Here is a 72,089-nt window from a genome sequence, read left to right on the forward strand (position 1 = left end):
AAGAGAATGTATACTTCAAATTATTTTCGATTGTTTGGACAGTTCTTTGATTGATGATGGAAAATAAGTATTGGGTTTTGAAGTTAAAACAATTAAAAACTATCAAATATAGTTTGACAATGCGAATTTTATTATATGATTAATAATTCTCTTCCATAATCAACAATCAAACGTGTTATACAAAATGACCCCTAAGGAATTGAGTAAATAAATATTGCACTATCATTCTCGTTTATTAATCCTGGCATTACGAATCCATACATTGAAATATCTCTAAATCAAATGAGCCCTTATAAATGTTTTCAAGTTACCTTTTATTGTAGCTCAATCGGATAGCTTTAAAAAACCTATTTTGAGATTATTTTTTTTAAAAAAAAAAAGTGTTTATAGAAGCTGTTAATTTTTTAAAAAAGATTCTCTTCTGAAAAAATAATTTAAAAATTCAAAGTGTGTTAATGAAAATCAAGAAACTCTTTTAAGTACTGCTTCAAATAAACACATAATTAAATACTTTGTTAAAAGGTTTTTGGACCTTACAGAAAACCTTTTTTTTCCAATTTTTTATTTTTTATTTCTTGAAATCTTTCAGTGTCAACATTTAGAACTTATCTATCTGGAGCCAAAATGCACAAATCATGGTGAGACAATGTGGGGTAACACAAATAGACACTTTTCTCAGTTCTTATAATAGTAAAATAATCACTTTTATAAAGTTTTAAAATTGAACATATAAAACTTCATGATATTATCCTAATTTTTTTACATATGAAATTTAAAACTCTATTTCATTAGCTATTTTCAAAAGACACGATCGAAGAATAGTCAATGGGTCATAAAAATGTTGGATAATTGAGTGTTACGGGTTTCGTTTATAAAATTTGAAACTCCGTGACATTAATTGTTTTTCAAAGATATATAATTAAAAAAAATGATCACTAAACACTATTTTCACAAAAATGTAGGGTAACTTGTGATTATTTTTTTTGGTATAGGTTAATGTAGGATGAGGGAGACAATGACCAACTTTTGTGGTGTCATGACTCTCCATCCATCCATTATTAAATCAAGAATTACAAGTAAGTTTGTCTCTATAAAACAATATTATATATATACGATTGACTTTGTAAACATTAGAATTATATTGAATTTAAATTCGTAAATTAATTTACACTATATTAAATTCAAGAAAATAGTTCAAATGATGTGGCAATCCAAGTTAAATAAATGATCCACTAAAAGCACATCATGTGTCAAAGTTATGTGGCAATCCAAGTCAAATTAAATGAGCCACTAAAATCACACCACGTGTCAAAGTTATATGGCAATCCAAGTCAAATTAAATGAGTCATTAGAATCATGTCATGTGCCAAAATTATGTGGCAATCCAAGTCAAATTAAATAAGCCACTAAAATCATGTCACGTGTCGAAGTTATGTGGCAATCTAAATCAAATTAAATAAGCCACTAAAATAATGTCACGTGTATATGTGACATGTTCTGACCAATCAAATTAAATTTCTTCACCAAAGAAATCTAATTGGTCAGTTCAAACCAACCAATCAAATCACACCTTCATACCACTCCCTACAACTATAAATAGGGGTCTTCATTTTCTCAGAGGAAGGTTTTGAAGAACAAGAAGCAAGAAGAGAGCTCGTGGATCAAAGACCGCAAATTCTCTACAAAGCTACAAAGTTCAAGTAATCAAATTCAAGTTCAAGTTCAAGATCAAGAACGGAGGCAAATATTAAAAAGTTCGAGATCAAGTTACTTGTTCATACTTATTATTCTTCATAACCGTACAGGTGTTCGTGACGAGTAATTCAAATCCAAATTTGAAGACGAAGATTCAAGATCAAGCTATTCAAGCCGTTGACTCTAAATCAAATTCAAATTCAACATATTTCATATTATTTGAAGAATCAGAGGATTATCATAGATATTGTAACACGCAATACATTTTGTAATCAAATATTACACTTTGTTACTATAATTTTCCGATCTTGATTATTTATTTTTCTCGGCTCAAAAATTTGTTGTTTACAGACTTATGGATTGGTGTGGCTGCTTATATATCCATCAAGAAATTAAAGAACGTGCTGGTTGACTAATATTTTAATGAGTGGAAAATCGAAGTTTTTCTACCACTTTCTTACTTATAATCCTAGTCAAAGATGTGCTATGATGATACTTGTTGCATCTTGTATGTGTATATTTGTGTGTGTAATGATTTTAATGAGTGGAAAATCAAAGTTTTTCTATCACTTTCTTACTTATAATCCTAGTCAAAGATGTGCTATAATGATACTTGTTGGCTGTTGCATCTTGTATGTGTATATTTGTGTGTGTAATGATTTTTGTGATTGAATTGGGACTATTTGTGATAAGAATTGGATGATAATAGACAATGGAGTTATCCACAATTGTCACGTAACTTTTTTATGGTCCCATAGCTTCTTTTTATTTATCCTTTTGGATTAATGGATTTTTTTTTTTTTGGGGGGGAGGGGGGTATCCTTATTAATTATTAATTCTTCAAAGTCAATTGGTTGCTATTGGAACTAGAATCATGATGACTTTTTTTTTTTTTTTTTTTTTTGTTTTAGAGAAAACAATGTTACACAAGAAGAAAGATGGCTTATTGGTTCCTTTTTAGTTTGAACTACTTGTTGAAATGTAACTTTCATATATTAAGAGTTGCAAGTAGGGTATATATGGTTTAGTCCTCAATAAATCATGGGCAGATCTAGGTGGATCGAAGAGATTCATCGTAACATTTTTTTTTATCGAAAAAGTACATTTTATATTTAGGGTTAAATTTTTATTTTATATATATTTATTAAATGTTGAAGGGAAGTCTTGGAGTAACTGATAAAGTTGCTGTCATGTGACCAGGAGGTCACGGGTCGAGCCATTCCTCGAACCCTGTGCATAGCGCGGGAGCTTTAGTGCACTGAATTGCCCTTTATATATATTAAATATTGAATTTTGTTGATACAAATTAAAAGCTTATCTCAGTTATGAAAGGAGTTCAAATTCTTTAATATATATATTAATAAAATTATATAATGGATATTTGTTAAAATAATTGAAGTACACAATTTAACTTTACTCCAGCATTGTGAAAGGGAAAGGTATCATATGTTTATGTGGAAGGGTCTTTGCTTATGAAAGCAACACTTGTGATGGATGTTGAATGTAACACACATTATATATTATATTTGGATAAAAATAAAGAAAGTACACCACATGTCACTATTAAGTGCATTGGTAGGATTATATTGATTAGACGACTTTTTTTGTACATGTTATTGATTTTTTGTACTGGCGAAGTTATGATAAAACGGATAAAATCTCTTTATTTTCAAATAAAAAATTTATGTTTGAATTCTAAAAATAGAAAATATCTTGATAAGGAGTATCTGACATACCAATAAATAATGAATATTGAGGGGATTTGGGGGGGGGGGGTTGACATAAATAATATCTTAGTAAAATTTATATATCAATAACATACTCAGTGTAATTTCATTAGTAGGAATAATATGTATGCAGATCTTATCCTTATCTTATGAAGATAAAAATGTCGTTTTCAAAATACTATCAATTCAAGTAAGGCATATTAAATCAAATTTGAAAAGAAAATACAGAATAAGTCATTCAAAAATAATGAGAAAAGAGTAGTATCAACAAGAAGTAATATAATAACTCAAGCAAAGAAAATAACATGTAATAATTTTTTTTTCCCAATAACAATATAATAATAAAATTAGAAATTATTTGAACAATCTATATTTGGGCCTTTATCGGGCCAATTGTCTGTGAAAGCTTCATTTAAAATTGGCCAAATCCAAATGGATAAGTTAATGGAAAAAATATTTGGGAAAGTATTTTTTAATAAATAATTACTGATTTTAACGATACTTTTTATTTATTATCATTTATAGCAATACTATGATAAATCTGTTATGTATTAAAAGTAAATTATGCATTCAATATAAATATATTATAAGTGCTTTAAAATATATTGTGATTGTTTGGTAAGAAATTGACACAATGTCTTATATATAAGTATATTAAAGTGTGTGATAAATGTATTATCAATGAATAAAATTTGTATTATATATATATTATAAGTGTCAAGTGAAAAAAAAAATATTATTATTATAAATAATAAATATTTTTCTTAATATAATATAGGTACGTAAGTTTCCGTAAGTTAATTATGATATACAAATCCAAAAGGGCCATGAAAAATGATAATGCTGATGGGCAAAAGCCTGCTTTAGTGGGCCTATTAATTTTGTATTTTGGGATCCAAGAAATTGCTTTATCAAAAATAGGGAAACTTACATAAATATACAATATTAAGAAAATATTTACCATCTATAACAATAAAAAAAAAAATCACTAAACACTTATAATACATTTATAATACAGTTTTAATACATATTGCAGAGAACTATTTATAAAACATATATAATACAAGTTTTATAGATGGATAATACATTTATCACATACTTTAATAGACTTATAATACATTATGTCAGTTTTATTACTACACAAAAATAATATATATTTTAAAACACTTATAATACATTTATATTGTATATAATTCACTTTTAATACAAGCGTATATTTATCATAATATTGCTATGTATTTCTATAAATTGTAATAAATAAAAAATATCGCTAAAATTAATAATTAATTTTTAAAAAACACTCAATTAAGTAATTTTTCCTCAAAAATATGTATATATATGTTTACAAGCAAGGAAAATGACATATGTGCCCTTGCAGGGGTAGAAAAAAGCTTTCGAAAAACGCTATGATCCTCATCAACATACAACTTGTGACGATCTGATATTATTTGTGATTATTCCAACAAGGCAGCTTAATTGAATATACTATAAAATTATATCAATTTGTCATGATTTGCATGATAAAATCTTAAAAAATAAAAATGATAGATTTAAAATCATAAAAGAAAGGTATCATGAATGAAATGTAACGTCACGATCCAAAAATTGATGTGATGACACTTATCTTATCCCACCAAAATAAGTCAGCCAAAAATTCAAATATCACGATAAATGTGAAAGTAAAATACAAAGGAAAGTTTAACAACAAATAATAATGCAGATAACAAGTCAACCTTACTAAATCTCCAAAACGTGTTTGTCACTTGCACAAGCCTCTAATGTATTACAATAGATTTGAAAGAAAAATAAAAATCGCAAATGATATTGTCTCTAAAGTACTAGAACAAAATCATAAATAGGAGTAAGAGGTCCGCTGAGAAGACAAACAACTACCTCACAAATTTCCACAGAAAGCCTCAAAAAGGAAGAGAAGAGAGGGTATTACGAAGATCCGGCCTCATAATCTACACAAATATAGAAGCAAACCCCACATTTTTTCTTCTTGCATAATATACATAGCATGGCGTGGTTACATAAGGTGTATATGACTTGGCATAGTACATCAGGAGAATGATACTGCAAATGTGTTGTAATATCAAGAAACTATATTTTTAGGTCAAAGGAATCTTTTAAACAATGGTTCAGGGTTGAAGAAATGGTTCAGGTAGCACCCCGCAGGTTCAGAAGGTTTAAAATGACTTGCACCTTCGAGGTAAGACCAAGAGTGTCTAATATGCTAAGAATAATGTGTTATGAGGTTAGGTATTATAATTGCACAATGGTCATATGTTAAGTTTTGGAGTCAAGCTAGTTACAAAATAAAGGTCGGCAAAGTTATCGTAAGTTTCTCTTATAATTATTTTTAAATTTTGGGTCAAATGTCTTACATCATTTCTATCAATATATAAAGATTTATGGCACACACAACCTACCAAATCGAAGGTCTACAATTCTAGTTTGCAATCAAAAAAATGGCACATCAATCCGACATTGGAGTAAAAAGTTATGACTATTTTACCATACACTGTCTGAGCTAAAATTGGATCGCGAATCGGGTCGGGTCAATAAATTGATTAAGTCAGCATTTGAACGTTTTAAAGCATCAAAATATTTTATTTTCATTCCAAAACAGTAAGCAAGTTGAAGATAAGGGTTCCATGGTGTTCTTGGGTGATCAAGGTGAGTTTTAACGATTTCTACCGTTAAAATTTGTCCCCGTGCCTAGAAATGCTATCTTTATGCTTTGCACTCGGTTTCCCCTTCTAGTAATTGCGTTTGGAGCTGAAGTTAGAAATTATTTTTTCTTGATGTTTCTTCAAGCTTTACACATGTTTTGCTAAGGTAATCATCTCAGGACTCTTTTATAATCATTTTTACGAAGTTCTACGGACGTTTTTCCAAATTATAATCATATGGATAATCTACCGATTAAAACTCAATTATAAATTGTTTATAGGTGCATATAAGCTGCATATATTAGTGTTTGTGAAGCTTAGGACATAAGAAATAACTTTCGTGAAGGAACTACGGGCATTCAGACGTTCGTTGGAAAGGTATGTTAAGGCTAAACTTTGTCCTTCCTTTTATCACGAATTCTGAAAAATTTCTAAAACGCCAAATGTGATATTTTACTATTCTATTGTTAGAAATACCTTCTGTGAAAGGCATTGCGATCGCAGCTGAAGTATTTTCATTATTCTATTAGGTTGATACTCCACTTGTTCGGTTAAATAGGGTATTCGATATCTATATATGTCATTTTTTTGGCTTTCTTGACTATATGTCCATATGTGTGAATTCTTATTCGTCTTTGGGTGATGTAACTTAAAAATATTAGGAAAGACATTTAATATTAACAATCATTTCTTCTTCATTGTTAAAGTGTATTTTATAAACTTTAAAGTAACACGTCGATTCCCAAAAATCTCAAATATAATTTCTATGTTTAAACTACTAAAACACTTATTTTTTAAAAAATCCTTTTTTTGCTAATTATAAGTATAAGAACTAAGTGAAGTACCTTAAGCTCCTTGTGGACATCCTCAAGGTTAATTTATCTTTCTAAAAAGTTGAGTTAAGTGTTTAAGCTTATTTGAAAAACATATGAGGTTCCATGAGGCGTTTACATGCTATACGAAAGTAATAACGAAATTATGAGAATAAGAGTGCAAATGAGCCAAGATTGGCTAAGTTCTTGTTGTGGCCTGATATGTTCATTCAAAGTTCATATCATACATGGCATATTATGCATGGACTCCAAGCTATAATCGAAAGTAAGGGGCCTATTAGCCCAGAAGACTGGATATTGTACAGATGGCCACAGGTTGACAATATGATGCCGGTTAGCTACCAAAAAGATCATAATTATTAGCATTTGGTTAGGTATGTCATGCATTTGTATTTATATATATGTATTCACGACATACGATTATATGGGCATACTATACATATTTGTTTAGTGTGAGGTCAGATTTCGGCCACGGAGGCTATCGGAGTTACATTTTTATTTTATGCGTGCAGGTCCAGGTAAAGATTCTGATCGACCCCTCCGCTAGAATTCAGGGTTCAGCAGTGAGTTGATAAGCTCCACCTCTTCTTGGAGATTTTATAGGATGTTTAATTTTGTTGTACAGTTTGGGTATAGTCGGGGCCTTGTTCCGATAGTTCTTATGACACTCTTAGAGGCTATTGTGGACACAATGTTCTGGGTTTCCTTTTTGTAGCTCTCAATCTCCATCCCATAGGTTTGGCATATATATATATATATATATATATATATATATATATATATATATATGTATGTATGCATGAATGTCTTCAGTTGCAGCTTCGTCGGCTAGCTAGTATTTTATCATCTTGGTTTATCTACCTTTGATTATATGATTTACTGTTATTTAGGTCATGACCTTAACAATGCAGGCTTAGTATTTCAGATGTTGTGCTGCCCGATCTTTTGGTCCCCTAGTTTAGTTAGCTAGTATGTTTTATGTCTAAATCGATCAATCACGATATCGAGTGTCAGTCGCACCTCTCCTATTTTGAGTGTGACGAGTACCAAACAACACGGTACTCAACAAGTAAACTCCTAAACACAAAGTTAAGTAATATAGAATACAAGTACTCCTACCACTTAAACCTAACCTCTGACACTACAACCTGCACAAAATCATCCAACCTAGAAGTTCATAACACAGCTTAACAACAACACTCTAACAATTACAGATCCTTAATAACAAGCACAATATTCATTTATTACAAGTTTTAGAGAAAGGCACTTACAAGTTCATAATGATAGAGATATGCAATACAATGAAATGAAAGGCTAAGTATAGTGATGCATATCTGACCTAACAATACACACTCGCTATCTTTCAGTCTGGACTCATAGGGGACTTATCAGTCTAATATCCGTTGCGGCATACAACATGTCCCTCAAAACGATACATCCTTTTTTATTTTATTTTTCTTCCGTAGTTCACACAACACTTGTCATAATTGTGTCTCAAAATCAATGGAAATAAGCATGTTCACACAAATAATGAGGAGATAACCATTTTCATATCAATGCACAATTCACAACAACACAATCGTGATACAACATCCAAAATTAATCAATAAACCATTCAAATCATTCTCAACATATCACACATCAATATGTAAAAATTAAGTCTCCTTTTATTACTTCCTTTTTCATCATTATGATCATTCAATATGAACAATACAATCCATCACAAAGTCTGATTACTCTCCAACATAAACAACAAGGAAATACATGATTATATACACTTAACAAGGGTCGAGAAGTTCACTTGTCTCAAATAATTGAACAATCACTTCGGGACTTGAGTCTTCCCCTTTCGTTGGCTTGCAAATCAATGCAATCTATTCAAATAAATAATCACAATAAGCTTTCGAAACTAACGACACACATATTATGATATGTCTATCCTAGACCCAAAAACTCACACAAATCTATAATCAAGTTCCTAATCTGATGTCAATTAACATGTTAACTCTCATATTATCCAAATTTCAAGCCTAGTGTTAAGTTTCAATATCTCAAATATCATCAATTTAATTGTAATCATATAATAAAATATAATTAGTATTATCTCTCAATATATCAAAATTTGAATCATAATATGATAATTAAAAAATAATGATTAAAGCCGAAACCAACTGGTTACTGAATCAGTGGTGCACTATGAAAACAAATTGTAGAATTAATCTATTTCTATTGTTTTAATCTATATATCATTCCACCCAAAATCATATATAATCATTGTCCAATTATTATTCATAATCATTTTCCAAGGATTGACCCATAATTATCCATAATCGCCCTTACCCCCAATACCCAAGAACACTACAGTAGTAATGAAATTGAAAAATTAACATTTGAAATTCTGATTCTCAACTCCAATAATATAACAATATCCTCTATCCATATATACAGTTACAATGATTAAAGCTTGGGTTATCTGATTTTTGGCTGTCACCCAAGTCCTCCTCGGGAGGTTAGTTTTTTCTCTCCTCAACTTATATTATAAGAATGTTAAATCTCACTAACTTATTTCGATATATGGTTCAAGTGGGATGGGAATTTAAATAAATTATGGATTTAACTCATTAATCATTAATTAAATTAAAGGGTAGTCCAGTGCATTAAAGCTTTCATTATGCGCAGGATCCGGGGTAATCATTAATTAAATTATTTATTTAAAATACTTGTCAACTAAACAATCGTAGTTAAATGAATAGTCCAAAATTTTTATTTAAATTTACGGAAAAGGTCATTTATGAAAGAGTGAGGACTAGTTCTCAAAATGACCTAACGGGTCTGTCATGCCCCGAGAGGGTACCCTAGGCGTGACCGGCACTCAGAGACTATTGTTGGCCCCAAGTGAACCACTTGGTCCATTCATTTATCCAAACCCTCAGCTGAAGATGTAATATAACTCGAAAGACAAATAACTCAAGTGGGCACTCAACACCTCATTAGTAATGAAATGATATACTAAAAATACTCAAACATAATGTAATCGAACTTCATAAACTCAATAGTGAAATTAAGGTTTAAAAAGAGACTCTAACACTGTTCATGAAGCCTCTAACTCAACATTAGAAAGGTGTCAAGACAAGTGAAATGGCTATCCAAGAATAAAAAATGAAAGAACATAAATGAGCCCTTCGGATGTATGGAAGTCTCACCAAAAGCTGAACGGAACATAGTCTTCAACAATGTGCCTGTTGAGGACCTCTATCACCTATATCTGCATCATAAAATGATGCAGGTCAAATGGTGTCAGTACATAAAATGTACGAATATGTAAAATAACTGAAAGAAAACTTATTCAAAGATACTCAACTCAACTAAACTCATAGGACTCAACTCTGAAAATAACCCAACTCAATAAAGCATGCAATATGTGTAAAAGAATGCTAAAATATATGAATAAGTAAATGTAACGTAGTATATACAAATATAATATTTTACTTTTTGGAGAGTTTTTCTAACTGACAACCATCACTTATGAGTCAGTGATGATACAACGAACCGATGTCGTTGCCACATCCATTCAATATCTTACCAGAGTAATGAAAATCAATATCTCTGGATCCAATCATCAAGTCTTATTTTGGGACAACAGAGGCGTAGCCTCTATCCTACATTGGCTATCTAGTTGTGGGGTTTGAGTCAATTAAACTCTTATCCAACTCAGTGCTCAATACTACTCTCAAAACATGTGCTCATATTAACGTCATCATTTAGTCTCATTGCACTTTTTATTTAAACATCAAATTTATCTCAAAACATCATCATCATCATCATTGCCTCTTCATCAATCATTACACTGCTTGATTAAAATAAAACTTTATTTACGTCGTCATCAAAATATTTTGTTCAAAATCCTCATTTAACTCTACTTTCAATTTCATCAAACTCATTAAAATATGCTTCATCTCAATTTGAAGACAATACTTTATTTTATGCATGAAAATCATCAATCTCGATCTTAAGTAATACATGGACAAAGTATGCCATAACTCAATTAAGGTTCATGTGGATGAATGCATGGATATTCTCTAAATGGCTTCTCAACATCAGGGATATCATCAATACGAAATTAAACGTAGAAAACTTCAAGAAAGTATCAATTGACATCAAGAACTCAATTCTAGACTTAGGGCAAAACTCAACTCGAACTCAATTTTGAAGAATTACATGTTGGGCACGTGGGCGGACTTAGCCCAATACCTTGAGTAGCCTTACATACCCGAAAATCGAAGAACAATCGAAACTCAAAGACCTCGCTTGAAAACCTTGAATAGTAACCTTTTCTCCTCTCCAATCCTTGCTCTTAAATAATCTAAGTATTAAATAAGGGTATTTACATATATGGTAATGATAAGGGACTCAAAATAGTCCCAAAACGTCGAGGTTTTGATTAGAAAAGGTGGAAAAAGACCAAACTACTAGTCATAAAATTCGACTCTGGCCGTCTATGGGTTGTTCTTACGAGTCGTCATTTCTTCTACGAATCGTAAGACCCATTTGTAGAAATTTTGTGCATATTCCAGTAGCTACTGGGATGTGACGCTAAAGTCTACGATTCATCGTAAGAATTTCTATGAGTCGTAATCAAGACTTGTAGAAAAAACCCTAAAGACTGAAATTTTTCTAAGTGTGCCGAAGTTCTACGAGTCCTTTCTACGATTCATAAAAAAGTCTATGAGTCGTAGAGTGGAGTCGTAACGTTTGATGATCTGTCATACTTTAGTTAAATAGTTATGACTTTTTAGTTCGAACTCGAAATGAGGCAATTTAGTGGCGTTGGAAAGAGGAATAAAAGACCTTTTATTTGATAGGTCATGGGCCACTTAATTATTTATATTCTAGGATATATGATCGTTTGAAGTTGACCCAAGTAAAATCTTATATCGAAACTCAATCGGTAAGAAAGCTTTCAAAACTTTGTGTTAGAGGATTCTTGTGACCCTAATTCACATCAAATACACTTCAAACACTCAAGAATCAATCATAATAATTATATTACAATTAGAGTTTATTGGATTCAGGCCTATACGCATACGAAGAATCGTTCAGAGCTTAGCATAGAAATTTTTGAGGTGTTACAAGGTCATTACATGTAATAAATAAAGGAGAGAGGTGTCGTGGAATGAAATAAATAAAGGAGAGGTACAAAAAAGAATAGGTTTAAATGAAGTTACCATGAATGTAAAGTTGAACCATGACGATATGCTTAGTGACTAATTTAATAAGGCATATATGTTGGATATAGCATGAAGTCATATGTCATGACTCACATACTAATGTTTTATAATATTTTTTTTCTTTTTTTCTTTTCAATTTTGAAATTTTTAAAGAGAGATATCATAATGAAATGAAATAAATAAATGAAAAAGATATCATGAACTAAATGAAATAAAAGAAACGCACATTAAAAAGGAAAAAAATGACAGAGATTTAGATGAGGTGTCATAATTGAAAAGTTAAAATCATGATGATCTAGTATGATTTGTGAGTCTTCAAGTATATACAATATATCAGGAAGACATATCAATCTATCATGACTTGCATATCATGAGAATGTATAAATTAATACAGATCTTTGATCTCATTTACGATACTAAGATACACCATAAGACTAATAAATTGATTCGAAATCTCATTATAAATCACTTGGCCTACAAAAACAATCTTTATTGACCTATAATTACAGATATTAGTTCCTCTTGTCGCTATTTTTGTCGCTCAACTTAACAATATTTTAGTATAAATTTTCTGCATTAAATTTAAAAAAGTCATTTTTCACAAAAATCTCGAAACCAAAGACAATATATAAGTAGCAGAGATATCTTGTATTACTCGCAAATCATATCGAATCGTCCTAATTTTTTAGAGTTACAACCAAAGATAGAAACAAGGCCAATAGGCAATATGACTTGCTCTAATAAGTATTTTTCCCTTATTGAACCTAAGTCCTGTATTGTTGAGTTTAAACACTTTGAACTCCAGCACTGTGAGTAAAGCCATGAAATGAAACTCTTACGAAGATGCAAGTTTTCCAATCTGTATAATGCTCGCCGGAGAAATTTATCCTCCGTCGCCGATGCTACACTTCATAAATCCGATGATGAAGAAGACAATATTTGTGGGGAATACAAAGATTCAATCATTCTACCATATTTGCACCGCACAGTACAAGAATGCGCAAAAACAAGGGCCGCCATGAGTGGAAAATCTGTGCATACCCAGATCATAAAATCTGGGTATGAAGCTGATGCATTGACAACAAACATGCTCATCAACATGTACTCGAAATGCGGATTTATTGATTTTGCTCGCAAGGTGTTTGATGAAATGCCTCAAAGAACCCTTGTTTCTTGGAACACGCTAATGGGTTCGTATATACAGAACAGAGATGAAGATGAAGGTCTCCGTCTTTTCGTTCGAATGCTAAGGGAAGGGAATAAGGTTAGTGGGTTCACAGTTTCAGGTGTTCTTTGTGCTTGTGCTGCCAAGTTTGCTGTTTTAGAAAGCAAACAATTGCATGCTTTTGCTATTAAGGTATCAGTGAAATCTAACGTTTTTGTGTCAACTGCTTTGCTTGATGTTTATGCTAAATGCGGGTTGATGAAAGATGCTTTTCGTGTTTTCGTTTCCATGTCTGAGAGGAATGAGGTTACTTGGAGTTCAATGGTTGCTGGATATGTCCAAAATGAGCTGTATGAGGAGGCTATAATGTTTTTTCACAGGCTACAAAAGTCCGGGATAGAGCATAGCCAGTTTACTCTTTCTTCGATTATATCTGCTTGTGCTGCAATGGCTGCTTTGTTAGAAGGGAACGAAACACATGCTATAGTATGGAAAACTGGTTTTGGTGCCAATGTTTATGTGGCTTCGTCTCTTGTAGACTTATATGCGAGATGTGGAAGTATTGACGAAGCTTATATTGTTTTTTCAAATGCTGAGGTAAAGAATGATGTAATATGGAATTCAATGATTTCTGGCTTGGCTAGAAATGCGCGGCCCTTAGAGGCTATGAAGTTTTTTGAGAAAATGCAGTTAGCGGGATTTTACCCGAATGAATCGACTTACGTCTCTGTGTTATCTGCTTGTAGTTATATGGGTCTTGTTGACAAGGGGCGGATATATTTTGACAAGATGAAGAAAGAGCATAACTTGTCTCCCAATGTATATCATTATTCATGTATGGTTGACATTCTTGGTAGAAAAGGTTTGGTTGAAGAAGCTAAGGATTTAATAGAAAATATACCCTTTGCTGCAACTGCTTCCATGTGGGGTTCTGTCTTGGCCTCTTGCAGGGTCTATGGAAATGTTGAGGTGGCTGAAATTGCTGCTAAACATCTGTTTGAGCTCGAGCCTAATAATGCTGGGAACCACGTGTTGCTTTCAAACATATATGCTTCCAAGAGAAGGTGGGGTGACGTTGCATCAACAAGAAAGCTTCTTAAAGACAGTGAAGCGAAGAAAGAAAGAGGCAAGAGTTGGATACAGATAAAAGACAAGGTTCACACGTTCATGGTCGGGGAGAGAAATCATCCAAGCATTATAGAGGTTTATTCAAGATTAGATGAATTGTTGGTAGGTATGGAGAAGTTAGGTTACAAAGGTGAAACAGAACATGACCTGCATGATGTGGAAGTGAGCAGAAAACATGAGCTTCTGAGACATCATAGTGAGAAGCTTGCTTTTACTTTTGGATTGATGTGTTTGCCCTCAAATGCTCCTATAAGAATTATGAAGAACCTCAGGATCTGTGGGGACTGTCATTCTTTCATGAAGTTTGCTTCAAAAGTAACACGGAGGGAAATCATCGTCAGAGATGTTAATCGTTTTCATCACTTTACTAATGGATCATGTTCATGTGGAGAATTTTGGTAAAGAATGCAACTGCTTTGGATTTTAGATCCTTTCTCTGAACCAAGTGTTTTGGTTCAGAAAGGTTTAAAAAGTAATTAAAATATGGTTCTTGTAGACCTCGACATGTATAAGAAATCAGAGGCATTATATCACGGGGAAGTTTATTGCCTGTTATCTCAACATAATGACTTTACAACAACAATCTGGTTAAAAAACACTTTTCCTCCGAGCATCTGATGTGATCACAAACTTTGTAAACAAGCTGGACTCCAGGCAGTGCCTTTCCCATAATATGATGAGTGAAGACCATCAGCGACATCTTCCAACACCGTCAGGTTAGATGCTTATGACATCCAGCCAGGGGTCAGAATGCGCTTGTACAGGGTCTTTGGTGGCAATTCAGTGTCACCAAAGGAAGGTTATCCAGGAATATAATCAAAACACCAAGTCATCGAGAATCTTATGGTCCTTGTGAGAAAACAAGGAAGAGTGTATACGTTGTGACTTTGCTGCGCAGCTGCTGATCCGTGACTAGTATCAGGTGGAAATTTGGAGTTTGAGAAAGGTGAATCTTAACAATACTACTACCTCTCAACCTAATGGTCTCCTCATCTAGCAGGAGGGATTATTTTACTTTTGGATCGAACAAGAACTGATAGCTTGACTGGACTAACTGAGTGTGGAGGTAACCTGGTTGATGAACGTAAGGAGATATTATTCGTTCGCGAAGCTGCACAGCTCATTTACCTCCTGAAGTTTGGACATTTCATTTGCAAGGGGAAGGAAATGATATGATGATGGAGATGGTAGCCACCTCTTCTAGCTGATATTTTAGCTCAGGTAATTGTAATAAGGTAGCCCATTTTCTGATGAGGAGTAATTTGGAGGGACTTCCAAGTCACAAACATACCGTAAAGTTGTCTCAGTGTGACCTAAAGGTCACGGGTTTCATGAGTGGTACTCCACTCTCCAACACTCTTCATATCAATCATTATTTATTAAGAGACGTCTAACATTCAAAGTAAATAAGTAAAAGTGAACGGAAGGGAATATATCATTTGTCAAGTAACAATTAAAACAAAGTGAAGTGCTAACCTAACACAATTACGACTACTTCTAAAACACACTAGTTCATGTTACACAACAAAATCGAATATATAAGCACTTTTAGTTGTAATAAAGTACAAACCAAAGAACATACCAAATCATTTCAAATCATACTTGACAACAGATGCCACACATGATGAACCTTCTTAGAGTCTATTTGAAAACTAGCTTTTAAGTTATTTTTTAATTTTTGAAAGTGCTTATCTAATAAAAAAAGTGTTTAAAATTAAATAAAATTTACAAAAAGGAGGTCAAAAGCTACCCCCCCCCCCTTGATTTTTTTCTTTTTGACTTAAAAATTATTTTTAGCATAAAAGTCACTTTTAAGCCAATTTCTTACCCTTGTTTTGCCTAGACTTCATTTAGACTTTTGGGTTTAAAATTGGGGCTAGGGTTAGGTTTACCATAGTTTTTTTCCTTAAAAATAAGAAAAATATCACTGCCTCACTATAACAATTTTCCGTTATAATAATATTTCAAGACATGAATTTCTCGAGAACTGATTTTTCATGTTTTGTTTTGACTTCTCCATAATAATACTCTATCTATATCAATAGTGACTTTTATTATTGCGGTACATTCTTTGTAAAATTACCCCTTTATAATAACTATATTCAAATATTGTGTAATAATATTTTATTAAAATAAATATTTTGTATAAAAATAAAATATTAAAATATTTATTGTAACCATGTTAATGCAATCCACATATAAATTTTAGTATGAATATCTAAAAGAGAAAAGTATTTAAATAGTGCCTATCAATTATGATCATAGCTTTACGAGAAAACATCATTGGTGTATGTTTCATTTACATTCATACTCTTTCTATTATTTATTTTTTTGGGTTAAATTGGTTAATAATTTTTTTTTCTTATTGGTACACAAATCATTAAATTAAATTATTGCATACTTTTATTTATAACAACTAAATGAGATATAAATATCAAATTTCATTACATATATATAACATCACTTCACTATAACAGACATGATATATTTAGAGACATATTACTACTATAACGAGGTTTGACTATATAAAGTCCTAGGGGGTGTTTGGATTGACTCTTTTAAATAACTAAAAGTTAAAAGCCATAAATTAGCGATACCCAACTTTTGGTTTTTTACTTATCTTTGTACTTTTTAAATCTAAAAGTAAATGCTTAAAACCTTTTGTCTTCTCAAACACCTCAAAAACAACAAACAAAAAAAATATTAAAAGTCAAAAACTACTTAAAATATGTCGATCCAATCACTCTTTAATTTAGTTTTTGGCAAATTTTATAGAGGACATACAAGCGGCCCAAAACAATTGGGCCAAAGAGGAAGAATTGTTTTTTCTCAGCCCATTTATTCCTAGTGATGATACTGAAAACCCTAATCTCCTTCTCTTATATTTTTTCCATTGAAAGCATACATTTTCTCAGTTGCCGCACTCGAGTCCTCCGCCGCTCAAAATCTTCAAGTAAGTATTTTGCTTTCTGCAAATTTCACTTCTTTCTATATCGTTACATGATTTATCTGCTTGTTTATTGATCTAATTATTCCATTTTACATTTGTTTTTACTGTTTGATAGTCCTCAAGGGAAAATTGGTTGTGTTGTGTGTTCAGAGTAGTCTATGTGCGAAATGTATACTATAATTAAACAAACACATTTAGAAATTTGGTACATTTGTGTATTTTTACCAGTTAATTTCTCAGAGGGTCATTCAACTAGTTTTTATTATCTTAAAAAGTTAGTGACGGTTGAGTGGCTTAATTTGGTAGTATTTGATGTTTTGTTACTAAGTTTGATAAATCATGATTGTATTTACTAACCACACAGAAGTTTAGAGCAGTTAAAGCATATGGTTTGTGTTATATCTGCAGTCTGAATCTGTTAGTCCTTGGTACAGAATATAGGATAAACTATGTAGTTTGGAGTTGATTCACCGGGTATTGTTTATTATCCGTATGATTTGTTTGAACTTGAAAATTTGAGGTTGATCTGTTATGTAGGATTGTAGCATTTCATGTCGTTTGGCTGAGGAAACAGGATGTTGTGTCCTGTAGTTGGAATTGTCATCTAAATCTCTTTAATTGGAGTATATCATTATGAAAACTATTAGCCTGTATGGATTGACTTATTTTTAAGCAGCTTATACGTTGAAAACAGCTTATAAGTTAAAAAAAAATTGTTTTTTTAAAACTTATAAGTTGTTTTCAACTTAGAGGCCGTTTGGATGTGACCAACTTAAAGCCCCTTTGGACGTATTTGCCTAATGCTAACTTTAAGTCATAAAGCTCTTAAAATTAGTCAAAAATGAGAAGTTAGGATTCCTAACTTTTTTTTTCTAAGTGCTTAAAGTCATTTTCTTTGACCATGAAAATTATTTTTATATCCCTTATATTTTAACTAAATTCTCAAACTATCCTTTTTATTCTTTTAACCATAAAATTCACACCATTTTTCTCATTTAAGCACTTTTATCCAAACACTCAATTGCTTATTTATAAAAATAACTTTCAGCACTTCATACATAAAAGTTACTTTTTTAAGCCCATCCAAACGGGCTCTTATAAACTGCTTAAAATAAGTTCATCTAAATAAATTCAACTATTTATTGAGACTTAATTTAAGCCCAAAATGACTTTAAGTTGGCCAACCAAACACTCAAAAAAGCTGAAAACAGCTTATAAGCCAATCCAAAAGGCCTCTATATCAGAAATTCGAGTTTAGCAATAAATTCGAGTTTAGCAATAATTTGAATAAGACCTGTGATGAGGAGTTCTTGAGTTGGATATTTTTTGTCTTTTTGTATTTCGTTTATAGTTTTGAATTGGTTTATTTGAGTGAACGATTGGCCTTGGTTGTTCCATGATGACAAGTTTTTTGCTATTTATTCTTCACATGATTGAGATTTGATTGATTTATATGCTTTAAAAGTCAATTTAAGAAGCAGAGGGTGCGATTGCATTGCTAGAGACGACGTATGTAATGTGAGAGTTGCACATGGGATGAGGATACTAATACAAGGGTTTAGATTTTGACTAGTATACTTATCTTGTTTAAGGTGTAGGCGTTTGTTCTTTCTAGATAGCTAGGTGTTTGTGGCTATGAGATGGTTTTGTACAGATACACTGGTGATCGATAATTGTTAGTTACCAAAAAAGGTCAATAATTTTCAATTAGTATTTGGAGGGTGCGGTCTAGTGGGTCCTCACACCATTGTTATTAAAACAAGTTGTGTTTGGAGTGTTTCAAGCCCTATTGGAGTGCCCAGTTATAGATGATTCATTCAACTGACCCCAACTATGTTTGTGATTAAGTCATTGAAGTTTGATTCGCAAAAATTCAGTATGATATACAGATTCCTGTGAAGGACTGTTTCAGTAATTCTTATTTAGGTTATTTAACAGGTTTCATACTAAGAAGCTTCAGCAAGGATGGGTCGTGTACGCACCAAGACCGTGAAGAAGTCGTCCAGACAGGTAATTGAGAGGTACTACTCAAAGATGACCTTGGATTTTCACACCAACAAGAAGATATTGGAGGAAGTTGCCATAATTCCTTCAAAGCGTCTCCGCAACAAGATTGCTGGGTTCTCCACCCACCTTATGAAGCGTATTCAGAAGGGACCTGTCAGAGGCATCTCCCTGAAATTGCAAGAGGAGGAGCGTGAGAGACGTATGGACTTTGTTCCTGATGAATCTGCCATTAAGACCGATCTGATCGAGGTTGACAAGGAAACCCTTGACATGCTTTCAGCCCTTGGCATGTCTGACCTTCCTGGTGTTGTCAAGCAGGCTGCAGAACCAGCAGCAGTAGCAGCTCTCCCAACCTTTGGTCGTGGTGCTGGCGGTTTTGGCAGGAAATACTAAGACTACAACATATAATGTGAACAAATTTAAACCGAGTTTTTGGTAGACTACATGTTTTAGATATATCTCCCTAATTTTGGTCAAGGACTGTTATGACTTATGCCAAAGTTCATGTTATTTAGTTTTGAGGGCTGATGGTGAACTCTTGAATCTTTGGTTCTAAATGCAAGCTATTTATTTCCGATTACATTTGCTGCTGGAGAGTGTTACATGGTACATTTTTGTTCTTACGTCTAGTCGATCCACTTCAATGTATCTTAAGTCCTTATCCTTTTTATTTTTTTGTTTATTGGTGGAATTAATAAATGAGATTAGAACTCTGAAGTTAAGCGGGTGTTGTCTAACATTTCTTGATTTTCTGGTAAGATGTTTCTCAAGAAGTCAAAGAGGTTGGCTTCTGGTAAAGTATAATAACAGATACTAGCCTGTAGTTTTATGCAAAAAACATTTCTTTTAGATAACACTATAGTATGACTAGCATTTAAGGGAATTGATAGCATAAATAATTTTTAATGAAGTTAAACCCAGGTTAGGGTTAAAGCACTTCATATTTTAAGGTGACTTAATTTCTAAAGTTCTAACGATTCAAGACTTCTAATTAAGATTTGTCAAAGTGATTCTTAAATGTTTTTGGAATTCAGCATTCTACTATTTATAGTGATAATTTCCAAAACATTATTGGAAGTACCATGAAATATGGTACTAAATCGTCAAATTCATTCCTGCTATATCCAGTCGATTCTCAATGACAAAAAGTATAGCATTATATTTTGACAAACAGGTGAAAGCTAGGAATCTATTTCTTAGTGAGGAAGAATGACCTTGTTATAAATAACAAGATGACGTAAATTGCGTAGCGGTTTAGAATCCAACTAAGACTTGTGTATGTGGCTATTGCAGCTAAACTAATCGAGAACGGAGGAGGGAAAGGGTGACATACATCAAATGGATTAGAGTTATCACAGAATTGGAAGAGGTTCGATTCCTCTTTGATGTTGTTAAGCTGAGAAGAGCCCAAAGTGACCCCCAAACAACAATGCTCTTCCTTATATGGAGTTTGGAAATAATGCTCCTTCTTCATATGAAGTTCGGAACTCAAAGACAATTATTGTGTGAACTGTATCTTTTTGTGTAATTGACCTAAAGCTGCAAAAGTCCATTTTACCATACTCTTTGTGGTTTAAACTTTGAATTGATTAAGATGAAATATATGAAATTTGAGTTATTAGTTATTAGTATCAAATGTTGCAGCGGGATGATACTTCTTTCATTTTTAATTAGAAGTTTTGAGTTTTAGCTCTGAATTCTTAAGGATCTAACAAGATGTGATTAATTGGTCTTATGTGGCACATTCCACGAGTGTTATACCACGCAAATCTGAATTAATCAAAGGCCTTATATGAATACCGAATAACGAGTGGAGTTTGTTTTTATCAATTACCAAAATTGCCCCTAAAACTCCACAAAATGTCAGAACATGTTAACACTATAACTCTCGACACTGTTCAGCTCTCTCAGTAGAGTTGATGATAATGGACAGCATTATCTTCTCCCTCTCCTCCACCGCACACTACTCTCCATCTCCGCCATCCTTTACCGCCTCCATTCTCGCCGGAAAACACCATCCCTCCACCACCTCCACCTCCATCCTCTACCTCAAATCCTCCTCCGACTCCCCTGAAAAACCCACCTCCTCCACCAGCCTCCGCCGCCCCACCACCAATAACAAGCCCCTTGATACCGCCTCTCATTCTCAGAATCTTGAATTTACCAAAAACCCCTTAAAACTTCTCCTTAGTTCCCCTCCTAACACTTCACCACCACCAAGCCTCAGTAACAAACTTTGGTTATCCAACAAACTCTCACCACCCCCACCCCCACCCCCACTACTGAATTCCCCCACTGAAGGATATGAGAGTGATTTGGACAGTTCAGATGTTGAAGAAATGCAAAAAAGTAGTGAGTTTAGGGAAAAAGGGAAAATCTTTATTGGGAATTTACCAATATGGGTTAAGAAAAAGGAGCTTGCTGAGTTCTTTAGGCAATTTGGTCCTATCAAGAATGTGATTTTGATAAAGGGTCATCATGAAACAGAAATGAATAAGGGGTTTGGGTTTGTGATATATGGGGGCTCAACTGCAGAAAAGGCAGCTATGAAGGCTGTGGAGTTTGATGGGGTTGAATTTCATGGAAGGGTGTTGACTGTCAAATTGGATGATGGGAGGAGAATGAAGGCGAAAACCGAGGAGAGGAGGAGGTGGGTTGAAGGGGAAGATGATGTGGAGTACAGGTCCAAGTGGCATGAAGAGAGGGAAGGTTCAAGAAATGATTTCAGGAAGGTTTTAGACACACAGCCAGAGAATTGGCAGGCCGTTGTGCAAGCTTTCGAGAGAATCAAGAAGGTATCATGCTTATTGAGATGTCCTCAATTTACTTTTCTTGCATTGCTCATAGCTCCTTGAGGTGTAATTCCAGTATGGTTATAGGAAAACGATGAAGTAAGATAAGGAATTGGAATTCTAAGTATGTAGTATGGGTTTAGTTCTTATAACAATAGTTTTGGTGCTAAATTTGTGTATGCTAATGTGTTTTTGCTTTTTTACTAATGAGTAAGTGATACTCTTGACCGTATAAGCAAAGCTTAAACTAGATGCCGCGGAAGTGATGTAGGCTGTGAACATGTTTCATAAGCAGTGCATGGTTTTCTACTTGGTTATTTTCTTGCGCCTTAGAGAGTTTTATTGATTGACTCTTTTCTTATGTCCGAGAGACTTAGAATTTAGGCCAAAATATCATTTTGAGTCCTGACATGCTAATAATGCTACCATTATTAAGCTGCAAAACGAAGGGAATTAATTTTCTTTCAGTAGAATTTTTTGACACCAAAGAATGTTCAATTGTCCGTGCATTTTGGTTGTTTGTTCTGTGCAAGCTTCTATTGGATTTAGCTTATCAGTGCTGTGTACACACTTGTTTGCGAATAATTTTTTGGTGAACGGAAGGATGCAGTAATATGGTGTTGCCCAGAACAAAAAAGGAAATAGTGATATAGAATTTCTAGGTGATCCGCTAGCTCTTAAGCACTACTACATTTGGTTCAAAAGCAAGTCCAAGAGTACTGGACACATATATCTATATGCAGAGGCGGATCCAAGAGTTTAAGTTTGTGGGTTCTAGATCACAACTCTTTTTGCTTACTGGGTGCTAGATAGATTATTTGTACATATTAAATGAATTTCTCAATACAAATACAGGATATGGGTTCTGCCGAAAGTGTAATTTGAACTTTAGATCCGCCCCTGTCCATATGAGTTCCCAAACACTTGCTGCGATAAGCATTTTTTTATTAAGTTATGTATCTTATTTTTCAGTTGCCTCTTGAAAGATATTCTGTGTTGTTTCTTGTTTGCTCCAGAAACCTACCCATGTATTCCAGATACTTATGGAAGATATCATACTCCATTGAAACGTATTAGTTACTGCTATATCCTGCATTATGTGTCCCTTTTCCTTTCATGGATTGCCTAAAATGGTGTCACTTTTCTCAAAATGAAATCTTCTTTCATTACTTGTTCTTCTACAAGATCATTGGCTGTTCCCTTTTTTGCGTGTAAGTGTAAGAATTTAGAACAGTATTCATAGCATTATGTAATGGCCTACTCTCTAATTAAAATGTCTAAAAGACCATATACCATGTTTCTTTTTTCTCCTCCTAACATACCTTCAAGGCATTGTTAGTAGTAAAAAAAGTGTCTAGTAAGTTTAATAATTGAGACTGGTTTACATGAAAATCTTATAAGAAGCTTGATGTCAGAATTACTATACTTGATGGATTCCATTTATCCTAAGACATACACTGGTAGTACCATTCAGCCACTTTGATGGATTTTCAGTTAATTTTTGTGTCAAAGCCGTAGCTTGTCCATCAAAATGATATTCCCTCTGACCCATTTTATGTAAATGAATTGAAGTTCTTGAAACATTTGAGTGTTGTACAGAATAATATTGTTAGTAGAATGGTGGCTAACATTCTGGACTCCCATAATAGAAAGAGTATTATATACTAGGATATGGGTTTTAGTGTTGCCAAAAATATGATTTCTCATTAATGCAAGTTGTGATTATCCACTTGTTCTTTTTATTACTTATTCACAAGTTCAATTTGATTATCAAATGTCAAAAAGATCATCTGTATTGTTGCTATATTCTATATCTGTTCGAGTCTCATAAGCTTCTCCTCTGTGAAACACTGGATTTTACTTCGGTTGACAGGTAATTAGCTAATTTATACTCGAAGTGGGTAAAGTACAACATGCTTCTGCAGAGCTCTTGATCGTATTCTTTCAGAGGAAGTGATACCTTCTTTTTGTAGCCATCCAGGAAAGAGTTTGGTTTAATGGTGAACTATTATGGACGGCGTGGTGACATGCATCGTGCACGTGAAACTTTTGAAAAGATGCGTGCTCGAGGGATAGAGCCAACAGTTCATGTATATACCAAGTAAGTTCCCCTGCCAAACTATTATTTCAGTTTTAATTAGTCCTCTGTTAAGCAAAATGTTGTCGTAAAATTACTCCCAACACTTGTGAGTAGATATGTTGAAAGCCAATGTATTTTGCACCATCCAGTTTTGACATTCTTTCCCTGAACTGAAGCCAGCACTCATTGCATGCTTCCTCTTCTTATCTATTGATTAGGACAATTGACCATGATCCTGGTGGAATTCGGTCTATTAGTAACTGTCTAGGTTTCTTCTACTTTCTGCTATTTTTAGTTTTTCTGGATTTGATACTTTTCCCCCTCATGTTGAATATTCCTATGTTGCTCGGACTCTTCACTTTCGATGGTGCACCCGTGTCGACACAACATGGGTGTGGGATTCGTACCCTATCTGGTCAACTGATTTTGGGTACTTTGACCAAGATCGACAGAGAAATTCTGGACAGATTCAATGAAAAGGAGTGACCGATTTTGGGGTACTTTGAAGATAATGGAATACATTTTATATAGAAATTTCTATGTCACTCCTTTTCCTTTTATCTCCATCCAAGATTCTCCTCTTGATCAATATTTTCTCTCCAAGTTTTCCACAAGATATCTCATAATTTAGGTTTTATAACTCTGTTTTAGATATTTGAATTATTTTAGCCGAATCCCCGCACCCGTATCCATACCTGAATCCGCATCCGTGGATCTTAAAATTTAGATTATGAAGGTTTCGACCTCTAGATCCACACCTGTATCGGACACCCGCACCTGATTCCGAGCAACTTAGGCATATCCTATTTGGAATCACTCCTAGAATAGAAGTCTTACTTTAATTAAGAGTCTTTCTCTTGCCTAGGCCCTAGATTAGGAGTTTAGGGATAGGAGTTACAAACAACTGTTTAAACACTTATTTCACTTTATTAGTTTTCTTTATTATTGATTATTCTCATTATTTTCTTAACATAAATCTTGCTGAAATTTTCTCTTTTCCCAAGGTTTGAACATGAGTTCCTTTATTAATTTCATAGTTTGCACTCCTTTGGTTTTGTTTTTTTTTTGAAAATTGGTAAAATGTATTCTTCAACATACCTTAATGCTGACCACCTCCGAAAAATGAGCTTACAAGGAGAATATTAATTACAGAACTCCTAAGAAATCCAGTATCTGTACTTCATCTTCTATACATTGCTCTTTACACGAAAAACATTGTGATACAATTCCCTTTGATCTTTTGTATGGAACTAGATCTGCTTTCAAGAATTCTTTCATTTTTCTCCTTCCATATACTCCACCAAATACAGGCTGGTAATGTTCTCCACCACTTTTTCTTACTCTTACTCCCATTTCTTCGTATCTAGCAGCTTAGTAGATCTGCAGTGTGTTCTGGCATTGTCCATTCCCCTCTAGCCAAACAGATAAAGAGTGCCCAAACTTGTGTAATTGCCTTAAAATTAAGGAACAAGTGACTTTTAGTTTCTGCTGCCTCCATACGTAAAGGACATCTAGAGGCTATCTGAATTTTCCTCTTCTGAAGTGCCTCATGGGCGAGGCATGCTTTCGTCACCACTAGCCTTGTAAAACATTTCACCTTTGTTGGTGCCATGCTTTTTCAAATAGCTTTCCATGGACCTTTGGGACTTCCTTCCATCTCAAATAGACTCCTCTTGTAAACTTTATTCACTTAGAACTGCCCATCTTCATTGTGTCTCCATCTAATTGTGTCTGGTCCAGTGGTAGTCCCAGTGAAATTTCCTAATCTTCCTCCTCCATTTCTCTTTTCTCCCTCTTACTCGAAAAAGGAAATGTTCCTTCAATGTAGGTTGGAAATATTTATTCACTGTAAATACTCAAAATTGTTGTGCTCATTCTCTTAGTATGACTAAAGCATCTAGGAATTTTTACAACTTAACTTGTTGGGCTTCAAGTTCGTTGCTCAAGAAGTTTTAATTTTACCATTTTCTCTGTATTGCTTTTGCAGCCTCATCCATGCTTATGCCGTGGCTAGAGACATGGAAGAAGCACTATCTTGTGTGAGGAGAATGAAAGATGAAGGAATTGAAATGAGTCTCGTGACTCACAGCATCCTTGTTGATGGATTTGCTAAACTGGGCAATATAGAGTGAGAAATTGACCCACCTTTAATTGTTATTCACTGAGCTTTGTCTGTGGTTACCTCTTCTTTTAAAGCTTTTGTCTATGTTGATATTTTGGTTTCGTTTCGTGTTTCCATTGGATTTAAAGATTGTGTAGTTTGAAAGAGTATTGCTCTCGTTTAGTACATGACCTTGGAAATGTAAAACTAAAAACTGAAGTTTGAAGTTAAAATCTCAACCTTAAGTCAACAAACAGTTTTATTGACTGAATTGTAATTGTGGATATATTAACTATGCATGATTGTATTACTGAGTTATTTGTTGGAATATAGAAATCTATAACCTTTTTCTAGGTTTTATATAATGTGTATATAATTATAATAGCTATATTGGCTAAGCCAACACAATCCCTTATGACAATAGGATAGGACTGCACAAGTTCGCAACTGGACTCCTCTGACTGGAAGAGTTGGTTTCGTCTTTTCTCAATGCAGGCTGTGGGAATAAAATGTCCTGTCTCAAGCTGTACGAGTGCTTGCTAGCTTATTGTGTTGCTTGGTAGCTCATGAAATAATTGAAACCGATTATACACAATTACATTTTCCCACAATGTAGACTCGATTGTATGCTGGAATAATATGTCTGGTTTGAGGTCAATACATGGTACCTGAAACAATGTCTTCGCACTAAAGCTAGTTTTGTGCTATCAAGGTTGTTCTTTTTTCTTTTTTGGAGAAACTAGTTATCTCAATTTGTTGGGGTTACCTGGTGAGAACTTTGTTCCTAATCTGTCATTTCTCGTTTATGTTTGTGGAAGAGCTGCAGAGCGATGGTTTAAGGAGGCTAAAGAGAGGCATCCGACTTTAAATGCTATTATATATGGCAGCATCATCTATGCTAACTGGTGTGTTTACTTTGAATTTTAGCCTTTCCACTTTTCGATTTTAAGTTAGAGTTTATTATGGTCTTATATTATGCATGCAACTTCAAACTGGCAAACCATTTTTCTAATTCCCACTGTTCGCTGAAATTCTGCTTTCTTCGCGCTCCCTGATATCATTGCAAGTTAATGTTATCTGTTTGGGTTTTTAATGAACTGACAGCCAAACATGCAATATGGATCGAGCTGAAGAGTTGGTTAGGGAGATGGAAGAAGAGGGTATTGATGCTCCAATTGATATTTACCATATCATGATGGATGGTTATACTTCGATAGGAAATAAGGATAAATGTCTCATTGTATTTGATAGACTTAAGGTAAGTATTATTCTGTGTAACTACATAGATGAATGAAACTTACTTGTGCGTGGTCAAAAAATTTTCCGTACTACATACAGATTAGATTAGTAAGAAAAATTGTCAACCTACAAACTGAATGCATGATGTCACTGTTTCATATGGTTTCTTCCCATACATTGTACGTTCTATTATAATTTAAAGGTCAAATATCTTTGTACTTCATTAAGCAAGGGGAGTAAGACTTATTTGGAACTTCAGTAAGAGAAGAAAACTCTTCACAGAAGGATAATATAAGTGCCTTACTGCTTTTTTTTTTTTTTTTAACGAAGCGTCTTTCTGAACAATGTTTTGAAAGGAGAATATACAAAACCTTTCTGACAGTGTTCTGAATATGAAATAGAATTTCTGAGTAGACCTTGCAATGGTCATGGACAGCTTCGCCGTGCTTTTGCATTGCTGAATTATCTAATGTGGTATTGTAATTTCTCTTACAGGAGTGTGGATTCACACCTTCAGTTGTCAGCTACGGATGTTTGATGAATCTCTATATCAAGGTGCCTTTTTGTCATTGCTGTCAGTGTATTTGTAACTTTCATTCATTAGCATGCTGATTTTGTTTTTGTGCGTCTTTTGTAAGGCATTCTGATTCGATACCTGTAACAGAGTTCATGTTAATAGTAGCAATGGGCAAGAAGGATAATTTAGTTCTACTTTGAGTCGTGACCATGGCCTCCGAGTTAAGACCCCAGAGTCTGCCTCCTCTAAACCAAATCAACAATATGGTTGACTTAGCTTGTGGAATTCTTGAACCAATAAATTCTAGCAATTTTGTAACCATCAAGTTCCCATAAGGTGCCGGAGACTAGAGTCATTTGCATCAAGTCAGAGTTATTTTACTAAAAAGAATTGTGTGGTCATATTATCTGTATTCATCCCTTTCCCTTTTTACTGCAAACAAAAAAAGTGTCCGGCTTCAACATTGTTAAGGTCTTGGAATCACATGTGTGATATGCTATCTTGATAGTCTCAATTGCTTTCTCTCTGACTTTTACAGCTTTCCTGTTTTTTAACTAAGTAAAGACTAACAAAATCTGGCGAAGTGTTATTAAGTATCAATCCAACACTCAAATTAGTATCCTAAATCATTTATTATTCCCACTTATCAGAAAAATGTTTTACTATTTCCATGGTCTAAAGCTGTGGTATTCTTGCAATATGAAAACTTTAGACCATTTGGGCCTATACTTCTAGTAATTAATTACCAAAGGCGGATCTAGGATTTTAACTTGATGGGTTTGGCTTTAAGGTTCTAGCCCTGAACTCATTATACAAAAAAATTATGGGTTCAGATCTAGTGCATGTTGAAACTTTAGTCGATTTTCACATATATATCTATGCTCCACATCGAAAATATTGGGTTTTGTATGAACCCTGTACCAAAAGGTTGCATCTGCCCCTGCTAATTACAATATATTGAATTGCTGATGAGTTGTTACACAACTTCTTAATTCATTTGAAATTTGTAAATTGATTTTATAACCTTGCAGGTTGGTAAAGTCTCCAAAGCTTTTGAGGTCAGTGAAATGATGAAGTTGGCTGGCATAAAGCATAACATGAAGACATATTCTATGTTGATCAACGGATTCATTAATTTGAAAGATTGGGCTAATGCTTTTGCAATTTTTGAGGATGTGATAAGAGACGGCTTGAAGCCAGATGTTGTCCTTTATAATAACATTATCAGAGCATTTTGTGGCATGGGTAACTTGGATCGTGCTCTACGTATTGTTGAAGAAATGAAAAAGGAGAGGCATAGACCTACTTCACGGACTTTTATGCCAATTATACATGCCTTTGCTAAAGCTGGAGAAATAAGAAAAGCACTTGACGTTTTTGATATGATGAGAAGGAGTGGGTGCATCCCAACTGTTCAGACTTTCAATGCATTGATTCTTGGCCTTGTTGAGAAGCGTCAGGTAAATCTAACTTCCAGATCCTAGTTTGCATTTAAACAAGCTTAAAAGGACATATTTGTGTTACCTTCCCATTTCTATAATAGGGTACTGGATATGGCATGTGTACTGACCGACAGGTTCCAGTGATTTAAATACACAATTGAATTTTTTTAGTAACTGTCTAAAAGACCAATTATGAACCACCAAGAATTCACATGAAAATATATTCTTGTGGTGAACTTGCGGACTTCCACCTCACCACTCATCTGCACTTCTTGTAGAAAGTTAAAAGAGAAGAACGCCATTCTCTCATTAGCCATTCTGGTTGGGTTGATCGAGAAGTAAGCAGAAGGACTGGAATTAATCAAATAGAAATGTGTTGCTTTATGGTTTTGCTATCCGTAGCAAACCAGCATAGTTAGACTAAGATCTAACTTACCTATCAAATGAATTCACGTGCCAAATTGCTGATTCTACATGAAAAAGCACACCCATTGACAACTTGAGAGTGCATTCTTGCTGCTTCCATATATAGAAAGTATTTTTACTGTAAAGTTCTTACGTCAAAAAATGGAGAGACCTCTCAAAGAAGAGAAACCTTCATTGACCATTCAAACAGAAATAAACTGATCTCTATCAGGAGTCGACATAGCAAACTGTGGACATTGCATGAAATGCCATATGGATGTTAAGGCTCAGCAACTTTTGTGTTAGGTAATCTTTTAGAACCGAACTTGAATTTGGCTAACCAAATATGCAAATGTTGATGTTCTATTAATAATAAATAACTTATCAAAAAAAAATAACTCGTGACTTATCAAATAAATAAATAACTAAATAAATAGCTTGTGAACTTCTAGATGGCTTCAAATGTTAGATGTAATTCTAGATGGATTTATAGGATCACAATATTCTTCACATACATCCTCTTTGGTTCCTTTTTCTTTCCGGGGCCAGGAAGGGCTTAGAACAGTTATTGCATTTGGCATTACAGTATATTTTGCATGGTCTTGCTGTGTGATTGAACTTGTTTACCTACGGGGTTCAATTCTCATAGTGGAGCCTGTAATTCTTTGTTTGAAAATTGTCGGGCCTATTAAACTTCTTTTTGTAGACCCTTTTCATTTGTTTGCTTTATATTTAACTCGATGCAGATGGAGAAAGCTGTGGAAGTTTTAGATGAGATGTTACTTGCAGGAATTAGGCCAAATGAGCGCACATATACAACCATTATGGATGGTTATGCATCTCTTGGTGACACAGGAAAAGCTTTTGAATATTTTTCAAGAATTAAAGATGAGGGTCTGGAGCTTGACATATATACATATGAGGCATTACTCAAGGCATGCTGTAAATCAGGCAGGATGCAAAGTGCTTTGGCAGTGACAAAAGAAATGAGTGCCAAAAACATCCCGAGGAACACCTATGTGTACAACATATTAATTGACGGGTATGGCCTCTACATATTTGGTTGGTATCTGCTTGCAAACTATTTTGTAGCATCATAGTTTGCATCTGACTTTGGACCTTGCGGGGAGGAGAGAAAGGAAGTAACTGCTGATTAGCACATTGCTTTTTACAGATATTTCCTTCTATTTGATAGTATTTTGCCTCTGTTTGGCTATCTTTTTAAACTGTATCCCGTCATATATGCTATATTTTCCATCTCTGTGCAGATGGGCTCGAAGAGGTGATGTTTGGGAGGCTGCTGACCTGATGCAACAAATGAGGCAAGAAGGGGTTCAACCTGACATCCATACCTATACTTCTTTCGTAAATGCTTGTTGTAAAGCTGGGGACATGCAGGTATCCATTTGATAAATTATACAAGTTTATATGTTCTCATATTTGCTAATTCAGCTTTGTGAAAATGCCTGCAAATGGATATGTGGTCTCATTTGTTGCTTTGTGTACTGTTCTATACAATTGAGGTGGTTTAACTAATAGTAATGATGTGCATTATACTTTTTGGCTTTTGCAAGCATTTCCTATAAACATCTTGTAACTTTTTGAGTACTATGTGAAATATGTATAAGCCATTTAGCATTAAGTTACCAACTTCGTGGATCTAATAATGCCTGCCGTGCTATATATTTGCATCAGACAGACGCTAGTCGGAATTTGAGTTTAGTTGCTTTGAGTTCATATCATATGCTCTGCTGGTAGCTTTTCTTGGCAAAAGAATGTTTACTCTTTATTTTCCCAAATATCCCAATGACTACAATCAATTTTCTTTTCGTTTCAGAAAGCGACAAACACAATTCTAGAGATGAAAAGGGTTGAGGTTAAACCTAATGTTAAAACTTACACCACTCTCATACACGGTTGGGCACGGGCTTCACTTCCTGAAAAGGCTTTAAAATGCTTTGAAGAGATGAAGCAATCTGGTTTGAAGCCAGACAAAGCTGCATATCATTGTTTAATGACGTCGCTGTTGTCAAGGGCCACAGTTGCTGAATATTACATTATAGAGGGGATCCACCGCGTTTGTGAAGAGATGGTAGAGTCTGGATTGACTGTTGATATGGGAACTGCAGTTCATTGGTCCAGATGCTTGCGGAAGATTGAGAGGACCGGAGGTGATTTAACAGAAGCACTTCAGAAGACTTTCCCTCCTGATTGGAATTCCCACAGAAATCTTAATGCAGCTTCAAATGATACTGGGAACATTGAAGGGTTAGACAATGATGATTACGATGATAGTCCTTTTTATGAGACTGACAGCGACATTAACAGTGACGATGATACAAATGCCCCTGCGTTATAATTAGAAGGTAGCTTGATGAAATTCGGTTGCCACACTCTCCATCCGTTTAGATGTATTAGGTTGAGCTATTTGTGTAGAAAAATACAGAAAAGAGGTGTTAGATGTAGATGAAATTTTGACACTAGTTGTGTCTTCATGTTGTCTGATCAAAGATTGCAAAATCCTATCTATTCTTGTTGTAAATGTCTGTTCTTCTACCAGATATCTTGGAGAAATTGTAGCCAACAGAAATCATGTCTTCTACCTGGAATGTATATTCTGTTTTTTCCCCTTCAGTTGAGATATACTTTTTTTTTTTAATAACGGTGGTGTTCAGATCAAAGACGATTGCTTCCATTATGGACTAGAAAGACGCTAAATTCTCCTTTTGGTGCTCTTAATTGCTACAGGTAGGAGTTGGTATGAAAAATCTTCTCTATAATGGTGAATTGAGGTAGAAATCCATCTCGTCCTTACCTTTGAATTCGTTTTTTTTAAATGTTCCGCCTTTAAATCTGTCTATGATCTCCTTAATGAAAAATATCCAAACTTCAGTGTAACTTTTATCTTTGATCGGTGTCTTTTTCAGGACCTAACTTTTTTGCCTTTTCTAAGATTTAAACTCTGATCTCTCATGATTTTTACCCACTCTAGTGAACGCTAAGTCACACCTTTAGGTGCACGATACTTAATTATTGTCACACAAACGTCTTATTTTGAATCATAAATTTTGATTATTTTTTTTAAAAAACTTTGTGTTCAATCAAACATTGCTACATAAATTAAGACGGATGAAATAACAAGGAATAATAGGAAACCAACAAAATATGGTACTAAAAAATGCTTTGTTTGAAGTATGTTTGTACCATCACAATATGGTACTAGACACTAGGTAGCATAGGATTTGTTACTAGAAATTTGGAAATTCCTCCTTGGATTTTATTATGTTCTATAAAAGATGCTGTAATAATTTCTGTTGCCTAAATTTTAAGGGGAAAAAAAAGGAATTGTACTATATTCCATTTAACTATGCAAACAATATTATCTACATGTGAAAGGTAAAAGGTGAAAAAGGAAGGGAATAAGAATCCTGGTGAAACAAAAAGATGCTTATACAAATAAAATGAGACCAGAAAAATGGAAATAGTAAAAGTATAGTTCAAATGGCAATTGTCGAGATTCTAGCCCTGCGCCATGTGAACTAAGTTTGGTATTTAAGTAGAATTAAAAGGGTAGAAGGGTGGATCCATTATTCCCATGCTTTTGAGTACATATCAAGTTTAATAATTTTACTTTAACGTCCTTCGTATGGATTGATTAATATCAATAAAGAGATAGGTATAGGTTAGACATTGTAGTACGACGAAATGAGATCTCTTGTCCTTTTACAATTGAATAGAAGAAAAATGACATTTTCAAATCTCTTATGTGTAAAAATGAAGATCTCTTATACAAAGGACATAAAACTAAATTTTTTTTGTAAAAAGCTAAAAATACAATTTCTCCAGGCATGGACTAATCTATAAAATGAATATTTGGAAATTTGAATTACATTTAGGGATTTACTTAGGTGAGATAACTCGTATTTCTACTAAATAAATGCTTGGAATCACATTAAGGGCAAGACAACACAATTCGGTGCATTAAACGTTTCGTATTTATATAATATCCTAAGAAAGACCACCCTTAAAGATGTGTAAGGTAGACAACCTACGTTAATGACTACTTCCATTTAAAACGAAAAATCATATTTGTTTTTTTTCATTTTCTTTCTTAGATAATAAATAGTTGATATGAGTTTTTAAGACTTATAGTTTCTTAGATCTCTATTTATCAAAATGTGCAAAATATAACTTAACAAATCATAACTAAGGAATTTTTTATTTTTTATTTTTTATTTTTATTTCCCACCTCTTATCCGGTAACTGTATTAGAGTCCGACTAAATCCAAATTTGCGATTGGAAGTCCCACATTGGGAATAAAGCGCTTCCTAACAAAGGGAACTCACTACCCAGGAGGAATCAAATCCGAAATCTCTGATTAAAGATGAAGGAGTACTTACCACTCCATCACAAATTTTGTTTCTTGATCATGGTATACCCAAGTACAAAAGGAAATAAACTTAAATTTTAAATAATGTTGAAGAAAAGGCAACCAACTTTTAGTAGTACAATAATATTGAGGTTGGGTGAAATTTGGCACCTCCAAAATAATGATAAACCAATTATGTTAGAAATTCAACACCTAATACTATTTTTCATTTTTAAAAACGTAGTAGCTTTAGAATATCAATTTTTCATGTAACTTTTAAAGGGAGCCATTTGGACATATAAATTTTTAAAATATTATTTGATTATTTACATTCAAAATGTCATATTAATTGTAGGGGTAAAGTAGGAAAAATTTAATTAATTCTATTTTGATTTAGTAAGTGATCAAATAATTTGGGACAAATACTTTTAGTAAGATGTTCATCTAATATGAGACGGAAGTAGTAATTACTATACTACTAATTAGGAATCAAGAAGTGTCCCATAATTATCACTATCCTAAAACATGCTAAGTAATGCCAGAATTGCTAATTAATTAGTCACAACCCCCTTAATTGACTTCTATTATTAAATTACATATCTCAAACGCTCCAATAATTATCTGAATTTGGTCATTCACGTCTTTCAAAATCTTTTTAATTAATTAAAAGTTGGGATAACGGCACTTTTAATGCCTCATTTATTAGCAAATTTTTATTTTGGTCGTTGTGAATTGTGATATAGTGAATGAGAGTCTTAAAGCAACGGTAAAATTGTCTTTATGTGATTTATAGGACACGAATTCGAGTTATGAAATCAGTCGTTGATGCTTGCATCAGAGCAGACCGCCTATATCGAGCTGCTTCTCGAGACCCTGCGTGAATGTAGGATGCTTAGTGCATCGAGTTATTTTTTTTAAAATTATTATTATTATTATTATTGTTTTGTGTTTTTGATCCTCGTGAAATATAACTAACATAATTAACCTTCTAGTAATTAAAATATGTGCTTATATTATGGTGTTGTTATGTAGAAAATATGTTTTATTCAAATTATTTTTAGAAGCTTACAACTCTTAATATGAAGTAACTAACAATACAAATTTAACATAGCAAATAAGTGATGGAAGGGTTTATAATAATTCATAAGTACACTACATCTCAAGTAATTGAAGGATAAATGTGCTTAATCAGTTATCAGAAAAACTAAAATCAAAATTTATCAATTTATTTATGAGAACAATTAAAGCAAATTAAAGGTATATATAATTGAACTCCAATCATAGAATTAAGGTCAATATACCATAATGTGCCCCACCCTACTAGTCATGAGGAGTGGTAGAGAGGGGACAAAACAGTTCATATACATACATTTTTGCTACTTGAGAAAATATATTTTTTAAAATAAATAAATTAATTAAAGATTATGAAGATAAGAATCTCAATATTCCTAAACAAATCTTCTAATTAATCACACGAGGGAAGAATCAGAAGAAATTTCTTGATCATTTAAAAATAATTGAGACTAGATTAATAAAATAGTCTAATGTTGTTTGGAACTAATTTGTTGTACTTAGATAGTTGGATATATATGATTCTTGAGCTTGTACTTTCAAATGATTTATGATAACAAGATGATGTGTCATATATATAACGGAAAACGATCAAAATTATCTCTGAATTTTGAAAAATAGTTTATTCATGTCTTTCGTTATACTTTAGAGCCAATTATACCCTTATTATTATACTTTGGGCCAAATATGCCCTTGAGTATAACAGAGTGTCACCTGTCGGCCTCTCAGTGGACAACTTATTTTCCCTTTTAAATGTGTTTTTTTATTTGTTTTTAAATATATTTTTTTATTTGTTTTTAAATCTGTTTTTTATTTGTTTTTAAATATGTTTTTAAAATTTATTTTTTTAAATCTATTTTTTAAAATATGTTAATTTTAAAAAGACAGTTTTTTTTTTAAAAAGAGAAAAAAAAGATTTTTAAAAAAGAAAGATTTTAAAAACAAATAAAAAAACATATTTTAAAAAATAGATTTAAAAAAATAAATTTTAAAAACAGATTTAAAATCTTTTTATTTTAAAATCTGTTTTTTAATCTTTTTAAAAAAATCTGTTTTTTATCTTTTTTATTTTAAAATCTGTTTTTTTATCTTTTTTAAAAAAATCTTTTTTTTAAAATCTTTTTTTTATCTTTTTTTTAAAAAATCTGTTTTTTAAAATTAACATATTTTAAAAAATAGATTTAAAAAAATAAATTTTAAAAACAGATTTAAAAATAAATAAAAAAACATATTTAAAAGGGAAAATAAGTTGGCCACTGAGAGGCCGACACGTGACACTCTGTTATACTCAAGGGCATATTTGGCCCAAAGTATAACAATAAGGGTATAATTGGCCCTAAAGTATAACGAAGGGCATGAATAAACTATTTTTCAAAGTTCAGGGATAATTTTGACCATTTTCCGTATATATAAATATATATCTAGATTAAGGATTTATAATTATAATAATATTAGACATTTTCCAACAAGTCTTATTACGAGGGAGTCAACCTGTCACAATCCTCATTCTTCAAACAAATTTACACAATATTAGAATTGTGTAAGTCTTTAATTTGTTTATATATTAAAAATCACTAAATATCTTTCAGTTGATCGGGAATCTATTAGAAATAATTTCTCCATCTTTTAAAGGTAGGGATACGATATGTTTTGCGTATACTATATCTTCTCCAAATTTTATTTGTGAAATTATATCAGATATATTATTGTTGTATTAAAAATTATTCTTTGCCTCAATTTATATGACACACTTTTTTTTAGTCCATTTCAAAAAAATGACACATTTTCTTATTTAATAAATATTTAATAATTCTATTAACATTTTATTCATGTTGAATCTCACTTATTTGATTAAAAAAATCTATAAAAATCTACTCTTTTTAAAAATAATTTTAAAATATTATAAAAATTTTCTAAACTTTTTAAACTTCATATTCAGTCAAACTACGTCGCGTGGAAAATTATAAAGGTGGAAGGAGAGAGCACATGTGTATTGTCCACAAGTTAAAAGAAATAGACTATATTTTAGGTTGCAACAAAATTGCTGATTCACTATTATTAGGCTAAGTCCATTTCTTTCAATTATGACAAACTTTATCAATTGGGCTGCATTTTCTTCAGGGTTTAAAATCATCATTATATTGCATGCATGCATGGACATATATAGCTGATAATGATGACCCCTTCTTCTTGTCTTTTTTAAGCTACACTTCAAACAATTTTTTGGCTTAATACACATATACCATCCTTTTAATTTATCAATAAATTTTATTTAAACACTCGAATAATATATTATTTATTCTAATTGAATATCTAAATATATAAATAAATATTCTTATTAGATATCTTTAATTCAAATTTTAAATTTGTTTTGCGCGTCTTTTCAATAGTCTGTTAGCAAATTAAGATAACTACAATAAATACATTTTTTTTAATTATACACATTGGCTTTAGTTGAAATAAGCCTATTATTTTGTTTTTTCTGAGGTTAATGCATATAATTAAAAAAGATAACATATTTAAAATGGTTAATTTATTTATGTAATATGCACTTGAGAACACACACAATTTTTTTGATCAAAATTTGAATTAAAAATGTCTAATATAAATACTTTATTACGTATTCAAATGTTCAATTGAAACAAATTGTAATTCAAATTATGCCTAAATGAAATATTACTGAAAAATTCAAAGGGTTATTTTCTATGTATTAAGCCACGTTTTTTTTTAAACACAAAAATGGAAAATGTTGAATATGTGAGTTTGTGTGTGTGCAATTATTTGTTCAAAGATGTTTCTCTTTATTTGCTACAGTATATATATTTTTGTCTTTTGTCAGTTGGATACATTTGCTTATATGAGTAGTATATTCAAGTGCTACAGTAAATGGGAAGATAAAAGTGACACAAAGTTTAAGAAAATAAATAAAAAATTGAATTTTGTGATTTTAAATTAAAAATATGTAGAATATATTAAAATATTATTTAATTTATAGTCTTAAACATATCATGTGTGAAAATTGAAATTAAAAATTATTAAAAGAAACATTGTTTTTAAAATGAACTAAAAAATATAACAAACAAATTAAATGCATGGAAGGAGTAATATATTATCAGTATTATTAGTACACTCATGTACCCTTCAAATATAGTGTATGCATGTTGGGGAGAAATTTGATAGTGATTTGTCCTAAAACATGCACACTTGTTAAATTATTGCTCTATGGTTTGGATTTTCATCCCAAGTTCATAAATAAGGGGCAAGTTATATATTTGACTGATTGATCAAAATAATTACATCCATTATTAAAATATATACATATTATTATGTATAAAAATGTATGAATTATGTATATTATATTAATATAAATTATGTTAAATTTTATATGAGTGCTTTGGAGGTTATCTCTTATTGTTCCCTCTGTGGAATGTCTATATATGAGGTATTTGGATTTAAACTTTGAAGTTTTAATTAGAAATTTGCGTTTGTTTGTGATTATTTTGAATAAGACTTTAATTTAAAATTTTGATTTCAGATACAAAATTGACCTAAAAGCTAGAATTTTTAAATTTAAAACTCGATCCATAATTTTAAATTCAAAAAAGAAAATTCCATATTTTCTATATTCAAATTTACGTAAGTTTAAACTGTGAAGTGTCACTTCATTAGTAGCGGCGGTGAATTATGGCATTGCAGTGCTATATATAAAAGTTGAAGAAACAGTGAAAATTATAAATGAGAATAATAAATGAGTCTCATTGCAAAAAAGTGGAAAGGTGAAAAGTAGAAACAAATTATACTATTATAAACTTTACTACATAATTTTAAATGTCCCTTTCTCTGAATCTCTGACTTCTTTAATTATTATGTTGATATTAGAACTTGTGTTGTGAAAAAAATGATTTCCAAATAACTAAAGGCGATATTCAACCGGTTAAATTTGATCTTTATTGGCAAGTAAGTACTTTAATTTTAAGAATGTACATCTAGACACGTCAACTGACAATTAAAATTTGTCCCATCATGTGTCTCGTGGAAATCCAATGCTAAACCATATAAATTTTGAAGGTCATGTATAGATGATCATTTTGTAAGTTGAAGTGTTCAACTAAATCAGTAGAGATGAGATGAAGTGTCTAGATATGCATACTCAAATTAAAATTAAAATATTTAGTTGCTAGTTAATATCAAATTAAAATATTTATCTATGTATTATATCAATTATAAATAACTCACATGATGTCTGCCTATCCTCATGAGTTATGTCATTTCCTTACGTACCCTAACCTAGCTATGAGCCTATGATAATTCATTTAAATATTAAGTTATATAATTTTCAATCGATTACTATTTCTCATTTAGATATTGATAGTATCTGTAAAGTTCTTGAGGAAATGAATATATAAATTATATTTTCCAATTCATCGCCTGTCTCAGCTACGTGTCGACCAATTTGTTATCCATCGTGTGAATATTGTTTATACGGAAAATGATAAAATTAAATTTATATGCAATTTTTATGGACATGTGAATTGAACTGATCCAAATGTATATTGAAATATCATAAAATAATATAAACTAAATAAAGGAAATAACTGAAAATGAGAACAAAATTAACAAAGTTAAGTAATCAATTGGATTAATAGTGAACCCGAAGTATTAATTCTTTGTCACCCATAATTTCTCTACTCAATCACAATATCTTCAGTTGAGTAACGATCGATGGAAATCCGATCATTTTTGTGATGGACGGACTTGTAAGCTTTTTTCATTCTTATCTTGTTTGGTTATGATCCGATGCCCGATTCCGTATCTTCAAAGCTAGATGGCCTCATTGACATAATATAGATCACAAGAGTATCGATCCTAAATCTTCCTCTAATAAAATTGTCTTTATCAATTTGATCCTCAATATATATTTTGATGTTAATTTTGTTGAACCGTATTAACTCTTAACATGTGTAACTATATTATTTGTCTATCTATCAATTTCAGTACTCAACCCTACAAATATAGTTACAATTTTATTGCGATGTTATACAATTATAGTCAAACTTTAGTATATACATCAACATGACTACAATAAAAGAAGATTGAAGGATATGGAGCATGTGATGGTGAGCAGGAGGTGGAGGTGGATCCATCAGGCCTAAAATATTTTAAATAAAATTTATTAGTGCTTTCATTCCATATTACTTATCCATTTAATTTTTTCTTTATACGCCTTTTACAAAATCATAAATAAGAACGATACTTTTATTAGTTTATCATCTTACTTTTTTTTAATACATTCTATGTATTCTGAATCCGCTTTTGTCAAGGATTGTGGTGGGATAGATAAAATTGCTTCATTCTTAACCGCATGTCTTAACTTGAGCCCTAGGATTGAAAAAAAAATCTTACTAAGGAGCGATTTTCTCTTTAATTGATCTTGAATGATGCAAATTTGAATTAGTCGGAATTCAATATAAGTATAAAATAATGAGTGATAATTATAAAAAGTGATAACTATATTTAATTGACCAATACTAAGAGATTATTTATCTCCTATTAATCAGGTTAACAAATGATGTTTATTATAAAGATTTGCCTAAAATTATAGAACTTAATCTCATTTTAGCACAAATAGATATATTAAAACCACCCATACAACAAAATAAAGAGCCAAACTTATAGGGGCTCTTTATTGAGTATTTTTCTATTCATGCTATGACTTTTGCCCTCCTTTTATCCATTAAATATTGTTAAAACATAATTTCTCTGTGGTGCACTTTATGTGTAGTAGTTTACAACTGGCTTAATCAAGGTACTTTTCACCTGAAGAAAAATCACTATATTTAGTAGTAGTAATTATTAAATTGATGACTTTTATCCATAAGTAGATGGATAAGTTGGTGCAGTAGGATATATCTTCTTTTTTTTCTTTTTTTACCCTCATTTTGAAGGATTTATAGTGTTTTCACACTTCCCCTCCAGTGTGACTCGAACCCAGGACCTACCGGTCGTGGGTGGAGGTGCTTAACCAACTGAGCAACCCTCAGTTGAACTCGTCATATTAAATTTATCTAATGCAATTTTATATTTCTTATGTCATTTGTGAAATATTATATGAGAGTGAATTTACCGACAATGCATACTCAAATAGTAACGATCGTGATAAAAAAATTGATGACTTCTAATACAACAAAAAAATGTGTAGAGAAACAAATCTAGATTATGCATCACAAAAGTAAAATAAAATGACCCTAAATGTTTGATAAAGACAAATGAATCAAGCAAATGTTGGTTCTTCGAAAGCACAAACAAACAAAAGGAAATTAGAAAAAAAGATCTTGAAAATCTATATGTATTATAAGTATTACATATATGATGTAGTTTGAAGGAACATATCTTATCATGAAATTCTGTAGCTAACATTATTATAAGAACTTGTCAATGATTAGATTAAGACATTAAATTATTATGAGGCTGCATTTTGTTGGCTAAGCAGACTTGATGATAAAAAAAATTAATTGTAACATTTCTCTTATGCACACCTAAGTAGTAATAATATATCTACGTAATTTGTGGGATAGCAAAGAGGTATAAAAATATATATAAATATAATCAGATAAAAAGAAAACAACAACATCAAAATAACAAGATAGATAATTAAGACAATTGACGTAACAAATATAGTAACAATTGAAGAAAATAATATTATGCAAATAACAAGGAAGACTACTAAATAAGAACATCCCTAGTAGGATTCTAGATAGGAAGGTTTGAATGTCGAGAGTACATAAATATCTGATATTCTAATTCTCGATATTTAAATCTTTCTATTTAAAATCATGTCTTTAGTAGATTAAAATGTGTCATATCTTGTCAAATTACTTCTCCAAAATTCTTCTTGATCTATCTCTACCTCTTTTAAAACATCTTTTTCAAGATAATTATTAAGTGTAAGTTGATTTCTCTTCGGTTTCTACAACTGAGTACTTTGCTAATGAGTGTACAAACTAAAAACATCACTTATTTAGGAACGGAGAAATTATTATTTTGAAATAAAAGAGAGTATAATTTTCAGTTCCAATAAATTGTATAGTACTGCTATGTTCATTTCTTCGTGATAGTGCATTTATTAAAACCATTAAATTCTTTTAATAAAAAATACATACATACAATTAAATAACACACATGAAATAGACCTACCACCACCACCACCCATTTCCTCTCCACCTTCCTCTCACCTCTCTGTCTTTATATCTCCCTTCCCCCTTCCTATTCCTTTTTATTATCAACCATTAATACCAACCAAAAAGTTTGAAATCCCAAAACCAGTAGAATTTACAAACTACCCAAAAAGTTGGATTCTTGAAAAGAAAAAAAATCACAACTTTTTTGTATCCCAAGTTAGATTCTTGTAAAAATATCTCAACTTTTTTGTACCCCAAAAAGTTGGATTCTTGAAAAAATCACAACTTTTTTGTATCCCAAAAAGTTAGATTCTTGAAAAAAAGAATAGAAACTTTTATGGGCAAGAAAATGAATCTTGGTTCATGGCAATGGCCTTCTTGTGCACACTCCAAGACTCAATCTTTCAGAGCAAATGAAAACAACAACATTTTCAAGACTATAAATTCAATCTTTTTAGACCCTTCTAATACTGATGATGGGATTGTTGAAATTGAAACTACACCAGAATCTTGGTTCACAAATTCCTCAGAATCAGCAAGTTTTTCAACAGAGTCTGATGAAACAGGGGAACCATTAATGGAATTAATCATTAAAGGGGTTCGTTCAGAAAGACTGTTTTTTGAGCCAAATTGCACTAGCTCATTAATCTTGGAAGATCAAAATCATGAAGAACCAGAGATATTAGAAGAAATTGAAGAAGAAGAAGAAGAAGAAGAAGAAGAAGATAATGTTGTTAATGATCAAGAATTGCCATTTAAGGAAAGTGTGGCATTGGCATTGGAATCAGAAGATCCATATTTGGATTTCAAGAAATCAATGGAAGAAATGGTGGATACACATGAGATTAAAGATTGGGAATCTTTACAAGAATTATTAGGATGGTATTTGAAGATGAATGGGAAAATAAATCATGGTTTTATTATAGGTGCTTTTGTAGATTTGCTTATTGAGTTTACTCCTCCTAATTGTGATTCAATAACTTGTTATTCTTCTGCTGCTTCTTCTTTTTCTGCCCCTTCTTCTCCTCTATCTTCATTAGGAAATAATAAGGAGATTGAGGAGCAGCAAAGAGGGGACTAGTATTAACTAAGAAAATTGTAATATAATATTGTGTACATTTATGGTAATTGTTTAGGTTAGAGGGGAAAATATATTATACATATTGTGAATGGAGTTTATAATTTTTTTTACTCCCTTTTTAACCTCTTTCCTTTCATAAAAGATACTTAATTACAATAACAACTAACATTACCTGGCTGGTATAATTCAATAAGTGTGGTCCGAAGAGGACATCGTGTATGTATGCAGTCAAGTGCACATAAAAGATCAAGTATGAAAAATAAATATAGGTGCCAAAAAGCCATGCTAAAACAATTAAAAAGAAAACAAGTAGCAACAACGAATAATGTGATAACTGAAGTAAAGAAAATAACGAGTGGTATTAAAATTGAAGCATAAGATAGTATGAGAGTATTAATAACATTATTGATGAGGGAACTAAACAACATTCGACTATATGTTAACCTTCATATCTTCCTATAGAGGTTCATGTCCTCGACGAGCTACAATTATTCCATGTTTGGTCTTATCACATGTCCTTAAGACTTCGTGGGCCTACCTCTACCTCTCCTTATACCCATTATCACCAACATTGCATAGCTCCTCATTGAAGCATCTGTGTATCTTCTTATTACATATCAAAATCATTTCAATCTTGTCTCCCTTATCTTGTCCACCATGGAAGTCACTCACACCATGTCTCAAATAGTTATATTCACACATCCATCTCAACATCCTCATTTTTACTATATATTCTCATCTTTTGGACGTGCAAAGTTTTGACCATCCATCATTCTACTTCAATATAGCTGGTCTGACCACCGTTTTATATAACTTATGTTCAAGGCATAATAACACATTTTTATCACACAAGACACGAGTACAAATTTTCATTTCATCCACCCTGGTTTAATACACTGGGTAACATTATCATTATCTCTCCATTTCTAGTGGTTCTCAATTTCTATGGCAATGAATTGATATGTGTTCTTTCCTATAGAAAAGAACACACTTCTAATTGAACTGAGAAAAGGAAAATATTGTAACTACCAAAGGTCATTAGCACATTCGTTATTGTGACTAAATAATTGTCCATGATTTTTTCCCCAAATGAATTGTCTAAATGTAGACAGTTTTACTCGTAATTAAATCCAAAAAGGTCCTCTTTTGACCACTCCAAACACTGACTAGCTAGCAGAGACGTGATTATTTGAAGTGAATTCTACTTTTTTGTAATAAATTAAAAGCATGATTATTTAAAGTGAATTCTCACTCTTTTGTAATAGATGTCAAATTTGTTGTGCCCGATTGAATAAACTTATTATTATCGATGCGATATATAGATGTATATCCGAAACCTAGATCAATAAAGGTCTAACAATTATTATTGATGCGATACATAGATGTATATTCAAAACCTAGATCAATAAAGTTCTAACAAATTATCAGAATTTCTGACTTTTAATCAATTTCAAAGTACTATAAGTTTTGTGCTAAGAACCTAATTACAAATTAAATATATCAAGTTTAAATCCTAAAGACGCCTCCAAATTTAATATCCCAGGGATCACAAGGCATCACTATCCTAAGCCATGGACCTTCTAGTTCATTTTATTAGAGTGATGTTCTTGCATAATATCATTGTACCTTACCATGATTAATAGTACCTTCTTTTTGAGTTTGACATACCAACAAACACTTCTTTGCTTTTGTCATGGGTTAAGACAATGTTTGGCAACATTAAATGAAGCACTATAGTTAGACAATTGTAGATACCATTGATAGGAATTTGTGCCAAAGACATCTTTATGGTTTTAAAAAGGGTAGTTAGAAGATCATGTGGTGTGAATGAGAATATTGTCTCTATAAAACATTAGTTAAAAGTAGTTTTCTATAGGCAGATACACAGCCTGGATAACAAGGATTAATATAATTTATAGGAGTTAGGACCATCTACTCATTCACCATTTAGTAGCTCACACAATATAATGTCTTGTCTTTCAACTATGTGCCAACTATTTATTTATTTTTTGGACCATTTTCTTTGACTTTAATTAAGAGTTAGGCATGAATTTTGCATGAGATTCAAAGGGAGATGCTGAAATTTGTGTAGAAGTAACATCATCCAAGGTGTGACCTACCTAGTGATTAACAAGGTGGATTGAGAATTATAAGATTTCATATATCTAAGTTGTGATAAATAAAAAATATTATATTTGTGTTGATAAGAGATACTCCTTCTATTTTAATTTATGTGATATAGTTTAAATTCTGAGAGTCAAATAAGGAAATTTTTGACAACAATATATTTGTATGTGCATAAAATATTTTTAAAATTATTAATTCTTGTGAATTATTATAATTTTTATGTAGTTTCTAAATATGAATAAATTATTTTTCAAAACCTTAAAGATCGTATGTCCGAATGCAAGATCAAAAAAGAAGTTTAACTCTTGAAATTCAAATTGTGTCATATTAATTGAGACAAAAAAAATAACAAATATCTCATAAAATTAACTAAGGCGCATGTAAAATGATCGAATGACCACAGTTATTGAAAAAAAAAAAAGGTAAGACAGTCTGCTAAAGATGCATTATGAAAGCATAGACTATAAAGTTATTTTTTTAATAAGAGTTTTAACGTATATACATAATACGATATAGAATCACATTTACATGTTATAAAAGATGTTCTATTTTATTTTCAAGATTACTAATCTCACTTTTAAGTGAGGGTTACCTAAAAATATCTTTTACATATTTTGATAGTGTATAAACTTCTTTAATAATAATAATCTTATTATATTATTTTTTCAATATAATAAATTTAATATATTAATAAATGACTGTAGTTAATAATAAGGATAAATTAGAAATTAAATAATAAATTATCTCTTAATTTTTTTTAAACTGAATAAATAAAAATAAACATTTATTGTTAATATAGTGGACAAATAAAAATCAACGGATAACATATAATTTAAACAAAGTGCACTAGCTATTCTTATAGTGAACCAATTCACCACAACCTTGCATCAATTTTCTCAAGACCCTTCTCTCCCTACCCTTCCCCCTAAGCACCATGAATATTATTGCAACCTTATGTGGTTTGAAGTAAATGGAGATAATGAGAAGTGATAGTGAGGAATTCATATCAATTTATGTGTACCTCAATAAATTTTATAAGATATCTGCTATGTATCAAGATTTATATCATCACTATAACAATATATTCAGTTTAATTCTACAAATAAAGATTGTGGAGAGTAAAGTGTATATTGACAAATCTTTAGATATTTCATTGAGGTAGAGATGTTGTTTTTGAATGACTCTCGATTTCAGTGCAACAGTCAAAGTAATTATTAAAGAAGGGAATATGACAATACTAAAAACAACAACATCAACGAAATAGTGGGATATCCGAAACATAATAAACAACAAAAGATAACAATTATGATCAGAAGCAAAAACATACATGAATAAAGCTATTAGTACGACAAAAAAGGTGCTCCTGATCTACCATAAAGCTACCTATTATCCTTCTAGCCCTAATTCACGATGATCTTCGTACCTTTCTTTATAAGGTCATGTCCTCGTTTGATATCAAGGTTTATGATCTACTGTTATTAGTGAATTTTCCAATACAATAAGTATGGATTCAATTTTTCACTATTCCCATTCTTGCTTGCCCTTTCCCAGCGGAGGGACTATGTTTGCACAGTTAATATAGATTGGAGGTTGAATTTACTCAATGTGAAAAATGACGGGACAAATATCATAAGTAAGCTCGACTTTGAGGTTGAAAAGTGAACTTCAAAAAGAAGAAAAACAAAATATAAGGGTCATGGGTGTGTATCAGTCGGTTTGATTCGGCTGTAAGTAATATCGGTTTGATTTTTGATCTTTAACGGTTCGATTTTCGATTTAACCAATAAGAAAATGCTTTCAAAACAAATATACGACTTCTCCAACAATTTGACGCGATACAAGGATGCAACGAAACAAGCAAATCAGACGTTCTTGTTGTGAATACTCGCAATTCACAACCCTAGCTATCGCCTAATCCTTGCCGTTGTCGTTGCAAATCGTAGCCACCGCGCCGTTCTTAGTTCTTTAAATTTTGACATTGTGACCCTAAAGTAATACTGACGCCTAAAGGGTAAATATAGTGTAAACTGTGAATTGTATAGGGTATTGATAATCTGATATAGTGATTATATTAATATTTTTTATTTGATACTTTGATATTTATGTATGAGTAAAAATTAAAATAGTAAATTATTATAGTCTTAAAAAAGTTATCGATTTACCCAATAACCCTATACTAAAAAAACAATACCGAACCAATAACCCAATAATTATTTTTTATAAAATCATTAAATAACTATTAACCCAATAACCCAATAGCAATAAATCAATAACACTTTTTTCGATTCGATTTTTGCACTAAACAGTTTTTCATAAATGAAATTCCCCCCTAAAAAAAGGTAGAAATTATCCATGGTCAATAGAGCACTTAATTCGGAGACTCCTCTTCTTGAATGGGTGGCAGTAACCAGTAGTGAGGGAGTTTTATGAGGTGTTTCCAACAAATCTATAGGGTATTCCACCTGATCATGATATTAATTTGTCTATAATCTTTAGAGCTCTGAATCCTATCCCATATGTTTGTAAAAGAATAAAGCAGTAAAATAAATAAAAAATTTAGCAAATATTTCTGGTCGGTACTTATTATGCTTATGAAATCAAGAAGACCAAAATTCCTTTACAAAAATACAGTAAGAAAAAAAACAGATGCAGGAATTCTTCAAACAGTGTTGTATTGTAAAGGAAGCAAAAATAAAAGTTATTTGACCATTTCATCATGAAAAAATGGAAGCATGACAACATAGCTTTATGATGATGAATAGTTAGTACACAATCCCAGCACATGCAAAGAGAACAGTGAAATATATACAGAAATGAGGTCACTATTATAAACTGACAAATAACAAATGACCAAAGTTTTTTCATTCAATTGTTTTTGATGTTACATCACCATCATCCATTGTTCAAAAACAAGTGAAATCCGACCACCTGCTTTCTGCTGTAGTCTGTCAATATTGCATTTAAAAGAGTAACAACGATATATTAAGTATAATCTCGTAGGTAGTTTGTATAAGATTGTTTTCAATAAATCATCGAGTTAAGTAAGACATATCAAACTCAAGTATTGCATTTAAAAGAGTAACAACAACATATTCAGTGTAATCTTACAAACGATGTCTGGACAGATAGTGCGTACGTAGTCTTACCCTTACCTTGTGAAGATAGAGAGGTTGTCTCCGATAGATCCTTGAGTCAAGTAAAACATATCAAAATCAAGTATTTCATTTAAAAGAGTGATAGAGAAAAAGTTTTTTGATGATGGATGGGAGAGAGGTGGGGTCGTCCGGCGAAACTAGTCTTCCAATTACAAGTTTGGCTGAACGCAGTAGTTTTGATCCAAATCATGTATTAATCTTGAAAAATCCGTTGAATATATACAAATTATTGAATTAGAACACAATAACTTAAAAGGACTAGAATTTTAAACTCATAAATTTCAAATTTTGGCCTCGCCTTTGGACGGGTACAATTGCGAAAAAAGTTTTTTGAAATCCTTTTGCATAATGAAAGAACTAAGAACATGCTATGTACAACCATATGCAAGAACTAAGAAATACAAATAGGCATGGTTAAAGAACAGAACACACTGATTCTAAATTCTGAATCCGCCAATTATGATCAATCTGGACTCTCATATTACATATCCCAGCAAGTTCTGTAATGACCTTGAGGGTGATTTTCGAAAATTTGTACAAAACACGCGTGAACAGTAACACGCGTGAACAGTAACTTTTTGGGCAGAAAATGCCCCTTTCTTCCCATTTCAATATTTTTCATCATTTGTTTGAGTTCTTGAACTCCTTGAGGTGATTTGAGAAGAGATTTTTTAGGCAAAGTGTTGGGTAAGTGATTTTTGACCTAAAACCTTCCTTTTTCATTAAGTTTTTGACGATTTTAACTCTTAAATTTTAGTTTCAAACCCCCAAAATCTTTGTTTCTTCCCTAATCCGAATTTAAGGAAAATTGTGATTTCCAACTCGTTTTGAGCTCTATTTTTATGGGTTTTTCAACCATGAGTTCCTTATTACCAATAGAATGGGATTGTTCAATAAATTTCCAGATTTGACCCTTTTCGAAAATAGTTAATTTTTGGACCATTTTACCCCCGGTTCCGAAACCTATCAATATGGGTGTCATTGGACTCCTTGTGACGTGTATGTTTCATTGTTGATAGTGGGTTGTCATTTCGAGCGCTGAATTCGAGAGTTACTTGTCCGGTGGAGGTATTCGAGTGCGGTTTCGGCAATTGAGGTAGGTTTGGCTATCTTTCTTTGAGATTGAGATGGGGTAATTAATCATTCATATGTTATAGACTTTGGGATGGGGTTGTAGTATGAGTTGAGAATGTTATATATATTGTGATGTCTGTGTGGAGGCTTATTTATTAATGTGTTGCCGTGACGGGATTTATTTGTATTACATAGCCCGTGTGGGGGCCTTATTTGTTATCTTATTTGCTTTGAGAGCATGTGAATTATGATTTGCCTAAGAGAGAGGCTTGAGTATATTATTTGACTTGTGATGCCGCCTGAGAGATTGAGTTGGGGTTTTGAGCATACTTGAGTATTGAAATATTGTTGAGAAAGGGGTGAATATTTAAATGAAAGTGTGTTCTTCCCGTTACTATTTATTGAGGGTGAATATCATGTGTAGGTTAAGTTTTGAGAACTTTGAACATTATACCACATGTGAGTTGATTATTACTTCCATGCATATGTGTTTTGATGCATTCATCCTCATTCATCACATCATGAAACATGGGAAGTTGAGAAATATGGAAATTCTTTTTGAGAAAGAAAATGAAACACCTTTAAACCTTTGTATCTTGAGTCCCTGACCGAGGCAGTTTTCCGGTAGGGTAGTGGATGCATTGTGATCCCAACCTTTGTATCTTGAGTCCCTGACCGAGGTAGTTTTCCGGCAGGGTAGTGGATGCATTGTGATCCCTTGACCACGAGGAGGTGGCAAGGATAATGAGATATTGTGATTGAGGTATATGGTCTGCGAGACCCCCATGGGTCCTGCTTGGTAGCACAGCTCGGCAGGTGTATACGACAGGCTGTGCGACAGTCTTGATTCCACCGTACCACCACATCATTGCATCATCATATTGCATTGCATTGCATTGACATTTGTGCTGCTTGAATTATTTGATTAATTGTGATTATGAGTTGTTATTATACTTTATTCGTGCCACTATATATATAAACTGGCGGCACCGATGCCGAAGTGGGACTTTTCTATATGCAGGTGGAAGCGTTCCTTAGTTTATTTCATAGGTTTGATTAATTCCTTATACTCAGTCAGCTAAAACCTACTGAGTACATGTGAATTGTACTCACCCCTACTTCTGTGTCCCTTTTTGATGCAGATACTAGTCGGGGTACCCCACGTGGCAGTTAATATTCTAGCGGATTGTGTAATTCTCAGATTAGTGGTGAGGTCCCAGAATTCGGATCGTCACTAGTCTATCTTTATTTTTCAGTCTTTTGTATCATTCAGAGACTTATGTTGTATCTTCAGATTCGAACCTTGTATTAGATGCTCTTTATACTTATGACACCAGGTCTTGGGATAATTTCTTCATTGTTTTTTTTTCTTTTTATTTAAATCGTGGAATCACTTTCCTCTTTGGAAGTCTTGTATGAATTTTATTTTTAGGGTTACACATCAGATTGGGTTTTGAGATGTGTGCCATCATGACCTCAGTTTTTGGGTCGTGACAATTGGTATCAGAGCACTAGGTTCACCGGTCTTATAAGTTAAAGAGCAGGGTGTTTAGTAGAGTCTTGCGGATCGGTACGTAGACGTCCGTACTTATCTTCGAGAGGCTACAAGATACTTAATAGAAGAAACTCTTTCCTTTGATTCCTTTCGTGCGAATTATTCATATTAAGTGTTGTATACCTCTAATCTATTCCTTCCGCATTAAAAGTAACTGTCGGGTTCGAAATAGCGGCTCTTGCTTAAGGATGATTTAGTGATGCCCATTCGAGCCTGATTATGAGTATGAAGATGTGGAGCAACAAAAAAAAAGTATGGAAAATGGTCGGTTAGACTTTGACGGTTAGATTTTAAATTTTAGATATCTAATTAGCCCACTTTGGATTCCTTTGAGATCTGTGGTTCCACCTATGTCTTCTAGCATTGCTATGTTTACTTAGGAGCAAAAGAGATTTGGAGAGATTCGTCAGGGTATTGTCTCCCAAGTTTGAGGTTATCACTGTTGAGAAGGCTTATATCTTTTTGACCAAGTGTCAGGACAGGTTGTTCAAAATCGGGTATCTTGAAGGCACAGTGAATGTCTTATTTCTCTTTATAATTGCGGGAGTGGCCAAAGAATGGTGGAGGTCAGTTCTTGCTCGTAGACCTATTGGTTCTCCTATGATGAGTTGGGAACAGTTTACTGAGGTGTTCCTTGAGAGATTTGTGCCATATAGCCTTCGTGATCAGCGTAGGGATGAGTTTGACAGACTGGAGCAGGGCTCCTTATCTGTATCTGAGTACGAGACTCGCTTCCATGAGTTATCTCGTTATGCTATGTCGAGTATTCCCACCGAATTCGAGCGGATTCGCAAACTAGTGAAGGGATTCGCCGGTTATCTCCAGGAGGCTACAGCCTCTCTTGTATTGTCTGGGGGTACGTTTCAGAGTATTATTGATCATGCCAGGATGATAGAGAGTATCCGACGTGCTAGACAGGGCGGGGCCAAGAGGTTCCGTCGGCAGGGTCAATTCAGCGATCATTCCTCCAAGGGTAGAGAATATTCGGGTTCAGGAACCCATGGTTATCAGGGCAGACCAGTCCAGGCAGCTATTCAGGGTTCTTCGAGCTCCGGAGGTCGTTTTGACAATTCTAGTTATTCCCCACGGAGTTCAGGTCCTCGAGGTTGTTATGTGTGTGATGAGTTTGGGCATAAGGCCCAAGATTGCCCCAAACGTGCTCCTTCTAATGGACGGCCTGGGGCACCAGTTGTTCATTCTATAGATGCTCCAACTATTCGAGGTTCTTCGCAGAATACTAGAGGTGGCACCCATGGTGCTAGGGGTAGAGTACGAGGTGGTGCTCGTGGTGGTTCGCAGGCTAAGGGTGACCGTCAGTTATGCTATGCTATACCGGGTAGATATGAGGCAGAAGCCTCTGATGCAGTTATTACAGGTATTGTTCCAGTTTGCCATCGTTCTGCTTCAGTATTATTTGACCCAGGGTCTACCTATTCTTATGTGTCGAATTATTTTGATGTGGGTATTGATTATGTGAGTGAGTCCCTTATTGTGCCTATTACTATTTCTACCCCAATAGGTGAATCTTTAGTAGTGGATCGGGTATACAAGGGATGTTTGGTGATATTTTCGGGTAGAGAGACCCGTGCAGACTTGATTTTATTAGACATGCTTGATTTTGATGTGATACTGGGTATGGACTGGTTATCTCCTTATCATGCTATATTAGATTGTTATGCAAAGACCGTGACCTTAGCTTATCCCGGTTTACCTAGCTTAGTATGGAAGGGTAATCCGAGTTCATACCCTAAGGGGGTGATATCTTATATTCGTGCTCGTCGCTTGATGGATAAGGGTTGTTTGTCTTATTTGGCTCATGTACGTGATCTCACCACGGAGTCATCTCATATAGAGACTACGAGGGTGGTGAGAGAGTTTATGGATGTATTTCCTACAGACTTGCCGGGAGTTCCTCCTGATCGTGATATCGATTTTGTGATTGATTTGGAGCATGACACTAAACCCATCTCTATTTCTCCTTATCGGATGGCTCCGGCAGAATTGAAAGAGTTGAAAGAACAATTGGAAGATTTATTGAAGAAAGGGTTTATTAGACCTAGTGTATCACCGTGGGGTGCACCAGTTTTATTTGTGAAGAAGAAAGATGGTACTATGAGGATGTGTATTGACTATCGACAGTTGAACAAAGTCACTATCAAGAACAAGTATCCTCCCCCTCGCATTGATGATTTATTTGACCAGCTTCAAGGTGCATCGGTGTTCTCAAAGATTGATTTGAGGTCGGGTTACCATCAGTTGAGAGTTCGGGAATCTGACATCCCGAAGACTGCATTCAGGACTCGTTATGGGCATTATGAGTTTGTGTTTATGTCCTTCGGGTTGACTAATGCCCCGGCTGCTTTTATGGAGTTGATGAACCGGGTATTTCGACCTTATTTGAACTCGTTTGTGATCGTGTTTATTGATGACATCTTGGTTTATTCCAAGAATGAGGCGGATTATGTTAGGCACCTGAGGACAGTCCTTTAGAGATTGAGAGAGGAGAAGTTGTATGCAAAATTCTCCAAATGTGAGTTTTGGCTTGAGTCCGTGACATTCTTGGGTCATATAGTGACCAAGGATGGTATTATGGTTGATCCAGCCAAAGTTGCAGCGGTTCGTGATTGGGTTAGGCCTACTTCGGTTACCGAAATTCGGAGTTTTATTGGGTTGGCAGGCTACTATCGTCGGTTTGTTCAAGGATTCTCTTCTATTGCAGCTCCATTGACTAGGCTAACTCAAAAGACCGTGGCATTTCAGTGGACTGATGAGTGTGAGGCGAGCTTTCAAAAGCTCAAGGAATTATTGTCTTCAGCACCTATTCTAGCCTTACCCGAGGAGGGCGTGGCATTTATTGTGTTTTGTGATGCTTCAGGAGTCGGCTTGGGTGGTGTATTGATGCAAAAAGGTAGAGTTATAGCTTATGCTTCTCGACAGTTGAAGGTACATGAGAAGAACTATCCTACCCACGACTTAGAATTAGCAGCGGTGGTGTTTGTTCTGAAGTTGTGGAGGCATTATCTCTATGGAGTGCATTGCGAGGTCTATACTGACCATCGTAGCCTTAAGTATATCTTTTCTCAACCGAATCTGAACATGCGGCAGCGTAGGTGGTTAGAGTTATTGAAAGACTATGACATTACCATACTTTATCATTCGGGCAAAGCTAATGTGGTAGCGGATGCCCTGAGTCGCAAAGCATCTAGCATGGGTAGTTTGGCCTTTCTTAAGGCTGTGGAGAGGCCTTTGGCATTGGAGGTTCAGTCATTGGCTAGACAGTTGGTCCGACTGGATATTTCTACACATCATGGTATTTTGGCATTTGTGGAGGCTAGGTCTACTTTGATGGACCAGATTCGTACACACCAGTTTGAAGATGAAAAGTTGAGGGCCATTCGAGACAAAGTGTTGAGTGGTGAAGCAAAATCAGCCTCTCTTGATCAGGAAGGAGTTTTGAGGATTAATGGTCGCATTTGTGTGCCCAAGGTTAGTGAATGGGTACGTATGATATTAGAGGAGGCTCATTGTTCCAAGTATTCGATTCACCCGGGAGTGGCAAAGATGTTTCATGACTTGAAACAACATTATTGGTGGTGTGGCATGAAGAGAGACATTATTGATTTTGTGGCTAAGTGTCTAAATTGCCAACAAGTGAAGTATGAGCATCAGAAACCGGGTGGTCCTATGCAAAGGATGCCCATTCCTGAGTGGAAATGGGAGCGTATCACTATGGACTTCGTGTCTGGATTACCCATGGCATTGGGTAAGTATGACTCTGTCTGGGTGATTGTGGATCGATTGACCAAATCAGCCCATTTCCTTCCGGTGAAGACTAGCTACAATGCGGATCAGTTAGCTAGGATCTATCTTCGTGAGATTGTTAGGCTGCATGGGGTGCCTATCTCTATTGTATCGGATCGGGGTTCAGTGTTCACCTCTCACTTTTGGAAGGCATTACAGCGTGGTTTGGGTACGCGACTAGAGATGAGTTAAGCATTTCATCCCCAAACCGATGGTCAGTCTGAACGGACTATTCAGGTGTTGGAGGATATGCTTAGGGCCTGTGTGATTGATTTTGGTGCCCGATGGGACCAACACTTGCCCTTAGCAGAGTTTGCCTATAATAACAGTTATCACTCCAGCATTCAAATGGCACCATTTGAGGCATTGTATGGTCGTAGGTGTCGATCACCCATTGGATGGTTTGATTCTGTTGCGGTTGATGCATTGGATACTAACTTACTTAGGGATGCTGTGGAGCGGGTACGTTTGATTCAGGGTCGACTATTGACAGCTCAGAGTCGTCAGAAGAGTTATGCTGATAGGAGGGTTCGTCCCTTAGAGTTCATGGTGGGTGATTGCATGTGGCTTAAAATATCGCCCATGAAGGGTGTGATGAGGTTCGGAAAGAAGGGCAAGCTTAGCCCAAGGTTTGTTGGCCCGTTTGAAATCCTGAGGAGAGTAGGTGGAATGGCGTATAAGTTGGCCTTACCCCCTAAATTGTCAGCTGTCCATCCGGTGTTTCATGTTTCCATGCTTCGCAAGTACATACCGGATGAGTCTCATGTGATTTCTTATGATGCGGTAGAGTTGAGTCCGGATTTGACTCATGAGGAGGAGCCGACAGTTATTCTAGATAGGCGGCTTCGTAGACTCAGGACCAAGGAGGTCGCTTCGGTCAAGGTGCAGTGGCAGCATCGGCCTGCTGAGGAGGCGACTTGGGAGTTAAAGTCTGATATGCAGGCTCGGTACCCTCAGCTTTTTGAGACCCCAGGTACTTTATTTTATCTTATGTTCGAGGACGAACATCCTTTTTAGTGGTGGATAATGTAATGACCTTGAGGGTGATTTTCGAAAATTTGTACAAAATACGCGTGAACAGTAACACGCGTGAACAGTAACTTTTTGGGCAGAAAATGCCCCTTTCTTCCCATTTCAATATTTTTCATCATTTGTTTGAGTTCTTGAACTCCTTGAGGTGATTTGAGAAGAGATTTTTTAGGCAAAGTGTTGGGTAAGTGATTTTTGACCTAAAACCTTCCTTTTTCATTAAGTTTTTGACGATTTTAACTCTTAAATTTTAGTTTCAAACCCCCAAAATCTTTGTTTCTTCCCTAATCCGAATTTAAGGAAAATTGTGATTTCCAACTCGTTTTGAGCTCTATTTTTATGGGTTTTTCAACCATGAGTTCCTTATTACCAATAGAATGGGATTGTTCAATAAATTTCCAGATTTGACCCTTTTCGAAAATAGTTAATTTTTGGACCATTTTACCCCCGGTTCCGAAACCTATCAATATGGGTGTCATTGGACTCCTTGTGACGTGTATGTTTCATTGTTGATAGTGGGTTGTCATTCCGAGCGCTGAATTCGAGAGTTACTTGTCCGGTGGAGGTATTCGAGTGCGGTTTCGGCAATTGAGGTAGGTTTGGCTATCTTTCTTTGAGATTGAGATGGGGTAATTAATCATTCATATGTTATAGACTTTGGGATGGGGTTGTAGTATGAGTTGAGAATGTTATATATATTGTGATGTCTGTGTGGAGGCTTATTTATTAATGTGTTGCCGTGACGGGATTTATTTGTATTACATAGCCCGTGTGGGGGCCTTATTTGTTATCTTATTTGCTTTGAGAGCATGTGAATTATGATTTGCCTAAGAGAGAGGCTTGAGTATATTATTTGACTTGTGATGCCGCCTGAGAGATTGAGTTGGGGTTTTGAGCATACTTGAGTATTGAAATATTGTTGAGAAAGGGGTGAATATTTAAATGAAAGTGTGTTCTTCCCGTTACTATTTATTGAGGGTGAATATCATGTGTAGGTTAAGTTTTGAGAACTTTGAACATTATACCACATGTGAGTTGATTATTACTTCCATGCATATGTGTTTTGATGCATTCATCCTCATTCATCACATCATGAAACATGGGAAGTTGAGAAATATGGAAATTCTTTTTGAGAAAGAAAATGAAACACCTTTAAACCTTTGTATCTTGAGTCCCTGACCGAGGCAGTTTTCCGGTAGGGTAGTGGATGCATTGTGATCCCAACCTTTGTATCTTGAGTCCCTGACCGAGGTAGTTTTCCGGCAGGGTAGTGGATGCATTGTGATCCCTTGACCACGAGGAGGTGGCAAGGATAATGAGATATTGTGATTGAGGTATATGGTCTGCGAGACCCCCATGGGTCCTGCTTGGTAGCACAGCTCGGCAGGTGTATACGACAGGCTGTGCGACAGTCTTGATTCCACCGTACCACCACATCATTGCATCATCATATTGCATTGCATTGCATTGACATTTGTGCTGCTTGAATTATTTGATTAATTGTGATTATGAGTTGTTATTATACTTTATTCGTGCCACTATATATATAAACTGGCGGCACCGATGCCGAAGTGGGACTTTTCTATATGCAGGTGGAAGCGTTCCTTAGTTTATTTCATAGGTTTGATTAATTCCTTATACTCAGTCAGCTAAAACCTACTGAGTACATGTGAATTGTACTCACCCCTACTTCTGTGTCCCTTTTTGATGCAGATACTAGTCGGGGTACCCCACGTGGCAGTTAATATTCTAGCGGATTGTGTAATTCTCAGATTAGTGGTGAGGTCCCAGAATTCGGATCGTCACTAGTCTATCTTTATTTTTCAGTCTTTTGTATCATTCAGAGACTTATGTTGTATCTTCAGATTCGAACCTTGTATTAGATGCTCTTTATACTTATGACACCAGGTCTTGGGATAATTTCTTCATTGTTTTTTTTTCTTTTTATTTAAATCGTGGAATCACTTTCCTCTTTGGAAGTCTTGTATGAATTTTATTTTTAGGGTTACACATCAGATTGGGTTTTGAGATGTGTGCCATCATGACCTCAGTTTTTGGGTCGTGACAAGTTCTCTGTTAAAAGAACACAGCACACACACACACCCCAACCGCGGCAAGAAAAATATCAAAAGGAAAGACTTGGCAGGTGTTACAATAGAATCAAGCAAAGCATAAGTATCAGTTGAACAAATGCATTAGTTCTTCCAAAATGAAATTGCACTAACAAGGTTCCTAACAGATAGAAGCAGTAAATAAAGTACTCATGCTGATTGAGCAAAGCACAATGGCCTCAACACATAATACCTAACTTCAAAGAATTGCAAATACACGAGATCTCTTGCTAGTCGATTTTGCTCCCCTTTCACTCAGATGCACAAGATCATCATTTCTTTGTTTTTCTGAGGAAGAACTTAGATATTAGCTTTCTATCCAAACCTACCCCATGCTAATCCTATGTAAGTGTAGAGTACTTAAGAGAGATGCTACCACTTCAGATTCCATTATTAACCTGCAGTCTTGATAACATCATCTTTTGTAAGGTTATTCAGTAAGCATTGAGGTGTTGCCATCTTTCACTTAAAGCTTCATTGCCACAACTTAATGCAGAAAACTGACTTCTAATCAAGAACTGAAAAAATGACAAATAATTGGGTGCAACTCTTAAAAATCGATCCAATGTAAATTGAAAATGAACTCCTACGCAGCATAGACAATACAGCAAAATAAAAAATTCAAGGTTGATAACAATGGATGTTGTTTGCATAGGAGGAAATGAAATAGCAAGGTGGGTCGCGGTTCCAACTAGCAATTTAAACCCCATTACAAACAAGACATAGTTCATAACAGCAATAGCAAACTCACAAGGGTAAGGTGGATAGGCTCATAAACAATAAGAAGTCCTATTTCCAATTGAAGATGGTCCCAAAAAGAAACCTGTTTCACATGTAAAGGAAAGGAAAACAATTTTTAACAACAGCAAAGACTCAGTGATAAATACTAAGGATGATAGCAGGAAACTCATTACTAAGTTACCCTCAAACTTTCAACAAATTGCATCTCTTTATCCATCATCTGGGCTAAGGAGACAGAAATAAAGCTTAATCAGAATCCTCAAAATATTCATCTTCATCAGAAGGCTCATCAAACGAACGCATGTCAAGCTGGTAACGAAGGATTCCCCCAATGCCGCCGAATCCTCGGCAGAACTGTGACCCCTCTTGAGACCTGTTAGTGACAAACTCCAGTGAACAACCAAAGGTTTTGTACTCATTGGCAAACCACTCCAATAGCGGCATTTTGTCCTGGACCTCCAATTCAGCTGAATTTTCAGTATCCTTGAAGTTACTTTGATCAGCCTCTTGGTCCTTGTTTAGGTGCTTAATGACAATCTCATTGGAAACACTATTTTTCAGCACATAACGGTTTATATCAAGATTTTCCCAAACAACAAGAGTTTCAACAGCTCCCATCTCCAGAGCTTTTATTGTGTCATCCACACCAAATACATACTTTCCAGTATCTTGACTGATTTCCTCAAAGAATTTTCCTATCAAGCGTTTTTCTTGTATGAACTTCACATTTGAGAGAATCTCAGCAGATAGCTCAATGGCCTGACTGAATCCATTTTCCCCACCATAGGACACATCAACCACATTAAGTATCTTTGCCTGTAAACGTGGATCAAACATATCAGACTGGCTCAGCTCCGTCTTGAAATCAGCTGACCCAGCAAGTATTAGTCCAGATACATTTGGCTGACTAGTGGCTGGATTAATGAAGAACTGAGTAGCAAGCTCTGCCGTCTTCCTCACATAGTTATGGCGTTTCTCCATTCGAAGACGAGCAAATCGAAGAGCTGATTGACCTCCTCTTCCATGCTTCTTGGGAAGGTCGACAGTGAATTTATGAAGGATTTCCCTAGTGTTGCCACTTAAGGTCCCAAAAAGAGTGCCATTACCATCCATGACGATGAAACCAAACTTCTCATCTGATTCCAAAAGCTCACCCAGAGGTCCCGTGTGAAACTTGTTGTCACATAGGTACAGAGATGCGTTTATGGGCTTAAAAGGTGTAAGGTCAAAGGTTACCTTCTTTTCCTTCCCATCTTCAGTCATTATAGTTCCAGTATAAAGGACCAAACCATTAGGAGGTACCTTATTATACAGTTTAAGCCTCTGCTGGGCAGACGTTATTGCACCAAGAACAGACTGACGATTTACTCTGCTCTTAATATTTGATGCAGTACCATATTCTTCCGCCAACATCTTGGTAATCCTAGATATCTGATCACCAGGAGGAATAATAAGAGAGATCATACTGGTACCATTTCCTCTTGCAGATTCAAGGGCTTTGATTAACTTTTTCATTTTCCATATTTCAATATTCTTGTCATTTTCTTGGCCATCTGCCATTGCAAATTGATACTACCACAAGCTGAGCTACAAATTAGCCTGACCTAGGAAGCAAATTGAAGACAAATTAGAGTCCACGCCGATCGGGAATGTAAAATTCAGAAGATAAGTGAGAAAGATAATGTCAGAATAGAAGTAGAATAGAAGTTACAGGTATATTCTCAAGTACGTACTACTAAGCATTTAACAAAGGAACTTCATCAATAAGTAAAAAGTTGACAATCTCAATTAAACAATCAAAAGTAATTAAACCAGATAATGCACATTTTTCAGCACCTTAAAGCTTTTTTAGCTATCAAAATGGTTTAGAGGAGAAATATCATTTAGTCATCCAACACCTTTCTGTCATTACAAACTGTGGACATAATAACCTGATTTCTTATTGGTTTTATCTTGCATTAACAAGTTACACATGCAAATAGGCTGAGGTCTAGATATGAATGGTATCATTTTCCACAATTGGACTTCATCACACACAATTGAGGATATTTCTTCTTTGAAAAGAAATAAAAAAAATTAACCAACTCACCCCTGACTACCAAAAAGAAATGGCATTCCTTGAAATACAGAAGTGGAGTACAACAGGAGAGTATACATCTTAAGAATTAGCAGCAACCAAGCCTTTATCAAATCACGATTACCCTCTATCATCTTCTCATGATAGAATACCTTTAAGACTAGCTTCTCTTGATTATCCAACACTTTTAGTGCCTGGACACTTCATCTGGTTTGACATTCCCGTGTCAAATGGGTATGATAGCATGTAAGTGGTTCATATGGATACTTCAATATTCACTTACGATCTACTTTCATGGAGACATTTTAAATGTAAGTCAATTATGATCTATTTTCATGAAGACATCTTAAATGTAAGCAGGTAGTTCATATCTATAATTTCAACTTCTTATATACTCCAGGGCTTCATGTAGTAGAGAGGGTTCCTAGTCCAGGAGCAACTGCCCCAGCAAATAAATGTAAGTTCAGCAATACAGTAAGTACAAAATCAAACCCCCGTCTAGGCTGAAATCTACACCTGATTTTCAATGATAAGGACAATGCAACTTTATTAATTTCTATTTTCTAAAGAAACAATCTGAAACAACAGTAGTACTATCTCACAAGCAAAGACCAAGAAAATCATTGCACGTAGGTAGAAGAGAAAATATGAAATTTCTGCAGCATAAGCACTAACCAAACTCTTTTACCACTAGAATCAAAGGCAAACAGATGAGTTTATATTCAAAAAAAAAAAAACTAAACAAGCCTCCACACACACTAACTAACTAAAACCACTTCTCTTTCAAGATTCTGCAAACCACAAATCATGGAACAAAAAAGAGATTGGGTCTTTGACATATTCATTGGGCAGTCATTTCATACATTTTGAATCTTACAACAACAACAACATCATAACCAGGGTAATTCCATAGGTGGGGTCTGGGGAGGGTAGAGTATACTCAGACTTTATCTTACCTCGTAGAGGTAATGAGGTTGTTTCCGAAAGACCATTAACTCAAGTAACACATATCAAAGCAGTTTGAAAAAGAAACATACAAAAGTAAAGAGGGCATACCAAATAATATGAAAAAAAGGAACAATAAGAATAGCTAAATAATGTGATAACCGAAGCACAGGAAACAACGGGGTGTAACAAAAATCATAGGACAGGAAACTACGAGTTACTACTACTGGTATGAACAAAGAAACAGGTATGGTGCACCAAACTACCACCAAGCCTATCCGTAGGAAAGCGAGACAACGATCAATTGCCTACAAACCTTCTGCCCTAATCCACGACCTCCTATCAAGGTCATGTCTTTGGTAAACTGAAGATGTGACATATCCTGTCTAATCACTTTTTTTTGATATTTCTTTGATCTACCTCTACCTATCCTTAAACCTACCATAACAACCTCTCGTAGCTCCTCACTCGGACATCTGCACATCTTCTCCTCACATATACGAACCAGCTCAGTCTCGCTTTCCTTTGTCTTGTCCACTACAAAGGGCACACCCACCTTATCTTAAATATCTCCATTCCTAATTTTATCTCTCATGGTATACATTTCAAACCTCATTTTAGTATATCTTCCCTGTAATTCCTCTAGATACCAACACAACATAGCTCTAGTAATGATTTCTCAGACATATACAACTATAACTGAGATTGAATCAACCAGTAAATCCTCAATAAACAAATCAATTTGAAGATACTCCAAAGCAAAAAAAAATGGTTTTTTTTATAAAAAAAAATGGTTTTTTTTATAAAAAAAAATCACAAATCCTAGCAAATTACTCCACAACGCTTCTTTTAGATTGAATTCAAACAATCTCAAGTCAGAATTTGAAGCTAAACATGAAAATCCAAGGTAATTTTCAGAGAAGAGAAGGGTTATAGTTACCTGTTCGAAGCAGCAGGCGCAGTAGCTCGAGCAAAGCTGGCTGTTGAAAAAATGTAGAAACCCTTTTGAGCTTATTATTTATACAATAGAATAATATTCTTGATCCCAGACCCATGTCGTGTGATTTCACTAATCGTTGTTAGTTGTAGAATAATATTCTTGATAGTCTGTAACTTAGAAATAATAAAAAACTGAATTTTATTGTCAAGATGGAAGTTCAGGAGGTATTGTTTCATAATGTATTTATTGTATTATATTGTATAATACTTTTTTTATTTTATATTAATTGAATTTTTAAGGTAATGTACACATATTAAAAAAATATTTGAAGAATAAAATTGAATCATATTTTACTCTATTACCCTTTTGTTTAATCAACATCATATAGAAGATTAAATGTGAAATCATAAATACAATGAGTTTTTTATTGGAATATAATTTTGTAAGTAGTGTAGTTTAACTCTTAGAAAATTACAAAATTTCATTAATGCAAAGGGTAAACATGAAAAAAGTTTTAAACATTTCTCTTGAACTTTGAATAATTCAACTATTTTGAACAATGAAAAAAACTCTAGAAATTCAATTAATATGAAATAGACGGAGTATTGTATTGTAGTGTATTATTCTAATGAATATAATATTTAAATAGATTGTATTGTTATCCACTGTTACATAATGTCACACATAAGTGTGGCAGCGGAACAGAAGTCGGGACAACCGAACTGGTATCTACCGGAACCGACCATGAAAATGGTGGTTTCGTCTGGAACCGGACCGGACCAGTACCAGTACGGACCGATAATTTCTATAATGATCGTCCCAGTCCAGTACATACCAGGACGGAACCAGGACGGACCGAACCAGTATTTTAAAATTTAATTATTATTTTTAATTAGTTAAATCAATTTAATTAATGAATTAAAAAATCTAAAATACATTATTAATTTAATGTTTCTTCCAAAATACATTTTTCAAGTTTAAATTTCAAATTTCGAACTTTTAAAGTTTGAATTTTTAAAGTTTAAATTTCAAATTTAAAAATAGAAGTTTAAACTTTTAAAGTTTTAAAGTTTGAAATATTTGAAAATTAAAATACATGAAAAATACTTGACTTAAATTGAAGATAATAATTAAAAAAATTAAGGTGAATAGCCTATTATTTTATTTATAAAAAAGTAATTAGTACAATTTATATTACAATTTAAAAATATTAGAAGAGTACCTAATCGACACAGCCACATTCTAGAAAGGGTTCTGTTTTAATTAGGTTTCTAATTATCTAATATTTGTACTCTCCAAAATAGTCTTGTCTTAATTCTTCTAACATTTCTCTAGTTACTTATTCCGGAAGTGGTTGTATAGTTTGTTCCTCCAATGCATCCATTCCGTCTTCACTAGAATCTGCCAAAATATTGTCAACATCATATTCAAATTGGACAGGTAGTGTCGGACGCTCAAAATTCCTACACTCCGCATTAATCCAATCCCTAAATAATATTGATATCTGTAAGTTGTCAGATGCTAACGAATACCTATTATCTCATATTTGAAATTTGGATGCACTAAAAGCTCCCTTCGAAGCTACTGAAGATGCCTGAATAGTAAACAAATCTCAAACAACCCGTTGAAGCTTTGAAAATGCCTTGCCGCGGTTCCTTCACCAATTCAAAAGATCGGGTTTGTCTTCTGCATCCTTAATGTTTTCCGTTCCCTGATTAAGAAATTCATCAAAATCATTTTTTTCGTTAGAAGTAAGTCCTAGATAACTTTCTAACATATCATCAATATTATCTTCAGAATATTTACATTTAGATGTTTGGGGTTCTTCTTGACGTACTACTTTATTTAAAATTATAGAATTATACAAGTCATATAATTTTCTAGTTTCATTTTTAATACTATATTTAACCGTGGATAAACTAGGTTCTTCATCATCTTTAATACCTAAATTTAAATAAATTTTTTCAACCACTAGTGATGCATCAACTTCTTTGTATGTTGGATTTAATAAACAAGCAGTTAAAAAATTGAGGAATAGAAAAAAATATTTTTAAAATTTTTCAATCGTCTTAGCAATAGAATCTTTAAATTTTTATTTATTTCGATAATCATAAAATTTAGTTGAAATTGCACAAATATTTGATAAAACGGAACAAATAGTAGGGTAATAAAGTCCAGAAATTTACTTTGTAACTAAGAAAAAAACTTTTAAAAACTCCTCAAGTTCTTTTACGTCATCCCAATCTGTTTCTGAAAGTCTATAATCCATATTTGCATTATAAGCATTCCAAACCATTTGCAAAGGTTTTTTATATTCATAAGCTACCTTAAGCATTTCATATAAAGAATTTCACCTAGTAGCAACAGTTTTTGGAATTTTTCTATATGGGAGATTAAATTTATGGCACCTATTTTCAAATTCTTTACGTCTAGATTTTACTTGACATTTAAAAATAAAATGACATGCAAATTCACATTTAAATCAACCATTATTATACATTGCTATATTATCTCTAACAATTAAATTATAGATATGTGCAGCACATCTAATATAAAAATCATCATCATAAATAGGGCTAAGTACACCTTTTAAAATATCACTAACAATTGTATTATTAGAAACATTGTCTAAAGTGACACTCATTATTTTATTAGTTATTCCAAAAAACTCGGTAACTCTTAAAATAGTTTGAGCAATATAAGCATCGATTTTTAAAACTTCACAACTTTTGTAATCCAAAATATATTTTTGTAAATTTAAAATTTCATCAATCCAATGACCAATAATTGTAACATAATCATTACCATTTACACTACGGCTCATATCAAAAGTTATAGCTATTATACAAGTATTATAATTAAATAAACAACGAAGATAATGAAAATATTGGCCTTGATAATCAAAAATGGTCTTTTTAATAGTGTTTCTTGAAAAACCATTAAACGAAGGATTATACACTAATATAATATAATGAATAAACCAGAATTTTCACCAAAACTAAAGGCAATCCAGTAACAATGATCATTTTAGCTAATTCTTCTAGATCTCTTTCTTTATTATATGATCGATGTGTACTAAGGCCAGAAATATTAGAAGGGTTTAATGTCGATTCTACCATGTTAGAGCCTTCTACTCCTACAGATGAATCAAGAAGGGGCGTACCATTTTTTATTACACCCGCTATCGCGTTAGCTTCCAAAAATTCTCTTTTACAACAACCCATCAAATGATTTCGTAAATGCCTTGCACCACCAGCCTTTCCGCAGTTTTATAGTTCATGACATGTTTACATTTATTACAATTGCTTTAGTTTTATCTTCACTTTGAGTCATAAATTGCCAAACAACAGATTTTTTTTATGTTCAAGCTTAGACTTAGCTCTACTAAGATGTACAGGGGGAATGGGAGAGGGAGCGAGAGCGAGAGCATGAAAAAGACTAGTAGCCGTATGTGGCTCAGTTTCATCATCATCAAAAGTATCAATATCATCATTATCTACATTATCATCATCATCATCTAGTAATTCATCAAAATTACCATATCTTCTATCTAAATATTCATGGTCTAATTGAGTATTACTATCAATATCAAAATAAGTATCATTTATATGCGTATAATCATCCGTATTAATATGTAATGGTGGTTGTCCAGTTTTAGATTTAGAAGAACTACAACCAAATTTTTTTTTTGTTAAAACATTACCAACACTACTCAAAATTGATTTTTTTACCTTTTCTTGAAATATTTTTATCTCCAAAATTCATATTAAAATTTTACAAATATGTAAATTAAATATAATACAAAAATTAAACACAAACAAATAAATAAGTAAACTAGTGAAGACTAAATAAGTGAACTATTAAAATTTTACAAATATGCAAATTAAATATATTACATAAATTAAACACAAACAAATAAATAAGTAAACTAATAAAGACTAAATAGATCAAAATTGTAAGTTGAAATGAATGTATCGAACGTGTGCGTAAAAGCAGACGTAAAAGCCGAAAATTGTAAGTTGGAATGAATCTTGAAGCTTGAAGATGCTCCAAAATTTTAATCCACCAAAATTCTCCAATTAATAGAATTTAATAAGTAATAACACTAAAGAGAGTATTTTAGAACTTGAAAGAGTTGAGAGTTGAGAATTGAGAGAGTAGAAATAAGTGTGTAAAAATTGAGAAGTGGTGGGGGGTTTTATAGTTAAAAAATAGGACCTAAATGTTATTTTTATAAACTTTAGGATATAAAAAAATAAAGAGGGGGGAGGGGTAGGAGGTTATTTGGAGGGTTGGGGGTTGTTCTAGCCGTTTGGGTGGGCCCATCCAACAGCTAGAACAACAGCTATATTATTAAAAAAAATATTAAAAATCTGGCACATAACGGACCGGACCGGTACTGGCACAAACCAAACCGGGACGGACCGATAACCCCTAACCCCTCCATCCCATTACCTATTCCGTAACCCTACCCCATACCCCTATCGGCACAGATCAGATTGGATCAAAACTGGAGCCAGACCAGCAACGGTACCGGTAAGTGCCGGTTCCGTCCCCAGCCTTAGTCACATATGAATAATTTGATTGATAAACTTACAAGAAAATAAGGTAAAAGGTAGAGTTGCAATAAAAATGTAGGATAAAAAATAAAATATGATAATTAAATAATAAATAAAAACACAATGAAAAGAAAATATTAAGGTAACGATGCGATCACACTAAATCAGTGGTTACACAAAATAAAAAATTTCGTCGTTATATAACGATGAATTTAAATGATACGATACATCAAAATTTAAGTAACAATCAAAATAAACATTGTAAGTTTGTTTCAAATATATACAATAAAGTAATTAGTTTACAATAAATATTGTTATTTCAGAAAAAAGACGGTTTAAAATTAATTTAAACTTTTAGAGAAGAAATTGATTTTAGAAAAGAGAGTCGCCACTTAATTTTTAAGAAAATTAAGAAACCTTAATTTTAAAGACTCTAACAGATTTAAGTCTTAAAATTAGAGAAAAAGGGTAAAAGGTTCTTAACTTCTTATTTTCACTTTGAGAAGGTGCTAGCATTCAAAGTGATCACTAACGCGTGGTTATCCGACGATTTGAAAAATTATTTGACTAATTTTTGAAAATATTAATTTAAAAGAAAATGAAGACTTTAAAATTATTTTTTTAAAAAATGATCAAACTTAAACATTGAAAATAATATACATGTATGAAAAAAAAGTAAAAATTTATCAAATGACTAAATAAGGTAGAAAATCATTTAAAGAGTAAATTAAAATAAATTGGTTTACCTTTAGGGTAATTTAATTAAATTAAAATAAATTAAAATTAATATCTAAGCAAGTATAAATAACATAAGTAAATAAATTATTACAACCCGAATCAATATAAATAAATAATAAATAACACATGAAAATATGGCACGACACTTAGTTTCTGTACGCCTGGACTAAGCTGTTGGGTCATCTGCGTTTTGGGCCTTAAACACAATTCCACTTATATCACAGCTATATATACACTGTTTATTGGATTGTATATACACTATATACAGTATATACAGTATTATTTCTGTATATCAAACTATATACACACACTGTATACCACCTATTTGTTCCCTGTATCTGTTATACATCAAACTGTATATACACTATATATCATTGTTTATAGCATTGTTTTCTTGCATATCGGACTGCATATATACTGTATATCAGTATATACAACATTGTTTTCCACTTGTATTCCATGTATACAGCCCAATATCAATATTCAAACCATAAATATTAGTTTCCTTTCCATGTATCAACTTTTCAGCCATTCGAACAAGATGATGAGAGACTAAAAACTCAACGATATGCAAAAATGAAGTCCAAAGATGGACTCAAATTGATATTACATGCACCAAAATAAAATTACATAAGCATCTACTCATTTTAAGCTAAAACCAAGGAATATATCATAATATTTTAAGGTATCAAATTGATGGGCATCTTAGAGCTGACTAACAACATGTATATATGTAGACAAAGGAAATAAAAGAAGAAATATATTCAAGTAACTAAAGGACTAAGGAATTAATATATATGCTATACTAACTCAAATTTTTTTTTAAAAAATAAATCAATTAGGTTATGAAAGTTCTAACGAAATAATAACTTAAGCATATTTTTGTTATCTAAATCATGTTAAAAGAAGAAATTGAAAATATGAAAATATATATTGTCAAAAACAACTACTTGAAAAAATAATGAACAAAACTAAGAACTTTCATAAAATAATTCTAACACATGCTAGCTAATTAATCCTGACACATGTTAACTATAAGAAATTTCTATCATTAATCTAGTTATTCTCAATACATGCTAACTAAAAAAAATTACGAATCAACTAAATATAAAATATGAAATAATTAAATAAAATAAAGATGAGAAAAGATTTTACCGACGACGAGCGGAAGATGACTTCACCACTACCCAAGGGCTTGATGGAACTCCAATCCACAAAAAGAAAAATTAAAAATTTAGACTCGAACCTTCGCGGGTTTCGACGTTATAAGAACTTTGTTCTTAGCCTAAATTTTGACTTCAATCTCCTATTTTTCTCGAAGTAAAATATAGATTAAAAGCTAGAAATTTTCACAACTTTTAGGTTGGGGACAAGAGTCCAAAATCCTAGCCAAGTAAAAAAAAAATCTAACTTTTGGATGTCTAAAAAGACCTTCCACTTCTCCCTCATCTTAATGAGAATATATGAACCTTTATATAGGTCCAAAAACCCCAAATCCCTCAAGGATTTTCGATGTGGGAGAACGAGTTTTTTTTTAAAGTTATAAACTAAAAATTTTAAAAATACAAACTATAATTAAACTAACTTAATTAACATTGTATTTAGTTAAAAATAAAATCTTTTTGAAATGATTTTTGAATAGCCACATAAATAGTAATTAAAGATATAGTTATATAGAAATATGTATATTATACCAAAATTATATAAAAAGATAAGAAGAGTTAAGAAAAACATGAAAATATCTTTATTTTTATAAAAGCTAATTATTTTCAAATGTTCGAAAGTTAAAGAAACTCGATAACTAATTTACGTTGTGGAGAGCCAAAATTGGGTGTTATCAAATATAATTTTGTTTAATTTACATAATGTAACGACCCATTAAATCGTTTTGAGTATTAGGAATTTTTAGTTCATAAAAGACTCATCCCGTAAATTTTTAATTGGGTATTTTGGATTTTTTGATAATTACGATTATTTAGTTGAGGGAAAAACTTCGATAATTTATTTAATTAGTGGGTTAAAATGTTAATTTAATTAATACTCTATAACAATTATTAAAGGAAAAGGATAGGATTTATAAATTTTTATATATAATTAGTTGGAGCAAAAAGAAAGAAAAAAAATAAAAAAAAATGAAGAGAACAGCGACAAGAACAGAACGCAGAAACTGGGGGGAAAAATACGGAGGAAGAAAGAAAAGAAAGGGGAAAAGAAAAATAAAGGGGAAGAGAAAAATAAGGATTTTCATTCCACCAAACTATCAAGGTAATTCTCATCCTTTTCATTAAATTTTTATGCAATTATGAACATATTTTTACGGTATATTGGTGGAGAAATAATGCTAAAATAAGGAAATATGACCCTAAGGTTCTTCACATAAAATCTTGATTTGAGGGTCGAATAACGATCCGTTTTAGCTGAAATTTGACATGTGAATTTATTTTATCATGAGTGAACATAATCGGAAAGAAAATTTCAGATTTGACTTTAATGACTCGGGATGACTTTTTGACCAATTTTTTATCCGAAAATAAATATAGCTATATGAGTGTCATTGGATTCATATTCTTATGAAGATTATGTATTTGAATATATTTTGATCATTCGAAAGCGTTACGAGAGGTTCAAGTTTTAAAGTGATTATTTAATTTAATTGAGGTTTAATCCTAGTTTTGAAATTCATAAAATATGGGAGTTGACATGTTAAGTGATATTAAGATTAGGAACGTATTTATAGAATTGAGTGAGTTATTGGGGCTAGGTTAAACATATATATAATATTGGTGTTTACGGATTAGTTTACTTATAAATATCATATATTTGATAGATTGAGATTGGTCTGATGCATTGAAGAAGGGGAAAGACATTGGTGGATTAGCTTGCTTTACTTCGGTTATTCGATTGAGGTAGGTTATGGTTTTTATTCTATATCATAGATAGACTTTTAATAGTGATTGATATTCATTGAGTAACGTGTGAAGTTTACTATGCATTTAATTATTGTGGTTTGGATGGTTGATATGTTGTTGTGATTGGTCTGAAATTCCGAGACCGTGAAATCCATAATCTTGAACTTGCCCTATCAAAAATGGTGTCTTGAATAAAGAAGGCTTGATGAAATATTGTTAATGAAGTAAAATGTAATCATGAAGAATGATAAATTAATTATATTTGGATTGGGTGTCACATTCTAACACGGTATATTTGGATCGGGTGTCACATTCCGACACGATATATTTGGATCGGTTGTCACATTCCGACATAATATATTTGGATCGGGTGTCACATTCCGACACGGTATATTTGGATCGGGTGTCACATTCCGATACGATAATATTAAAGGAAAATAAATTAAAATGACTTAATACTACCTAATCTCCAATAACTCATTTTCCAAAAGAGTGTGATATGGAGGCTTGAGTCCTCATGTGTGATCTTAATATTGTTGATTGGTTATGAAATTGTTCATTGTGTGATCTTAATATTGTTGATTGGTTATGAAATTGTTCATTGTGTTGTCACTTGATCTTGATCTTGTTGGTTGCCACCTGTT

General features: G+C 33.2%; 5 protein-coding genes across 7 annotated transcripts; 4 read left to right on the forward strand and 1 right to left on the reverse strand.

The window, feature by feature from the left end:
• The first annotated feature begins 12,728 nt into the window (after positions 1 to 12,728).
• LOC129900191 (pentatricopeptide repeat-containing protein At5g04780, mitochondrial) lies at positions 12,729 to 16,089 on the forward strand. Its single transcript, XM_055975121.1, has one exon. It carries the CDS (start codon positions 12,985 to 12,987, stop codon positions 14,851 to 14,853), a length of 1,869 nt encoding a protein of 622 aa, XP_055831096.1. The 5' UTR covers positions 12,729 to 12,984; the 3' UTR covers positions 14,854 to 16,089.
• Positions 16,090 to 17,280: 1,191 nt separating this feature from the next.
• On the forward strand, positions 17,281 to 19,988 carry LOC129900199 (40S ribosomal protein S17). 2 transcript variants are annotated; one of them, XM_055975127.1, is made up of 2 exons: positions 17,281 to 17,404; positions 19,340 to 19,988. In XM_055975127.1, the coding sequence occupies exon 2, from the start codon at positions 19,367 to 19,369 to the stop codon at positions 19,799 to 19,801; it is 435 nt and encodes a 144-aa protein (XP_055831102.1). In that variant the 5' UTR covers positions 17,281 to 17,404; positions 19,340 to 19,366; the 3' UTR covers positions 19,802 to 19,988. The 2 variants fall into 2 exon arrangements, with proteins under 2 accessions (XP_055831102.1, XP_055831108.1); XM_055975133.1 differs by having other exon boundaries at positions 17,312 to 17,404; positions 19,328 to 19,988.
• A 1,307-nt stretch (positions 19,989 to 21,295) lies between these two features.
• Positions 21,296 to 32,618, forward strand: LOC129900213 (pentatricopeptide repeat-containing protein At5g04810, chloroplastic). Its single transcript, XM_055975141.1, has 10 exons — positions 21,296 to 22,203; positions 24,174 to 24,301; positions 26,268 to 26,408; positions 27,200 to 27,286; positions 27,486 to 27,639; positions 28,116 to 28,175; positions 29,169 to 29,597; positions 30,731 to 31,026; positions 31,253 to 31,382; positions 31,822 to 32,618. The coding sequence occupies exons 1-10, from the start codon at positions 21,328 to 21,330 to the stop codon at positions 32,341 to 32,343; spliced, it is 2,823 nt and encodes a 940-aa protein (XP_055831116.1). The 5' UTR covers positions 21,296 to 21,327; the 3' UTR covers positions 32,344 to 32,618.
• Positions 32,619 to 42,517: 9,899 nt separating this feature from the next.
• On the forward strand, positions 42,518 to 43,773 carry LOC129886648 (transcription repressor OFP13). Its single transcript, XM_055961431.1, has one exon. It carries the CDS (start codon positions 42,941 to 42,943, stop codon positions 43,682 to 43,684), a length of 744 nt encoding a protein of 247 aa, XP_055817406.1. The 5' UTR covers positions 42,518 to 42,940; the 3' UTR covers positions 43,685 to 43,773.
• Positions 43,774 to 59,221: 15,448 nt separating this feature from the next.
• On the reverse strand, positions 59,222 to 63,341 carry LOC129900223 (eukaryotic peptide chain release factor subunit 1-3-like). 2 transcript variants are annotated; one of them, XM_055975149.1, is made up of 2 exons: positions 63,240 to 63,341; positions 59,222 to 60,881 (listed from the first exon to the last, which is right to left on the reverse strand). In XM_055975149.1, the coding sequence occupies exon 2, from the start codon at positions 60,835 to 60,837 to the stop codon at positions 59,524 to 59,526; it is 1,314 nt and encodes a 437-aa protein (XP_055831124.1). In that variant the 5' UTR covers positions 60,838 to 60,881; positions 63,240 to 63,341; the 3' UTR covers positions 59,222 to 59,523. The 2 variants fall into 2 exon arrangements, with proteins under 2 accessions (XP_055831124.1, XP_055831131.1); XM_055975156.1 differs by having other exon boundaries at positions 59,222 to 60,876; positions 63,240 to 63,336.
• Between the last annotated feature and the right edge of the window lie 8,748 nt (positions 63,342 to 72,089).

The sequence above is a fragment of the Solanum dulcamara genome, chromosome 1 (assembly GCF_947179165.1).
Source record: "Solanum dulcamara chromosome 1, daSolDulc1.2, whole genome shotgun sequence".
Classification (NCBI taxonomy): domain Eukaryota; kingdom Viridiplantae; phylum Streptophyta; class Magnoliopsida; order Solanales; family Solanaceae; genus Solanum; species Solanum dulcamara.

What these genes read in the sequence shown, in the direction of transcription:
- LOC129900191 (XM_055975121.1), top strand. Translation starts at nt 12,985, where the DNA reads ATGAAACTCTTACGAAGATGCAAGTTTTCCAATCTGTATAATGCTCGC.
- LOC129900223 (XM_055975149.1), bottom strand. Translation starts at nt 60,837, where the DNA reads ATGGCAGATGGCCAAGAAAATGACAAGAATATTGAAATATGGAAAATG.
- LOC129886648 (XM_055961431.1), top strand. Translation starts at nt 42,941, where the DNA reads ATGGGCAAGAAAATGAATCTTGGTTCATGGCAATGGCCTTCTTGTGCA.
- LOC129900213 (XM_055975141.1), top strand. Translation starts at nt 21,328, where the DNA reads ATGATAATGGACAGCATTATCTTCTCCCTCTCCTCCACCGCACACTAC. An exon ending in CTTTCGAGAGAATCAAGAAG is followed by an intron (nt 22,204 to 24,173) that starts GTATCATGCTTA and finishes TTCTTTTTGTAG; the next exon opens with CCATCCAGGAAAGAGTTTGG. An exon ending in ACAGTTCATGTATATACCAA is followed by an intron (nt 24,302 to 26,267) that starts GTAAGTTCCCCT and finishes TTGCTTTTGCAG; the next exon opens with CCTCATCCATGCTTATGCCG.
- LOC129900199 (XM_055975127.1), top strand. Translation starts at nt 19,367, where the DNA reads ATGGGTCGTGTACGCACCAAGACCGTGAAGAAGTCGTCCAGACAGGTA.